Here is a 72,089-nt window from a genome sequence, read left to right on the forward strand (position 1 = left end):
ACAAAAATTATAGAGATGTGGATATGGTAATTGAAGTAAGTATAATATAATATTTTGTTTTTTTGGTCTATTACAAAGCAACATCATTTATTTTTTCACGTGAAAAAACTTGGTTGCATGTTGCTGACTACCTCAAATCCAAGTCCATATTTGAACATTGGTTCGAGCACTTAAGGTTCTATAGAAAATTATCAGAATGTTGCAGTGACTATGAGAAGAGTTATAGATTTAGGACATCATGACTTTGTTTCTCTTATTTTCCTTTCTACTTTATAAAGTAAGAATTTGAGCAAAAATATATATATATATTGTAATTGAATGGATTAGCTTTAAAAATCATTATTGTGTTGGATTAGTGTTTTTACCTTCTATTTCAACTGACATGATTAGTGTTGGTGGACATTAATATGTTTTTTTTTTTTATCTTCTTCACTGACCTGACTTTGTATTGTAGAACATTTCAGATTTCCTTGTGAATGCAATTAAGTACTTAAAAATAGGGCATCTAAAGTACAAAAAAGATAGTGAATGAAACCGAAATAAATGGGAATGTCTAAGATTAATGGGAAGTAAAAATGAAATATTTGGTTGGGTTCAAATGCTTTCTTTTATCAAGTCACAGAAAACAACTATGTGTCAATTGAACTACAATTTGTGAAAGCTAATTCAAGTGGCTTGCACATCCTGGAAAAGCACGGAGAAAGAATGGTTCGGGAGAATGCCCATGAAGATTATGGCGTAATGGATTCAGTGTATCTACGAACCCATTTGACAAAATGTCAATAGTTGCAACCTGAGCTACTCGTTGTCATGTGAAAAGAGGGAACACGATATATGTGAAGTACTCAGCTACTCTTCATCTGCGACATAGAAATCACAGAGATGACTCTCCGGTTACAAATAAAAAAATGAGCCGCCACATGATCTATTTGAATCAAGCCGAGAGTTTGCTCAAAATCATGGATTATCCGGAAGATGAGAATAACGGGTTGCAGAAAATGAAGATTGATACCAAAATGTTCAAATGGTGTATCTTTGGATATATGCAGTCATTTTTCAGAGCTAAGAAAGCCCTGAGATTCTGTCCACAATCTCATTGTTTGAGGATGGATATAATAGAGTAGTGGCATGTCTCGATCAATAACTAAAGAAAAGAGATCGATCTCTTTAAATGTCTAACGCCTTCAAATTTTGCAGGGCGCGGCAAGACATTCAGACAATGCCGACCAAATGTTTGACATAATGCCAACTACCAGTGCATGATAGCAAATGTGAAGAGTCTTGGACGACTATCTTGTGTAACGTCTATTTCCATACATCCCAAATAGCCGGCAATGGTGATCGAAGTTTGTTAATAAGGAAGTTTAGCATTCAAAAATCAATCTAGCATCATAATTCATGATGCTGACTGTTGGTAAGTGATGGCTATTCTGAGAGGGGGTGAATCAGAATAGAACTTTTAAGTTCTAAAAAATGCATCACATTTTCAGAGACATTTGAATCAATATAAACATATAAACTAATTTAATAAATTGAAGACGGCAAGATAATATAAACAATTCATAGAATAAGAGACAGAATTTTGGGTCGAGTAGAAAACTCGCAAAAGTCTTACGTTTTCGTCATAGGGAGAAAAACCACTCCATTAAACCTACCTTCTTTATTGAGCAACAAATCTCTATTACAATATTAGCTACAACTACCTTTACTTCTTTTCAATGTCTGATATATCAAATGTTACATACACAAACAACTGTATGATTTCGAAGACATATGCATATTTGTCTATATGATACCACTCATATGCATAAAAAATTATGATATATGTAAGGCAAAACAAACAACGTTGCATGAAGAACATTCAAATATGTTTACCTATACTGCCATGCTGATTTAAATATAGAAGAACAATTACTCTCTCGTTTTGTATCCAGGACTAAAAATGATTATACAAAGAAAATCAATGTCAGATACTACTACTTTTAGACATTTGATATGTCTAAATAGGAGCAAAAACCTATATCAAACTCCCCCAAATTGAGAGAATTAGTGCAAAAGACTTGAAATTGCTCAAAACTATCTTGAGACAAAGGTTTTGCAACAATATCTACAACTTAGCATTGAGTAGGAACATATACCAACCGAAACTCATTATCAATGACCTTATCAAAAATATAGTGAAGTTTCATAGCAACATGTTTAGTTCTAGAGTATAAAATGAGATTTTTTCTTAACTGAATAGCACTCATATTATCACACAAAATGGTGATAGGTTTTAAAACATGAATGCCTAATTCAGATAGTTGATCATCCATCCAAATTAACTAAGTGCAACATGTTGTAGCAGCAACAAATTCAAACTCATAGGGAGATAATGTGACACATTTTTGTTTCTTACTATGCCAGGCAACCAACTAGTCACCAAGAAAGAATGTAGCAATGCTAGTGCCCTTTTTATGTTCAGAAACACCTCAATCAGCATTTGTAGAGCCAAGTAGAGTGAAATCATCACTATGTGGATATCATAAACCAAAAACAAGAGTACCTTGAATATATTTAAATATTTGATTAACAACATTAACATGGGATTGTTTTGGAGAATATTGAAACTAAGAAACTGTAAAAACTATATGCATTATGTCAGGTCTAGATGTTGTAAGATACAAGAGACTACCAATCATGGATTTGTATGCAGTTTGATTAACAGAAGGAGAATCATTGTCTTTAACTAGTTTGCAACCTATTTCCATAGGTGTATAGATTCAATCATGTTAATTTTTTTCAACATTTCTTTATCATATTTGGTTTGAGACAAGAATAGACCATGTTCAAGTTGCGAGACTTGCAAACCAGGGAAGAATTTAAGTTCGCCCAAAAGTGACATGTCAAATTCAGATTCCATGATGTTAGAAAAATATTTTTCCAATTCATCATTAGTGATTCCAAAAAAAAAATGTAAGTTTTTTCCCAAAAGTGACATCTTAAATTTAGATTCCATGATGTTAGAAAAATATTTTTCCAATTCATCATTGGTGGATCCAAAAATAATATCATCCACATAAATTTTCACTGCTAAGGTATCATCATTAACAATATTAATATATAAAGTGTTGTTTGTCTTAACATGAGAGAAACTATTTGTTGTTAGATTATTTGTCCAACCTAGAATACCAAGCTCTAGGAGCCTATTTGGACCATATAGTGCATTTTTAAGACCATTCACATAATCTAGTTTATCAAAAGATTCAAAACCTTATGGTTGTTCCAGATCTTCCTCATCAAAGTAGACATTTAAGAACACTATTTTAACATCCAGTTGATAAAAAGTGAAATTTTTATAACTAGAATATGCAAGAAAGATTCTAATGAATTCCATTCTTGAAACTAGTGCAAAAGTTTCCCGAAAATAAATATCTTCCTGTTGAGCATAACCCTTACATACAAATCTAGCTTTGTTCCTTACTACTTTTCCTTCTTCATTCATTTTATTTCGAAACACCCATTTTCCACCTATGACATTCCTGTCATCAAGTCTAGGAACAATTTCCCATGTTTTATTTTTCTCAATTTGATTTATTTCATATTGCATAGCATTCAACTAGCAAGAATCTATCAATACTTCAATCATATTTTTCGATTCAAAATCTAATATCAAACAAAAGAATTCAATGATATGAGCATGCTCATTTTTTTTAACTTTTCTTCTAGTTAGGATCACTCCTTCTAGACGTCTCTAATAACTTGAAACTTAAGATGTGTTTTAGCAATAATTCTAGATGGAGTTTTAGTCATTTTCAAACCAGTATTTGTTATTTTAGGAGTTGAGCAACTTTCTTGTTCATTTGCATTAGGATTATCTAAATCAACATCATGTTTGATTTGTTATCATTAGATATCATTTATGTTCTTTGAAAAGAAATTTTTTCACTTAATCATTATTATTGTTGTTGCGTAATAATGAACTTTCATCAAACACTACATTTATAGCTTCTACAATCTTATTCAGTCTTTTATTATAGCACATGAAAGCTTTATTATGTGTAGAATGCCCAAGGAATATTCCTTCATTAGATCTTGTATTAAAGCTTTCTAAGGAATCGTTGTCCTTTTTAATGAAACATTTACAACCAAATATTTTAAAGTTCTTTACATTTGTTGTTTTATCATGCAATGCAAGTAGTCCTTATTTTAATCTAAGCCCTATTTAGAATATATATAGTTTCTAGTGTTTTTTAGGTAATTTGGCTTCATTCAACATAGTTCTCGCCATTTCTTTAACAACTTTGTTCTTTCTTTCCAAAACATCATTTTTTATGGTGTACGGGTAGTTGAATATTTCCTTTTTATACCACATTTTTCACAGTACTTTATAAATTCTTGAGAGGTGAATTATGCACCTCTATCTGATCTTAAACACTTTAACTTCATATCAATTTCCCTTTCTACCATTTTTTCCATAAAAAATTGAAACGTTCAAAGCTTCATATTTATGTTTCAAAAAAGTTACCCAAACCATCCTTGAATAATCATCTACAAATAGCATAAAGTATTTTTCACTATTCAAAGATACAGTTTTAGTTGGACCACATAAATCAATATGAACAAGTTCTAGTGGTCTAGTGGATAAGTATTATTTGGTTTTGAAAGATGTCCTTGTTTTTTTTCCTTTTCTAAAACCTTCACAAATGTTCATTGGTTTACTAATTAGAGGTAAACCTCTAACCTTTTTGTATTTTTTGATCCTGGCAAGATTGTCAAAGTTCAAATGTCTCAATCTTTTATCTCATAACCAACTATCTTCAACTTGACTTATAAGACAAGTGTTGATTAGTGATGATTCTTGAACTGTTGAATCAATCAAATTATAAAGGTTTCCACCTATTTATAAGCCACTAGCAATGACTTTATTTCTTTTAGTTTTTATTGCACAACCTTTATCATTGAAGGAAATTGAATATCCACTATCACAAACCTAACACCTAGAATATTGTGTTTTAAACCTTCTACAAATTACACATCACGAATAGGTGTATCTTTGTCTAGAATGATTAATCTATGACCTATGATATAAGCACCTAAATTATCACTAAAGTGAATAAAACCTCCTTGAAATTCATAAAGATTTTTGAACTTACTTTTGCATCTAGTCATGTGGTGTGAAAACCCATTATCCAAAACCCAAGTTGCAGGTTTGTGGAAAAACAAAGTTGTTTCGACAATTAGAAATTTTTCACTAATTGGTTTCCATATTTGTTTTTGTTTCATATTTAGTTTAAACTAATTTTCATAGTGCCCATAATGAAAGTATTTGAAGCATCTGACTATTTTCCTAATACCATACTCATTATTACTCAGATTATATTGATATGCCTTATGGTCAAAAATTTTATAGCTGAAAAGATATCCTTTAAAAGGATACTTTGACCTATATTTTGAAGTTTTATCTATTTCAATATTTAAAATATATTGATGCAATACAAGGAAGGAGAATCCCCAATGGAGATGTCCTAGCCACCAACAAATAACCACACAATGGAAACACAACACAAGATACATAATCTAATACCAAATGCAACTGTTTATTCATAAAATAATTGTTACATGCAATGTGTTGGGTTGTAAGGTCTTCTTGGTTATAGTCAAATAAAATAAAAATTATAATAAAAATTTTGCTAGATCCTTCAAGATCCAACCCAAACCCTAGCAAGCCCAACAAGCAATCTCCTTGTTTCCCAAGCTGCAATTACTAGCTCTTCTCAAAGTTCGCTCCTCTATCACATCCTCTTCTCCAAGATGGATGAATAATTCCTAAGCACTCCACAATGGCCCCTACTTCTACCCAGCTAAGCCACAAGTTGACCTAGTAAGTTAAAAAATAAATAACCCTTACATTAAATACATGTTGTGCCACAAGTCAGCCTTTAACAGTAATTAAATACCAAATGCCTTAAAAGGCTTACAATATTTATTAAATACATCAAAAATAATTAGCCAAGACCCAAACAGGCCCACACAACTCCACCAAATTCCTCCAACATGTAAGATGACTAACATCCCTAGGATGCTCCTACATTAGACTCTCCAGGTACAAAAAGATGTAAAATATGTATAGTGTAGGGGCATGAATCTGAATATAAATAGGTAGATTTATGTATATATAAAAGAGTTTCAATTTCCATTTAAAGAGTCCAAAATTTTGACAATTTTGGTCTCCATAAGCTTATGTTACAACATTATAGCTCTCTTCTCTTTTTTTAGTAGTTAGTTGTATGGAAGTTGATTCTCCCTTGGAGATGTATGCTTGAACTAGTGATGTCACTATTTTGAATCAAATATAGAATAAAGAGTTCAACTTATGTTTCATTTGTTTTAAAAAAAAATTCTAGACTCAGTGAGATTGGTTCATTTGTTTGCATATCTTTCCTTTTCTCAAGTTGTAAGAGTGAAGTGTTATTAATGTGAATGGATTATTTTTATTTCTTTCAAATGTTAAAAGTTGATAATTATGCATGTGTTAAGTAGGTTGGTTTTCCTTGAGTATTTTTCATAGAAATGCATGAAAAGAGACAATAAAGGTATATTTTCTCACCCCGTTCCATCCTTTTGAAGTTTTATTGATAAAATTATGTGGTTTCATGTGTAAATATCATAAGGTTCTATCCCTAGCATAAGGAGAATTAAAATTGTAAGACACCTTAAGTATAAACATACACTTATCCAACTCAACTATCCTTGCATATTCATGAAATGATTACCAAGTGATTCAAATTTAAAAGAACTCATTGTTTGGTGAAATTCTTCAAGTTGAGTTGACTGACACATTGATGCCTAATAATAACTTTTCACTCTGTGGTGTAGGATGTAACAAATTTGTATCAATAGAAATTGGCTTTAAAAGGAAGACCTCTTTCACCTAAAATAGAATTATTTGAAGTTACACCCCTAAAGGTTCCCCAAGTACTCTTAGAAGGTAATATTACCATCATTTATGGTTATTCTCATGTTTGAACTTTGAGAAAATCCTTTCATCAAACTAGAACCCTAATGAGTTTGTAGAGCTCATACCTTCCAATAGAGGAAGGAAGAATTCAAAGAGAAAGATGTTGAGTTCTAAGCTTGGGTATGCCACCCCTTAGAGTACCCATGTGTCTCATCCTACTATCAAGATTACCTCTATTATCACTTATGCAACACCCACTATGGCCTATTAACTAAATAAAATTGGCTCCTTGGTGGGATAAATCTAGGGGGAGTGCATGATCTTCCTCTACATCTTAATAAGATATAATTGAAGCATGAACACTAGGAGGTGGTGTATTAGTTTCTCCCATTATCCTTAGGGGAAAATGAGATAAAGTAATACCAAACCTACTTGCTAACTATGTCTGGGTTGGTAGGGTATGGAGGATGTCTTTATCTTGACATTTTGACTTTACATAGACTCTTTATGGTCCCATATCAAGTTCATCTCTATGGTAAAGGACCTATAGGAATCTATAACCACCTTCAATCACATATTTCAAAGAGATCTAAAATAATTCTTACATACCTCTGTCCTATCTTTAGAGGTTGATATTCAAACATACATCAATGCCTTAGACCCCTTCACCTCAACACTCATCTTAAGGGAAAATCATGATAATGATAAGGACATTCTGGCCAAAATTTATTGCCTCACCTTGGAAATATCCTAGAAACTTAATCAAAGCCCTATCAAAATTGGCCAGAGTGCTCCATGCACCATAGTATGTGTAACCTACACCCATAAACCCTCTTCTAACTCTTGAGTTTACTCCCTGGACTTAGATAAACTAAAAGCTAACACCCTCAATGTGTGGAACTCCCTTATTTTAAATGGCCTTTTGGTTGGACCATCATATAGTAGAGTTCCTTTCCTTTGGTCAGATTGACCTTGTAGAAAGTCGCCTATAACTCATGTTTTCATTATAATAATGCATCCCTCAACCCCCACAAAATAATAAAACTACCTAGTGGACCACCAAGGTTGATGCCTTAAAAATGATGATATCTCAAATCACCTTGGATGTAGGTTAGGTAAAGCTAGATCCTTCGAGATCTTAAAAACCTAACTCTTCTTAGTAGGGAAACATCTTCTCAAGAAAACAAGGTTTTTAGAAATTTGGGCCCTAGAATTACCACTGGATATAAACAACATTAACCACAACAATTCTTGGCCTTATAATAACAAGGTTGAAACTTGAATAACACTACAAACAATGGGGTTGTCATCTCTAACCACTACGATACTCAAGGGAACACATGTCCTTGTCACTTGACTCATCTTGCCAAATTTCACCCCTTGACCAATTGGTATGGGCTATATGACATTGGAACACATTTGGAGGTGAATTATGCCACATTGGAGAAGGTCATCAAGATCTCTCAATTAGATACTCAAACATAAATTAATCTATCACTTTCTTCTACCTCAGTTGAACCTCACAAATTAACCTTTATTTATGATACCATCTTTTTCAAAGAAGATGAAGAAGGTAAAGAAGAGCTTGATCTTAATGAGATCTTTGATAACTCTTTATCAAATTTTAAAGTTAATGTCATTACAAAGTCACAATCTCCTTATAACACGAGGATCAAATCTGATAAAGGAACCTCCATTACGTCGACCCTACCAAAGATCACAAACATACCATTGGACCCAAATGCCAACAACAATTTTCTCCCTCCAAAGGGACCAATATTTAAATCTTCTTGTGATTTTTTGATAATGAGCCTTGGGATCTCAAAGGGCTAGATCAATGTCACTCTATTGATGAAGAACACCCTATGAAAATATCTCTCATGGAGTATTGATTAACACTCCTAAGATAAGAAAGGCTCACTTGAAACATTTGGAGGATCTATAATCCCACCCTAATCAAACCAAGGTTGTCATGTTTGAGAACATCAACATGATGGTCTATTAGACAAATAGAAATCATACTCCCTTCCTCCTCAACCTTAAGAATTACGGTAAAAATATGTACAATTTCTTGGTGAATTGTGGAGCTTTTTTCAATGTTATGCCTTTATCCATCTACAAGAAGCTTGGATTGGTCCCTACCCATCCAAGGGTGCAATTATCCAACTTGACAACTCCCTCGTGAAAATTTTGGGCAAGCTTAAAAAATTTAATCCATCTCATCATAGAGTCTTGCATGTTCAGTGTCATTGACATCCACATGGTTGATATCCCCAAAATGTATGGGATATTGTTAAGTTAGAATAAGTCCAAGATCCTTCACAAGTACATTTTGACTGACTTATCCCACTTTTGGCTACCCTAGAAAGAGGAATACAACTAGATATGGGCTAGTAATGAACTCTAGATAAAATAATCTCTTATTGACCATGGTTAAGTGAGTGAAGTGAATACACTTAGGTTGAGCCTAACCTATATTAGAATAAGGATTTTTTGACCATAGATTTCATTCATGGTAAGATGTTCCTCAATGAGCACCTCATCATCAATCAGAGGATACAAGGCCTCATTATGAAGTCAAAACATAACATTGAAATTTAGGTTTATACCACATCCTTGGCCACTCTCTTTTCTAATCAATGGTGTTAGGTGCGCTATGAAGGGCACTCCAAGCTAGAGTGAAAATCTTAGACTGGTCCTACTATGGGATATCTCTTTTCTCATATGAAGAAACAAGAGTAAGACATTCTTGACCAATGTAGCCCATCCAAGAGCACATTTGAAGGGATTCTTTTGTAGGAACCCCCCTTGTGGTGTTTCCTTTGAAGGTTATTTGAGATCCCAAACCCTCTATCCTAGAGAATTAATTAGAATCTCCTAATGTTTATAGATGATGAGTTTTGGATCCTCAAGTTTAATGGATTTCCATATAAATGAGGGTGTGGAGCCAAGGTTTAAATAATCAATCCTTGAGGATGATATTTCCTTACATCCTACCAATCACAATTCGATTTCACAAAAAAAATCCACTAAAGTCAAGGGCTTGGTCTTAGGTCTCTTATTCATCTTGCAAAGGAAGGTTACCCACCTTTAGGGAATGTGTGACTCTGAACTAATAGTCAAGAAAGTATATAACTAGTACACTTGTCATGGAAAATGATTGGTGGCCCTCAACAAAATAATATGGAGATTAATTAAGGACTTTGATGCCTTCAATATTAAGTTGATTTCCCAGAAATGTAACAAATTTTTGGATGATCTAGCTATATCTACCAATAGCTTAGAGCTAATGGAAAGGTCCTGACTCAAGAGATTTTCTATGGAGATGATATTTACCCCATCCTTCCCTAATAATATAATGCACTTATGCAGCTTCAAATATGATAGACACATACTAGCCTTTCTAGAAAATACTAGTGTCGTGAAAGATCATATCATAGAAAAGAATGAACATGATGAAACATGACATGATGAAGAAGAGGATGGTATCCTAAATATTCCTTAAAAAACCATCTATCAGGGATGGATATACTTGAATCCATATTTTATTTGGACCCTTGAGTCAATGAAAAACTTACCCAATCTTTAGAAGGTGGAAGTACAAGATAGTTAATTTCATACTGAAAACTAAGGGAAAATGTGTGTATATTGATACCTCCTATTCCCTTAAAGAAAAAACATATATTCTCATAATTCTATAATAATAAATTGATGTTTATTTATGGAAATATTATGACTTAAGGACCTATAACACATTAATCATAACACACACCATCTTCTTAAAACTAGATGCTAAGACTTTTCAACAAAAGAAGAGACCAGTTAATCCTCTGATCAAGTTATTGGTCTACTAGAAGGTTCAAAAAAAATTATCTATAAGGATAATTCCTCCCAATCTAGTATACTACTTGGTTGGATAACCTTGTCCCATTCTAGAAGAATAATGTGGAGATTTGACTGTGTATATTTCTAAAAATTGAATAAGGCTTTGAAGAAATATACCCACCCTTTTCCCTCAATGGTAGATCAAAATGTGATGGATACTATCACTTGGGAACTATCTACTAAAAACCTTTGTGAATGATTCTTTTCTAATCACTAGAGCTGGAAATAGATAGATGAGTTCCACAATCTACACTCGTTATCTATGACTATTCAAGAGCACAAGAATCGTTTATTCAAACTCTAATAGTATACATGTTTTGGTAATGATTTTTCCTTGATGGTATAAAATTTCATTAGAGGACTTAATGGTCACATCATTGAGGGAGTTGAGGTTTTTGAACCCAGGACTCTCAAGGAGGTAGTCATTAAGCTGACATTTGTATGTGAAAAAAAGGCTTTGGGTCATGGTGGTCAAACATATAAGGAAACAATTTTTTGATAGTGTTAGCATGAATGATGATGATATTCCTATGGGGGAGTATCATAGTATTTATGGAGATATGATTCAAGGGTTGTGTGTCATAGATTTTTTCATTAATATTGACATACTTGTTATTCTATGGAGACTGGCACAATAATAGGGAAAGATTGGCTTTACATAGCTTGAGAATTAAAGATCATCTTCTATGCAATTGAGTATATTTTCTATAGTATGAATAGATGCTATAGTTGAGATCACATATAAAAATATGAAGAGTAGATAGAGTTATGAAGATTTTAGTGAAGGCAACTTTCAGACAATGCTTCTAGAAAGTGGATATTTTTTTTTTGTATTTTATCTTCTAATAGAAATGGAATTGTCTTAAGAAAGATGAGATAGAGGTTGAAGACATGTTGAAAATTCCTTGTTTAAGGGGGCATAATCAAATTTGTATCGAGTGGAAAGTTATGAACACTGTGAGCCAAAAAAGTGCTTGTAATCTTAAAAAGATGTAAAATTATAATGTAACATGTATTGTAATATCTTTAGATGTCCTATATTATTATTGTAAATTGTAAAAGCCTCAAATATGACTCAATAATTTTTTTATGAATTGGTATAAAGGAAAAATATTTTCCTTAGATGTCTTAACTTATGTCTATCTTACTATGCTTTGGTGGTCTTCCTACTGATGATCCATTGTTGAAAATGATTTGTGAGATCTTCCAACATCTCCTATCATAAGCTCAAAAGTTGTAGGCATCTATCCTGAGAACTATGAATCATGTTGAGGATAATTTGATATAATGTGCCTAAACTATATATAAGAGAAACAACTATTAACTCAAACAAAACCTCTTTTGGAAGAGGGTGCACTAGACTTCTAAAAAAGTTCTCTACTAATATTTGGATGTGCATTATGTACATGATGTCCAAGTTGAATGTGCTTGTTGTGCTACTGATTATGGAAATTTTTAATTTAAGTACCATCCATTTGAGTTGGAGGAAAGAACCTCTAGTACTACTATTTTTTATTACCTTTGAAAAAGGTAGGACATTTCTTTGCATTACCAGCTTCCTTAGATCAATTACCCTTAAAACCTACGAGATGCAATTGGAAACATTAGAGAATTAATCAACTTTGTATATTTTCCTCATTAGTTAGTCACATTGCCACATATAGTGTCATTAACTTATCTCACTTCACTAAGATTCTTTGCAAAGAACCCCATATTTTAATTCAACCCACTTGGAACCAATATATACTTGAATTACTATAAGAGTAAATGCATTTACAAAAAAAAGAACATGAGAGAATTAAGATATATAAATAGAAAATTTTGTGAATTAATTAATTTTATAGATTTTCCCTATCAATTAGCTTCATCTCCACCTATAGTGTCTTTAGCTTGAATGTTCAAATTCAACTTATCTTGTGCAATAACTGATAATAGATTTGGAAAAGCTTCGATATTAATATTTTTAATCCATTAGAGTCTAAGCTCTTTGTACAATGAAATTGATTTTCTAATTTTCTAAGGATTTATTGATACAATTTTTTATGATCACAATTGATAATCATATGCAATAACACCAATGTTTTTAACTTGGGAAACCCTTGATTAGAGGGAAAACCCTAGTGGGAATGATGCTCGCAAGAGGATGTAATAATATAAAAGTTCCTTGTGGAAGGATGGACCTTTTTAGGAGTCAATGAAATATATTCAGTACATATAAGTCCCTGTTACAAGACTTTGAATTTCTGTAGATTCTAACCCTATTAGGAGTTGTGCCAACCCTATCAAGAGTCGAAGGGTATTCAGTTAGACCCAGTCCAAAATACTTTAGTACTATCCTCACTAAATAATACAAGTGTAAATCAACAAGTGTCCAACCAACAACTTATCTTGCCACATACAATTCCTTGTAAGCGCATCATGCCTCAACTGCACCAATCTCTACTATGCTTTTTTCCAATTCACATATCAAGCTTGCACAATGCATATTACAAGACATGACTAGATATGTAATGTCTACCCCTACTTGAATTATCTGATTCATTTTGACCAAATTCTTTTAAGCCTATTCTATGATTATGTTTTATGATTAGCAGTGCTTGATTACCAGAATCAATGTACTGTATTTCATATTCAGTTAATATATATGTTGAGTTACTTTAGTATTAGCTATTCTAGTTATTTCATGACTATTTCAATGATGATATATATGTTCATGTAGTGACTTCTAGTCATTGAATGATGTTAGTTAGATAAATGATTTTTATGTGGTTCTATGGATACTAACCCCATACTTGCATGTGTATGGTGTGCGTGTATGTTTTCTTTTATGTGTGACATGTTTTCTTTTATGTGTGGTATTTCTGATGTGGTTAAAGAAGGGAGTCACAGTCACATGCTAGTCAAGATCTACACAATGCACCACTTCTTGCAATTGCATGTTTAGTTTAGAATATTGTGTTTATATGTGTGTGGATTTTATGTAGATTGCAGGTACTGGGTATTGACTTCCCTAAATTGCCAAGATAAGCATACCCTATTGCCATATTTTAATGGCATAAGTTGGGAGGTAACTCTTGAGTCCAAATCCTAACCTAAGCCAATTTTCCTAGAAAATAAGACAAGTATATGAGTTAGTTTCACCTTTTCGAATTCATCAGGTGACGTGAACTCATGATATTTACCCTAGAGTTTGTTTGGGTATTTTGTGCTGATGATGAGTTTTTGTATTTGGTTTTGTGGGTTTGTTGTGATTTTTTCTTATACTTAAATCAAATTAAAAGATTATTTAATGATATAATTTAATGGAAATTTAATTAAGAAAATTTGATATTTAATTATATTTAATTAATTGAGAAATTAATTAAATAAAAGAATTAAATTTAAAGATAAAGTTATAGTCCAATTTAGGCATATTTCCATTTATTTAATTTAATAATTATTATTTTGGAGTTTTATTTTAATAATAAACTCTAAATAATATTTTTAAATGAACTAATAAATATATTATTAAAACATCTTGTAATTAACTAGAGAGAGAAACTATTATTATTGTAATAAAAAAAATTTCAAATAAAAGTAGACATGTGAAAATTTTTAGAGCAGCAAGCAAATTCAATTCGACAAATACAAGCAGACAGGTGAAGAAGTCCAAATGGGCAAGTAGGGATCATAATTTTTGCAAAAGCCCTAGGAAACAACATCTCTAGAAACATGCAAAAGATTGCATCCCCTTTAACTCTCATTTTTCCCTAGAAACCCAAAATAGTTTCTCCAATCTTGCCAAGTCAGATAATCATAAGGAGTTGAAATATGGGAAATCTCCCCTGTAAAATGATGGATTTTCTCGAATGCCACTATAGTATGGGATTAGTAACACTAATAACAAACTTCAAAGCATAGAGCCTCTGGGTATGTTTCCTTCTCACGCATTTTTCACTACAGAAAGTTTAAACCATCAGATTAGGGTTTTCAATATGACTAAATATGCTTCCTCCTTTAATCGCATTGTGTTACCTACCTCATCTAAAGTAGATAGGGCTTAATTTCAACCTTCATGTTGAGTTGATCTTTTAGTTCCAAACATATCCAATAATTCACACCCTAAACCCTAAATTCTCCTATACCGAAGATCTGTTAAAAAAATTGGCAAAAGTATGGAAAAACTCCCAAAGAATCCTCCCCACAATGTAGATCTAGCTAACACCATTCTGATTCAAACTGAAGAATGTGAAGATGCATGTCAGGAATGCAAGAACCTCATAATTTTTGCAATTTGGACTAGAGCCAAAGAAGAAATGTTTTTTTCTGTCCAATTGGCTTGAAGAAAATTGTCGGGGCCAGGTAAGTATCTCTCTTTGGTGATAATGTTCTCTATTTGAATTGTCTTGATAAGTTAGTTAGAAATGAATTTATCAATGTCTCAAAATGTTTGTTTAATGCCACTATGTCAAATTTATTGAATGGTCTCCAAATTTTAAATTAACAGATGTAGATATTAAGTGCCCCATCTAGTTTAATATTAGATCCTTACCACCTAAATTAAATCAAATCAAAATTCTTAAATTGATCGGGTCAGCTTTAGGAGAGTTTATAGGAATTGATGCTTTGTTTCAGTCTGATAATAATGTAAAATTATTAATCAACACAAAATTAAATCTAGAGTCTACAATCCATAAAAATGTAAGAACAAACATGGCATTCTATGAGCTAAATCTTCATAAATACAAAGGTGAAATCTGAAAAATCATCAAAATAGAGGATCACAATGGCACAGGAATCCAAAATATTCCTCTTACTTCAAATTTTCAAACCCTGTTTCCAATGGTCTTCAAACAAAGAAATAAGATGGGTATTAAATTTGTAAATTTTGAATCCTATTCTCAGCTTGAAGAAAAAGGCAGGGCCTGGATGGATTTTTTAATCTTAGAAGCAAGAAAACAAGAAGAGGATAAAGGACTTCAAGCACTTTGTGATAGGGTTAAATCCATAAATTTTTATAAATATTCACTGTAAGTATGCCAAAATAAAGAGAGGTCAAAAAAAATAAAGCTAAGAAAAATAAGAGACAATCCAAATCTTTGAAACAATGGACTGGGTATGAGAAAGAAGAGGAGATGACAGACAAAGAGGAATGGGCACATGTGAATTAGAATCAGACAGCAAGTAATGCTAAGGGAGTTATAACAATCTCTCCTTCAAATATGGCTCAAGAAGGAGATAAGGATCAAAATAGGGAAGAACTAAGCAAGATAAGAGAGGTGGTTATAGGTGCAAAAGAATCAGGAAAGTTTCAAGTTAGGCATCAAAAATCTTAGAGAATTTTGATTTAGTTGAGGTAGAAATTTCTATACTTTTTGCATCAACAAAGGTTGGGGAGGTGGATAACTCATCTAAAGTGGAAAGACAGGTTTCTCAGCAGTAGGCTCCAGATATAGATGTTGAGGTTGAGGTATCTACTCCTAGTACTAATGGATTTAGATTTTCTTCCAAACTCTGGCAGACTCTAGATGATCATATTACTTCACCTTTTGCTCCAAAGATTAATTAGTCAGATATGTAGGATAAGGGTAAAGACTCAGAAGGCTCTGTTGTTAAAGATGCCTAGAATTTTTCAAACAAAGAACTAGATCTCCCTCTAGAGGAGGAAACTCTAATTGGAGATGACAAGTATTTAGAGCATCTTTCTAAGGATCATATTCAATTTTTTAGCTTAGAAAGCATAAATAAAAGTGCAGCCTCCCAGAATGAGAATTTGATTCAAAGAATTATCAAACTAGGAGGTAAATACTATACTACAGACGATCTCAGAAGGGATCTTTTAAAGATTGAAATGGAGGATAATTTATTGAGGTAGTCAGAGAGGCATGGGAACAGATCAGAATTTGATCAAGAAATGAACATCTCAGGCATTGGTAATGTGACAAAGCTTAATCTTGTGGATATGGATAAGGAGGGATTTAAGAATAAGGTCTTAAGTGAATTGGAAAAGGAGGAGTTTGATGAAACAAGGGATTTTAAGACTCCTTCAGCACACAATCAAATTAATTACTAGTAGGATCTCAGAATATATATGAATTAGGAAGGATTTAACTCTCCAATATATGGCAGATCAAAAGGAAAAAGAGGCAAGAAATCTTTGAAGGAGTTAAGAGAGGCTGATGGTTTGTGCAGAGAATAGATAAAAATTGATTATTTACTCAATATTGGGAAGGGGAAGTGCCTTCCCAAGGCATCATGAGGATTACCACATGGAATGCTAGGGGCCTAAATGCCCCTAGCAAAAAAAGGTTAATTAAACAATATCTAAAAAAATTTAATTCAGACGTAATTTTTCTCTAGGAAAAAAAATTAAACTTGTTAGAAGGTTCAAATTTCAATAAGTTGTTAAGAGTATGGGAATTGGTCTTTCTAGAACCTATAGGTGCATTTGGTGGTTTAGGTATAATTTGGAATCCTAAGAAAGTAGATTTGCATTATTTAGAACATAATAGTAATTGGATGTGTGCCAATGTGCAGAGTTTAAAATCAGATTTGAAATTTATTTTAACCAATATTTATGGTCCAAACAGCCCTATAGGGAAGAAAGTTGTTTGGGATGAATTAAGTTCAGCTTTTCTTAATTACAATGATAGTCAGACTATAATAGGTGGTGACTTTAACACCATTTTAAGCTTGGAAGAAAAGGTAGGAGGTGCGCAACACCTCGCTTCCACATCTTTAGAATTTAAAGCTTGGATAGATAAACACAGTATGATAGACATCCCTTTAAATAATGGTCCTTTGACATGGAACAATAGAAGAAAGGATCAAGCTTATATCGTAGAGAAGCTTGATAGGTTTTTTATTTTAGGAAATTTTTCTGATTGTAATAAAAACTTTCAGTCCTTCATCCTACCTTATGCAAGATCAGATCATTTCCCTATTTGTATGGACCTTTTCTGAACCCTCTAAACCAATTAGAAATCCATTTAAATGTGAAAAGATGTGGTTTTAAGATCTGAAGTTTATTGAGCACATTAGGACGTAGTGGACACAAGCTAGCTTTGAAGGTTCTAAGATGTTTATATTTATTTCTAAACTAAAATTATTAAAAGAAAATATCCTAAGGTGGAATAGAGAACATTTTAACATCTTTAGAGAAAAGATGGAAATTGAAGAAAAGTTAAAAATTTTGAATCAAGATATTATAAAGCAGTGCATGAACTATGAGAGTTATTCATTAGAAAAAGAGCTTCTCGCGAAATAGGAAGATATCCTTTCCAAAGAAGAAATATTCTAGACATAGAAATCTCTTGAAAAATTGTTGGATGAGGGTGACCAGAACACAAATTTTTTTCACAATTCAACCATCTACAATAGATCTCAAAATAAAATCACTAGTATCACTAATCAACTAAGTATTCGCACAGAAAATCCTCAAGAAATAGCAGATAAATTAGTTGCTCATTTTTAGGAACTATTAAATAATTATGAAGGTTCAAACAGGGAGGCTCAATCCAAGATGCTCAAATTTATCCCTAAATTGATTACATCTAAAGATAATAAAAATCTTAATAAACCTATTACTTTGGATGAAGTATGATCTATAGTTTTTAATATGAATCTCGACAAATCTTTGGGACCCAATGGTTTTCAGGATTTTTTCTTTCAAAAGTGTTGGGATATTTTTGGGGAAGATCTATGGAAAGCAATTGAAGCTTCTAGGAATGGAGGATCCCTATTGGCTGAAATTAATTACTCCTTTTTTACTCTAATTCCTAAGAAGAATGGATCAGAACATCTTGGAGACTTCTATCCAATCGCCTTATGTAATATGATATATAAAATATTTTCTAAAATTCTGGCAAATAGACTCAAGGGTCTTTTTCCAAATTGATCTCTGAAGAAGTGATAGGTTTTGTCCCTAGAAGATCTATTTTGGATGGTATTCTTACTATCCAAGAAACTATCCATTCGACATTCAAAGACAAAGTAGCTTATATGTTCATGAAATTAGACATTCAAAAGGCTTATGATATGGTTGATTGGTGTTTCCTCTACAAGGTCCTTGAGGCTTTCAGTTTCTCTCATAAATGGATCAACCTAATCTTTAAATTTATTTCCATGCCAAAGATTTCTATTCTTATCAATGGTACACCTAAGGGTTTTTTTGAAATTTCTAGAGGTATTAGACAAGGAGATCCATTATCTCCTTTTCTCTTCATTATCATGGTAGAAGCTTTTGGTAGAGTAGTTTTAGATGCATATCTTAATCAGAAGATTTTTGGTATAACTATAACTAGAAATCTTCCAAACATTGCTCACCAATAGTATGAAAATGACACAATTCAACTCGGAAAAGGTTTTGTACACGAGGCTTTGGGTTTAAGGAATATCATTCAGTCCTATATGGATGCCTTAGGATAGAAAGTAAGTAAAAAAAAATTGAATTATTCTTTTTGAACACTAATCCAGATTTGGAAGACTAGATATGTAGGATTATGGTTTAAATAAGGGGCTTTTTCCATGTAAGTATTTAGGTATTTCCCTGGAAAAGGGATCGAAATCTAGTAAAGTGTGGGTGGATATGCTTGAGAAGGTGGATAAGCAAATAAGTAGCTAGAAAGATAATTGCCTTACTAAGGCCAGAAAAACTAAAAAGATTAGTTCGATCCTTTCAGCCATTCCAATATTTCCTATGGCTTGCCTTACCCTTTCAAATTGGATGTCTTCAAAATTTGAATCCAAACTTAGAAACTTCCTATGGAAAGATAGGGATGATGATAAGAAGTTAGCCCTTATTAAATGGAAAAATTTATGTAAACCTAAAGAATACAGGGGCTTAGGTATTAGAAAGCTTCAGTAGAAAATTGAAGCCTTGGGTGCTAAACTTATTAGGTGCTATACACAAAAAGTAACCACAAATGGGCCAAGATCTTCTATAATAAATATCTTGATTCGTCCGATCCTTTGTCGCTTTTCATGATGAGAAGTTTTCCAAAACGGTTGGAATGCTAGAAATTTATGTCTAGTTGTCGAAAATTGATATGTATATTTTTGACCTGGGATGTGGGGTTGGGGGATAAAACCTTGTTTTGGGAAGACTCCTGGGATGGGCATCCTTTGATACCTTCCTCCCCTTGTCATGATAGTCTAAAAACTATGCTAACATCATTATGGGGTGATAAGGTCAAGGATTATAAAATTAATTTTTACTCTGATGGGTGCCAACAATAGATGTGGTGTCAGGTTGATGGGTTAGGTCTAGATCCTGACTCAATAAAAGTATATGAGAAGATTGTTTCTAAAAGATGTATCAAACAATCTGAAAGAATAGACTATCTCATTTTGGCTATCTCTAAGGATGGTAAATATAGTGTGAAACAAGGCTATAAGGCCTTAGTCCACTCTTAGAGTTGGAAACTTGTTGAGATGTCACTCAAACTCTATTGGGATATTTCTAATCTTCTAAAAGCTAGGTTCTTTTTGTGGCTTACCCTTCAAAATAGAGTCCTAACTACTGACAAACTTGCTAGATTTGGTATTATAGGCCCTTCTTGGTGTGTTTTATGCAAACAAAGCAATGAAGATGTGGATCACCTATTTTATAATTGTCCTTTTGCACTATCTTTTTGGGAGTGGCTCAGATCTCGGCTTATGTGGTCTACCCCTTTACCAAACTCCTTTCAAGCTCTCCTCTTATCATGGCCTACAAGCTTGGACCATGGGATTTATTCTAAGCTTTGAAACATTTGTCCCTCGATCATTGTGTTGGAGTTGTGGAAGGAAAGAAACCATCATATTTTTCGAGATAGAGAAATGTCCATGGAAAGATTTCTCTTAAAATTAGAAGCTTCCATTGTGGAGGTGTTGAATTCTCATCTTAGGAAATCTATTAAAGAAGAAGGTTCCTTTTTCTATTGGGATGGGCTTATGAAAAAGAATTGGTCCAACCTCATCAATCCACCCCTCATTTATTTGAAGAAAAATAAGGAGGCACGGGCTAGTTGCAAATGGGTCCCTCCTTCATGTGGGTGGTTTAAACATAATTTGGATGGTGCAGCTAGAGGTAATCTAGGAGTGGCTAGTATCGATCACATAATTAATGATGATTTCCACAAGTGGGTAGGAAAATTAGTGTCGCCCCTTCCACCTACCTCTAATAACTTGGTAGAATTATAAGTGTTAGATAGAGGTCTTCAACTTTGTATTAATCTAGGAGTATCTAAGGTAATCATTCAAGGTGATTCTCAAATGATTCTTAATGCATTAAGGAAGTCAGATACACCTAATTGGGTCCTAAACTCTAAACTAAAAGAAGTCCTATTGCACCTTGATTTTTTAGAAGAGATGCAAATTTACCATACATTCCAAGAAGGAAATAAAAAAGTGGATTGGCTAGTAAATAAGGGAGTTGATGGTGAATCAATTTTAGTTTACAATATACAGTAGGGTCTTTTGGTTTCTTTAGTTACTGGTCTGATATAATAGGCTATTATTTTTAATATAGGTGAGTAAATCTATAGGTATTAAAGGGTTAGTTGAGATAGGTTTAAAATCTATTTCACTAAGTTTTTGATTGGCCATATGCTTTTTTTTTTTCTTTTTTGACCTTTCTTTGATTTAGGTTGGCTTTTGTATCTTTGTTTTGATTCTTTAGATATGTTTAATTTTAGTTAGTTTATTGAACTTTCTATCATATAAGGAGGTCTCCACGGGATTTCCATTTCCATATTAGGCAGTGTTTCGAACTTGCCTCTTGTCTTATCATTTTGATATACTTAATGTTTATGCTATGTTCGTAATGTGTAATCAATACTTGTCATGATTGATATAGAGTATTCACAAATGACTATAGTCACGGTTGTTTATTATCAGCACATTTTGAGGTCAGAGTATGATGTTAACATTTGGAAAATTAACTCCAAAATCACTACAGGGTTATTAAGTTAGCTGCTTTCATATTTTCTTCTAGAGTCAGTGTCATTTCCCTACCTTCCCAATGGAGACTAATGTCCATGTCTTTCATATGTCTGAGAATAGAAATATGACATTTTTGGGGAATGTAAAACCCAAAAGATGGAGTTGTCTTCTTAAACCTGTAGACAATATGACCTATTTTGTGGTGAGTCGAGCTATAGGTGAGGATGTGTTTGATTACAACACTACATGGAGGACCAACTGTAGCATTATAGGCTCATTCATTGGCTATTTAGTGAGGGCTAAGGTTGGGCGTGGGGACATTGTCAAGCTATGCTATGATATACTCTGTCGAGTATGGTGTAAAGGGCTTGAGAAGGTAGTTTACAGCATAGATGAGAAGTTCTAGATTCCCCTACCTGAGAAATATATGAGCCTCCCTTTAGGTGTGGCTGATCTGGATATTGCTCCTTGGCAGAAATCTCTAATTGTTAGGGAAAGTTTGGCCTTTTACAAAGAATGGCATCATATGGAAGCGAGTATCCATTTCCTACTCCGATGGAGAAAATTTATAGTGGACGAGGGCAAGGATTGGATAATTAATTATCTTACCATGTTTAATTCCTATGTCAAAGTAGGTGTGGTATTTGATGATCTCAACACCTTGGAATTCTGCACTCTCAACTTTGAAAAGACGAGCAGGGCAAAGGTCAGCTTTGGATTCCCTCCCAATGTCACCGAAGATGATCCCAATGAAATTATTGAGGTGATTATGGTTTCATGGAAGAAGTAGGTTTAGGTTTAGGGCTGTAAATTTTTGAGCATTGTGGTAAAGATAAATGGTCTATGTATCTAGGTGCTTCTATGGTTTTATATAGAAATATACTATTGTATCAGCTTAGTTGTTGTTCATATCAAAAATTTCTAGAGATTTTGGTTATCAATTAGTAGCTCCCTACATTTGTAATAGAAAACTCTCATCTATAATACTAATTGATGCTTACTATTAGCATGTGTCACATGGATGTTTTGTTGGGTGCTCTTTATTTATGGTATGAAATTAATCAATGATAGATCTTTAGGCACTGAACTAATTAAGGGTTTGAGATTAAAAAGATGAGATGATATTTTGGTTTTTCAAGTATACTCTATGTTTAGTTTGATCAGATTACCTCAGTTAATTTTGACTATTTATGATGGATATTTAGGTGCTCTGGCTCACTTATTATGGTTTTTCTACAACCATTTTTTTGCTTCCCTTTTTGTTTCTTAATATACTGCTTTGTAAAGAGTCGAGTGGTATGTAATGGAGTATGTTAGGGTTTTTTAATCCTCTACATGATAGTCATACGGTAGTATTATCAAATTATAGCAAGGTTGTGTGCCCACATATTTTGGAGAATAGTCATGGTCAATTGTCATCTAGGCTCACTAGTTTTTTGCAGAAACTTTGGATCTACAATCTATGGTAGAACACAGTCTCAATAGTTTAGAGAATGGTTCATGTGTATATGATAGTCTAGGACCCAAAATGACACTGATATGAAGGAGACTTGAATTGATTTGGGCTGCTCTTAGATCCTGCACCTAATTTTAAATTTTTTGGAGGCTTATACAATTTAAGTTCTTTTTTGTAGTTAGTTTTAAATTTTGTAGTATAAGATGTTCATAGCTATAATAGATCCCCTAGTGCATATATTTAGTTGTGGTTATATTAATTGATTTAACTTCAGATGGTTTGATCTTGCCATAATAAAGTTTAGGTAATTCTCATCGGTTCCCTCATGACAATTTGAGAAAATGCATGGGAGGATTATTTGGGTTGTTTCCTTTTTCCTTCTAGATGGATTTAATGCAACATAGGCATGATATAGATCTATGTGATCTTTTATCATTTGTAGATTTCATCTTGGAATGTTCTAGCTATGTTAATGTTTCAAGATGTATAGAGTTTTATGGTTTGAGGTAGGTATATGTAGTTCATTTATGGAATTGGTATTGGCTTCTTAGAATGAGAAATGGCTGCAGATCTATGTATTCAAAGCTTATACATCATGGGGAATGCCCTTGTATTTCTGTAATTATGTTTAGACTGGGGTATGCCCCTTTTAAATTGTAATAATATAGGATGTAAGTCCTAGGAAAGACTAGAGGTTTTCTTCCCCATTCTTTCCTACCAGTGCCTGTTTGAATGGGGGGATGCTATGTGCCTAATCTTTTGATTTAATAAAATTTAATTAGGGCCTTGGTTGTTTACCGATTTATTAAATAAATAAAAATTAACTAGAGAGAGAAAACATAAATTTAATAAAGTTTATTTTATTTAAATTGCATTAATCATATGCATGAAATTAAAATATAATAAATTAATTAAAGTGAGAAAGCAAATTAATTTAATAAAAATATTTTAAATTTTTAAAAGAGAGCATGAAAATGAAAAAAGATAATAAAATATTAAAAGAAATTGATCAACGAGTTCCCTCTCATGATTACACAATCAGAACCCCAAATTTAGGGGAGAACTTATTATTAGAGATCGTGTGACTGCATAATCAGATCCCCAAATTAAGGGAGAACTCTTCGTCATAGATCTAGAGCTCATTTTGCAGTTACACAAGTTTTGCAGGAGCAATTTCAAAGGGGACGGTTTTTAGAAAAAGGGTTTTGTTTAGATGTTAGCATTAGATCTAGGTAGGACCTCATGGTTTAATTGTACTATAGATTTCCATTCTTTGAATTCATGTCTAGATAAATCTATTTTCAGAGTTTTTAAATGTGGTTGAAAAACCCTTGTGTTGAAATCTTCTCTGCCTTGTTCTTAATACATCTTTGAGTGAAGTAATTTGATTCAAACCCTTGTTTGAAAAAATGTGGTAGATGATGTTTTGAGTCAAAGGAGAAATGAGATATCAACATTAAATCTTAGCGTGCATCTAGAGATTCAGATACTCCAAGTACATCCTACAAATACTTTGTATCAGGAAGTGAGTACAAAGATTAAGTTAGGTATACCTTTAGAGGGTATTTTTTTGATATGTTTTAGAGTAAGATGATATTTATAAAACATGAGATGAATATATGTACCACCATTAGGTGATCTTCATACTTTGGTCTTATATAAGGTTCGCCATGCACTTTTCTTGACACATTCAAGTGTCTGCAAGAATATGCCTATTAATTTTTTTTAACTATATCGTTGGTCCAAAATGAAGTGAGATATTGCCAATTTTTGGGCAAGGTGTACAGAATGTTAGAGAGTTAAGGAAATAAATTAACATCTAGTAGGGATATTACAACCTAATCTCATTTTGACATAGAAACATGATATCTTTTAATAAATGGCATTGTGGGATTGCCTACAACTATTTATAGACATGGTGTTATCATGGTCACTATTGATTGATTGACCAAGGTGACACACTTTTCTCCTATGAGATCATCCTATAAAAAAAATTCAATGACTAGATTGTTTATGTAGAATATTATGATATTAAATGGTATTCCACACATGATTATCTCATATAAAGATCTTGAGTTCACTTCTACATTTTGGACTTCATTGCAACATGAACTTGGAGCCCAACTAAGTTTAAATTTGACATATCACCTTGAGACTGATGGATAGAAAAAGTACGTCAATCAGATGTTAGATGATATATTTTAAATTAATGCAAAAATAGGTTTTGAGGGGACCCAAAACACCTTACAAAAATAACATATAAGTGACAAGGGTAACTAGGTTTTATAAGGACCTAAAACCTGAAGTTCACAACTAGACATCAAAAAGCTAGGTTTTACAAGGACCTAAAACCAAAAAAATATATTTAAAATAGTTCAAACCTAGGTTTTACAAGGACCTGGAACCTAAAATTAAAAATAGTAAAAGCTAGAAATGATAAAAAATAAAAGATCAAAACCAGCAACCCGACTAGGGACCAGACACCAGCAAACTAGACCAGCAACTAAATTAGTTCTTTAATAACCTTATATAATTCCTTGCCAGCCTCTACAATACTCTATGAGATGTCTTTTGTAGCAGAACCAAGAGCATCCACAACAGATTTCTTTATACTTTCTCTCATCCTTTTGCATGGACCACTTGGGATCTTGATCACAACTGCATCAGGTGACATAATCTCCTCATTACTCTTTTTCCATAAGATGGCAACCACCACACATAAACTAGAAGTCACCATCTTCATTTTTTGCCCACTATCTTTTACCTCAAAGTTCCATATCATATTCTATTAATTTCTTAGGGATGTTCCCAATTTGATTTTCTAGTTGGATTCTCTTACTTTTTCTTGATCCAGATCTCTTTGGAATTCACCCATTATTTTCTTCAGAACAAATATTTCATTATAGAGCCATGATTCAACTGTTAGGTAAACCTCAAACAAAAATAAAAATTACATGCAAATACAAACAATACTAGAAAATAATAGATCACATAGAAAAGAAAACAAGACACCAAGATTTAACATGGTTCACCCAATCCTTTGGCAACACCCACCAAACAGCAAGTCCAATATTATTATGATCCAGTGATTACAATGTTATTACAATTTGTAATCCCTTACAGCTCAATACTACCATAAGAACCAATTTGTGCATCACACCTCACGAAATAATCCCCAACCCTAAGCCCTTTTATATAAGTATTTTTGCTACTATAGGGTTAAAATCAATTACAACATGTCGGCCATAAATTGGTGAATAAATAATAGCTAATTGGAAAATAGTAGCCTAGAAAAAAAATTCCAAAGAATGAATGAAGTATGTATAGTGTTTCCCTGACTAGTCACCATGAACTAACAATCTCCCACTTGGGGACTAATCAGACTCCACACTAGACAACATCAACTTGGCGAGAAGCATCTGCTTTCAGCTTAGCTTTATGAAAGAAAGACAACTTGACCAATTTATTATCTTCTCTAATCTCATCATCAGACTTTTTCCTAGAATCAATAGTAGTCTCCTAGGTTTCCTTGAGATGAAGCTGATTATCGGTGTTAACACCCTTTACTTCCATAATATCCTTCTAATTTTCCTTATTCAGGCACTAGTCTTTAATGACTAGGGCTTTGTAAGGAAACTTGTAACAAAGAATATAATTGTTTCTACATAACCCATAATAGATATGAAATAAGTATATAATTGAAATCCACATGCAAGACAATAGACAACATACCCACAAAAATTGTGACACAAGATAAACCCTAGGAAACCCTCATTGAGGGAAAAAACCTAGCCTCCAAAAGCATCTGTCACCATGTGTTATTCAATGAAAATACCATTGCAATACAACCATGGAAGCCTTCAAAGTCATATCCATAATCAAGCAATCTATGTTAACAATCATAAATCTACACATCCCATGTCATGCTTCCAACCTTCACAAATGCTCTCTTGGCTAACCTATCAAGCCTTGTCTTGCTTCACTCTTTCCCTTTTTCCCTTCTATCTTCTCACACAACAACTACCCTTGTGGCTACTTACATAGTAGCAAGTCCCACAAAACCACCAAGTGGTATTACATAAACCATGTGCTACATAACTCATTAACCCCACATTTAATATTGGAAATTTAATTATTTTCCCAAATATTAAATAATTACATGAAATATGATCACAATATTACAATACAAATCATCAAGTATATACCATGGAAATTTTTCCATGTTGTATGTCTATCTAGGTGCTCCTAGACACAACATTACATAATAAAATAAAATAATACAATATAAAAGAATTGCGTAATGTTTGTAACACCCATTCTCTCAACAATCTTCCACTTGTTGGATATATTACATAGGGTCAATTTGTAGCCACATAAATGAACAAGGGAACAATCACTCCTAGCACATCCACCATCATGGATCAAAGTGCACTGCATGCTCCATCCTAGTACCCACAAAAAAATCAAAGTATCTAGCATCTCAAACATGTATGATCTCACCTCATATTATGTCACTGCTACCAAACATACATAGAAGCCATCCAAACAGAAAGCCACCCAACCTGTTGCATTAGAAGATCATAAAATCCTATACCAACTTAAATGCCAAGCATAAAAACTTGATCCAAAGGTAATCACATTTATTTGTATTTGTCAAAATATCCATAGCTAAAATAGCACCCACAACAAGTGTCAAACCCATCCAACTATCCATGCCTCCAAAGGTATACCAAGTGAATCTTACATCGTCAACATATCCAATCTGTAACCTGCAATCACAAGCCTCAAGACCAATACCTACCACATATATACCAAGAAGCTCTGACTACAAAAGATAATGTCAAATCTATAACCAATCCACTCAAAATATCTCAAAGAAGTGATTCCATGTAGTATCAAGAACATCCACAACACATAAACCAATAGTCTACATGAACAACTCTCATAACAAGTCTCCAATGCTCTCCCCAAGTTCTCCACAACTAGCAGAGGAAAGAGATAAAGGAATAACCATGTCATCTCGCACATGACATACATGAGCACAAAATAGTGATCACAATCTCTAACCAATCTCAAATCCAATGTAAGCAAAACCTAACATCTTGGTAGATAACTAGGACCAAAGAGAAACCATGCAAATCATAACTTGTATCATGTCCTTCTACACACACCTCTAGATGTAAACTATGCAAGTATGATCTACTCTACAAAACCCTAACAAGAAGCCTCAACACCACCCAAACCATACCATATAACTAATCATGGATGTAAGCCTCTCCCAAGAAGACCAAACTCATAAAACCATTCCTAAACAAAGGAATAATCATTCCTAAACCAAGGAATAATCAATCCTATTTCAAGGAATATGCCCAATATAAAACCATCTCCCAAACTCAACCAGCATAACAACATATGAAAAAGGAGATAACCAATGCTAAGCCATCTCTCAAATGAACCCTCTAGAACTAATTCATGTATCGTAGCTCAAGATCCATATCCATGAAAGACAAGCATAAATATAATGCAACTGAGAGAAACAATGGGCTATACCTCTCAAGTAGAAAACCAAAAAGTAGACCAAGAGTGGGGAATGAGAATGCTCATCAAGATATCTAAGTCTCAAACCAACACTCAACTAAGAAAAATCTCCTCTCAAGTTCATATCAAGTGAATGCCCCTCAAGCTCTCCTACTGAAATGATCAACTATCCCAAAAAATACTTCTCTAATCCAAGAGAAATCAGCATCACCACAATCTATAAGTATCCATGAGCACCTATAACCAATCAATCCGTGCCAACTCCAAATGCAACATAGAAATATCATAAGTATCTAGCTTATGACCAATGTACTCAATACCAAGAAACTAAACCAAGATTAGTATCCATTGCAGAGGAGATTTCCCTTTGATGATCTTCCATTTGTATTTGATCATCTTCAAGTAGTGGATCGATCATGCCCATCTCACTATTAAAATTAGTAGAGAGGATTTCCCTTGGATCTTTTTCTGATTGCATCACTCCATTGCTTCCATCTACCTGCATTTGAATTGCAGCAGCATAGAAATCTTGATGAAGAGCCGCACTGAGATATGATCCTGTTGGAGGATGTTGATACATTTGAATTGCACCCATTTCACTTGACGATCCATACAAATTTCCATCTTGCTGATCCCATTTATTGAAATTACTTACAAGATTTTTACCCATTTGATCAGGATGAATCGCGTAAAAACATGAACCTTGGCATTCATGAGTGTGATGAGGATCTTTATGATGATGTGATGAGCTTCCATTGAATTCCTCAACAATGTCCTCCTCAAACTCTATGCAGCGGATTCTGATGTAAACAGAGCATCCGCAGAGTATTGCAAGCTGTCGGCCTTTGTTTACAAGCCCTTTCTTCCTCTTCACAAATGTCATACACCGCTGCAATATGTGCTCACTCAATCGCTCCTCCAACTTCCTTCTGCCCCTCCTCTTCTTCATCTCCATTGATTCTTTTCTTGCATATTCAAGAACAACAACCATTGCAATTTCATGATTTGAAACATATTGAGGAACAACCACCATTGCAGTTTCATGATTTGCATTATGTTGGTGTTGGTGTTGGTGTTCACCACTGAAAACCTCTGCAGTGTTTTCCTTGAACTCTTGGGAGTGAACTCTGATGTAGATTGAGTAGCCGCAGAGTATTGAAAGTGCTTGGCACATCTTCATCACTCCCTTCTTTCTGCTTTCACTTCCCTCAAACGCACCTCCACCTTCTTTCTACCCATGCTTCTTGATTTTTTGCTCTATAAAAAAATACAACAATTATGATATCAAAACAGACTTTGCAAAAATGGTATCAATAATTCCCACATATATATACTAATCACTCAAATAGCTTCTCCGCAAAGTAAGAAATGTCTCATAGATAAGTGGAAGTAAAATAAACCACATCTGTATGTAAAGTCAATTAAAAATAATTATATTATTATTTATACTGCTCATTAAATGTGAACAATGAAATGAATATAAATCAGTTAGCCATGATCAGAGAGTGAAATAAGAACAAACCTAAAAATTGAGTAAGAAAATAAATTTATTTATTCAATCTTTGGGCTAGTGCCGCTGAGAGATTCAGTCAGTTGATTTTTTTGGCATAGGCTCACTGACTCCTCTTGGTACTTTTTTACAATAATTGGATTGCAAAGGCTCTACAATTCCTCTAATTTGTTTTCAAATTCATCAACTCTGCAAGTTGGTTTTTGTCAAGCCACTCAGTCACATTTTCTTCAAATTCTTCCATATTCAACTCAAAAAAACTCGCACTACTAATCGTAGAATCATCTTAACGGATTTATATAGTTTCACGTTTGAACGAATTATAGTTCCCTATAACTTTCTAAAAAATGAAGGTTGGAATATATCTAATCGCACAATTCCCTTTTCATGCTCAAACGTTGGAACGATGGAAGTGGTACTCAAGGTGAAAAACAGAGACAACTTTACTAGGGTTGACACTTTTAACTACTTTTAACTTTCACTTGTATTTGCACTTTAGGCCCTGTTTGGTTGCTGGCATAGGAATAGAAAATTAGAATAGAAAAATAGAATGGAAATGGAAATGGGGAATGGGAATAGAAATGGGCAATTCCAATCATGTTTGGTGCACTTGGAATTTGACTGGGAATATGTTAATCCATTGTTTGGTTGTATAAAAATGGAATAGGAATAAGGTTAAGTTTTATATTTTTACAAACATTTTTCCTAAAAAGAATTTTAATTTTTTTTTTTTTGGTTAATTCATTTTCATTTTTTTAAACAAATAGATATAATTTTTAAAAATATTATTAAAAAAAAATTCAAAAAGAAAAATCAAAAAGAAAAAGTAAAACAAAAATTTAAAAATTCAAAAAACAAAAATCCAAAAAAAAAAAATTAAAAATAATTCAAAAAAAAAGAATTTTAAAAAAAAAAAAATTTAAAAATTAATGGAAAATCGGAATGGGAATGGAAATGGCCTATTCCAATAACAGATATTTTTTGGCATAGACATTTGCTCATTTTAGGGGCAAAATTGGAATATGTCTTCCTGTTCTCAATTTTGATTGAGCTTACCAAACAGCGAATATAAAACATATTCTAATTTCGTTTTCCTATTCCACTCATATTCTAGCAACCAAACGGGGCCTTAGATATTTAGGTATTATAAAATGTATTTTTGTTGGGTGGTAAGGACATTCATTACATATAATTTTTTAATATTTAGTTTTTAAATATTTTTTAGTGATATCATATGCTTGGTTGAAGCAATTAGTACTCACTATGGACATATTTGTAGAATTCTAAATTGTGACTCTTGATCTTCCAAAATAATCAATATTTCATTCTTATAATATATATATATATATATATATATATATATATATATATGTATATATATATATATATATGTATATATATATATGTATATATATATATATATATGTATATATATATATATATATATATATATATATATATATATGTATATATATATATATATATATATATATTTATTTATTTATTTATTTATTTATTTATTTATTTATTTATTTATTTATTTATTAAAATCAAATTTGAAGAAAATTTTCAGTTATATAAACTTATTTAAATATTTAAAAATATATTTTCTTAAATAATTTATATAATGAAAAATCAAATATCTTTTAATTTTAATAAATAATAAATAAAAACAATTAAATTTAAAATCTCATATCTTTAATTTAAAAGTTATATTAATTTTAAGAAAATTTAAAATCTTCATTTTTTTAATTTTTTTTTATTGGTAAACAACCGAAGCCTAGAATATTTATTATTTATTATTATTGTTTATGAATATGAATTGTTATTATGTGTTAAGTTCAAGTAGACTCGAACCAAAGACCCTCATATGAGAGGCTCACAATTTACCATTATGTTGTACGCTCTCACCTAAAATCTTCATTATTCTTTATTTTTACTAAATGAAATTATTTTTATTGAAATATATAAACTAGCAATCGCATGCTTTTGTACATGCAACAAGTGCGCTAGTAGGAGATGAGATTTAAGAGAAAAATGTAGAATGAACATTAAATAATGTAAATATAAATTTTTTAAAATGAAAATATAAAAATTAAAAAGTTCAAGATTAAAATCTAGATATAAAATTTACAATATTTAGGAAATTTGAATATTGCTTAAGAAACATGTTCAATAATTTCAATATTTTCCAATTAAATTCAAATTATCAAATATGGGGAAAAAAATCATTTAAAAAGAATTCATCAAAAAATATATTACAAAAAATTAATAAGAGAAATACAAAAAAAGTGTAACATCTCTAACAAATATTCTATTGACTAAATAAATTATAGAAACTGAAAAAATAATATTTAAATAAAAATCTAAAGCAATATTAAAAAATTAATTTAAAGTAATTTAAAAAATAAAACCTAAATCAATTTTAAAAATTAAAAGTTTAATAAATAGAGATCATAACATAATCTAATGTGGAGATCACAAGTAATTTTTTTTTAATTAAATAATAAAAGAAAAATAATAGTTAAAAGCGGATATTTAAATTATAATCTTATGTGAACAAATTAGATTATTAATAATTTTTAATTTAAATAACATAATATTTACTAAAATCTTTTAAATAGATTAATAAACTATTTATTTAAATTAAATTTATCAAATATGAAAATAAAATCATTTAAAAAAACCTATCAAAAACTCTATTATGAAAAATTAATAAGAGAAATACAAAAAAATAATGTCTTATAAATATTCTATTGACTATATAGATTATAGAAACTGAAAATTAATATTTAAAGAAAAATTAAAATAATATAAAAAATAAATTAAAATAATTTAAAAACTAAAATCTAAATTAATTTTAAAAATCAAAAGTTAACTGAATAGTTCACAACATGAACTAATGTGGAGATCACAACTAATAAATAGAAAAAGAAAAACAATAGTTAAAAGTGGAGATAACAACTAATAAATATCAAAACAAGAGTTAAAAGTGGAGGGAAATAAAAAATGGGCATTAAATAAATAACAAGAAGGATTTTCAATTTTTCGACCAAACTTTTGCAAATTTTCTATGAAAAAATTAATTTTTGGGAAAAAAAAGTTCCCATAAATAGCCTATTGGCTAAATTATTACAAATTATGAAAAATACTATTAAAAATGTTATTTGTTAATATATTCTAATCATTTTCTTTCTATTAGCTATAGAGAGTACCAAAAAAAAAAAAACAACAATGTTCACCGAGTATCAAAACAGAGGCATTGCCTCACACCAAAACAACAGTAGCAACTATACAAATATACAAAAACATGAACAACAAAGCACTAAACAACAAAGGCACTAATGCAGAATATCAGGGTAGATATCCACCCACGTGGTCCAACCGAGTGGGCCTTCCATCCATACATTGTTCTTTCTTTCTTGGATTTGGGCCAACATAAAGATCTCCTCCTTCTTGGAATTTTGGTTCCTTTTGATCACCTGGTTCAGTCTCCAACAAGTGTTCTCAAACATTCACAAATCATCCAAAGTCCTACGCCATTGATAACCATACTTGAGTTCATAAAAAAAGAACGTGGCTTGACCATCTTTGAGAAACCTCCTGAGCTTCTCCTTCTCTATCATCATGCTAGTTTGAATCTACAAGAAGATTTTAAAATATGTTAGTTTACGATAACACTCAGTAAGAACCCTTGGCTTACCTTGATACTTTTCTTCATTCGTGCACTTCCAAATCTACCAAAGAATGTTAGAAGATAGAATATTTCAAAAAAATTAGCATCCTTACTAATACCTTTAATATGCCCAATAACAATCTGAATAATATTCACATTAATAAGATAAACAATACCAAAAAGTCTCCATACCCCTTTAGCAAAATGACAATCAAATAAAATATGTCTACTAGAATCAGGCATCTTACAAATATTACAAATATCAGAATATTGAATGTCTTTTTTAATCAGCTATCTATCAAGTAAAACTAGCCACTTAAAACATTGTATTTTAGGTTCAACAGGGCTTTTCCAAATGTTATCCAGAAGCTTATTCCAAGTTTTAAAATCAAAAGAATAGTACCAAAAATTGTTAAGATGATCAATAATACCAACATTGTGATAAATCACTCTGTAGATATTCATGGCTTTTAGCTTGTCTAAGACAATACCATCCGGCCATTTGCATTTAAGGTATCTATGTGAATCTGCATGGAAAATGGAAGGGATATCCTTAGTAGCTTGTAAAATCAAATTATAAGTCCTTTTATGAGAATTAGGTAAATTAAATCTACACTTGAGATCTACCCAAGGAATAAGAGTGTCATGCTAAAAAATATCAGCAAATTGAGTGATGCCAGTCTTAGCCCGGAACTTAGCACAGCAACCCTAGTAGAGGGCAAGAGGTTTATCATTTATGCTCAAGTTCCACCAAATGGACCTTTCACCATGAAGGTAATTATCATTAAAGAATTATTTATTGGTAATAAACAACCGAACATGCTCCTAGGAATACCAAATGGATTTAAATATGGAAGAACCTTGAACAACAACCGGAAAATTACCAACAATAAAAATTTTAGGATTAAACCATGGATAGAAATAACAATTATATTCAAATATAGCCAATAAAAAAAAAGATCACATAGAAAAGAACACAAGACACCAAGATTTAACATGGTTCACCCAATCTCTAGGCTATGCCCACAAAACTCCAAGTCCAATATTTTTATGATCCAGTGATTACAACCTAATTACAATCTGTAATCCCTTACAACTCAATACCACCATAAGAACCAATTTCACATCACAACTTATAAAAAAAATCCCTAACCCTAAGCCCTTTTATACAAGTATTTTAACCACTTTAGGGTTATAATTAATCATTACATGTCGGCCAAAAATCTTGACAAAATAGGGCCTAAAAATCAAATTTTTGAGGTGTTACCCAGAATCCCAAAGAATTTATGAAGTATGTACAATACTTTCCTGATCAGTCACCACAATCTAACAATCTCTCACTTAGGATCTGATCAAGCTTCACACTAAACAACAATCTCCCACTTGGAGACTGATCCTATAGCTATACAGCTACCACATGGGGCTCCCACTAGATCAAACCACCCTGGGCTCTGCTATTCTTTAATTCATGGTCAATCTAGAAGACCAACCAAAGTTAAAGAGGAGTTTAGCTTCTCCCTTGTTACTACCTTTGTCAAAATATATGTTGGATTGTCATTTGTATGTATCTTCTCTAGCTTTAACTGTCCATCCTCCAAAATTAACCGAATGAATTGGTACCGCAACTGTATGTGTTTGGTCTTTGAATGCAGAGCTAAATTATTTGCAAGATGAATGGAAATCTGACTATCTATGAACAAATAATTATCCTTCTGAGTATGTCCCAATTCTTGCAAGAAGAACTGGAGCCATATCATCTCCTTAGCTGCCTCTGTAGCAGCTACATACTCTACCTCTGCAGTGGATAAAGCATTAATCTTTTGTAACCTAGAAACCTAGCTCACGGTTGCCCCACCAATAGTAAAGACTTAACCTACAGTAATTCGCCTGTTATCAATATCCGCTACCAAATCTGAGTCAACGTAGCCCTGTAAATTAGTAGTAGAGCTGCAAAAGTGTAAACACTTATTGGATGTTTCTCTCAAATATTTGAGAATCCAATTTGACTGCATTCCAATGCTCAATTTCTGGATGACTCATATACCTGCTAATGACTCCCACTACATGTGCAATATCTGGCCTAGTACATACCATAGCATACATCAACCTTCCTACAGCTGAAGCATAGGGTACCTTGGACATCTTATCCTCCTCTTCTTGTGTCTTGGGACACATCTCCTTAGTCAATTTGAAATGACTAGGTAAAGGTGTGTTGACAGCTTTAGCATTCTCCATAGAGAAATGTTGCAATGCCTTCTCAACATGATCAGCCTTAGATAGCGTCAATGTTTTTTTCTTCCTATCTCTACAAATCTTCATACCAAGGATTTGTTTTGCTGCCCCCAAATCCTTTATAGCAAATGCATGTGCTAATTGGCTTTTTAGCCCCTTAATGTGATCCATTATAGACCCAGCTACAAGCATATCATCAACATATAAATATAAAATAATGTAGCTATCATCATCCAACCTCTTAAAGTAGACACAATCATCTGAATGACACCCACTATAACCATGATCATGCATAAAACTGTCAAATTTTAGATACCATTTCCGAGGTGCTTGCTTCAAGCCATGTAAACTTTTCTTCAATTTGGACACTAAGTTCTCCTTACTTGTGATTGCAAATCCCTATGGCTGAGCCATATATATCTCTTCATCCAAATCACCATGAAGGAAGGTTGTTTTAACACAAGACTTAAAATAGTATGGATAGAAGTCATTTTAACAATAGGAGAAAATATCTCATCAAAATCAATTCCCTTTTTCTGTGCAAATCCTTCTACAACTAACCAGGCTTTAAATCTTTTCTTACCTCCATCCTCTTCTTTTAACCTATAAACCCACTTATTTTGCAAAGCCTTTTTACCTGCAGGCAACTTGCACAAATCCCATGTCTTGTTCTTTAGCAAAGAGTCCATTTCTTCGTTCATTGCATACTCTCACTAAATCTTAGTATCCACCTACATAGCTTCATCATAGCTTTCAAGTTCACCAACATCAGTAAGTAAAATAGAATATAAAGACGGAGAGAATCTTTTTGGAGGTCTAATTTTCCTTGTTGACTATCTAACATTCACTAGTGTGTGTGGTATTTATTGTCACAGTTGTTGCACATCATGAGGAATGGCTATAACATCAGCTTTTGGAGTATCATCCAACACTAGATAATCATTTTCTTTCTTTTCATGTTGCTGAAATAGATCTTTGTACAACACTTTCTTATTGAATATGGCATCCCTACTTCTTACAATTTTATGATTTTCAAAATCCCAAAGCCTATAACCAAATTCGTTAATGTTATATCCAAAAAATACACATTTCTTTGACTTAGCTTCCAACTTGGTTCTATTTAAAAAATCTATGTGAGCAAATGCTTCACAACCGAATGTTTTGAGAAAAGAATAACTCACCTTCTTACCTATCCATGCTTCCTTTGGAATACCATAGCCCAAAGGAGTAGAGGGACCTCTATTAATCAAATATACAGTAGTATTGACAGCCTATGCCCACATGTGTAAGGGAAACCTAGCATGCAACCTCATGCTCCTTGCACATTCCATTATAGTCATGTTCATGCATTCAGCCAATCCATTTTTCTGTGGAGTCCTTGGAACAATTTTCTATCTACGAATACCATCAGTGGATCAATAATCTTCAAATTCATGACTGTAATATTCACCACCATTATCATATTTGAAAAATTTTAATTTTTACCAGTCTCATTCTCAACCAAGCATTTCCATTTCTTAAAAGTTTGAAATACATTAAATTTAGAACTGTCTAAGGAAATAAACCCATACTTCTCTAGTTGCATCATCAATAAATGTAACATAGTAATGAGAGTCACCAAGGGAAGATACCTATGGCAGTCCCCATACATCGGTATGCACAAGCTCTAATTTCTCCCTTTTATTTTCTTTCCTAGTCTTTGCAAAATGCACTCTCTTTTGTTTTCCATACACACAACTTTCACAAAAATCCATATTAACACATTTCAGACCTGGTAAAACTTTCTTTGAATGAAGTACTTTCATACCTTTCTCACTCATGTGCCCAAGTCTATTGTGCCACAATGTTGTATCAAAATCTACACCAGCTATTTGTTCTCCCTACTCAACTACAACAATTGTTCCTAAACATTCATTTTTCTCTAAAACAATTAAAGTAGAAGGAACAATATGACATGTACAAAGATATAACATGCCTACTTTCACACCTTTTGCTACTACAAAGGAACCTTTTGAAACCTTCCAATTTTTATCATTAAAAGTAACTACACAACCCTCATCAATGAGTTTCCCTACTAAAATTAAATTTCTACTTAGCCTTGGAACATTTCTTACCACATGTAGTATCCAATGATTTTCATTCTACAACTTAATCTTAATTTTTCCCTTTCCAACAATCTAATAGGGTTCATTATCCCCCAAATAAACAAGCCCAAAATCCCCTTGGATATAATCAATGAAATAACCTCTATGAGGTGTAGCATGAAATGAAGCACTAGAATCTAAAACTCATGAATCATCAACACTTTCTAAAGACAGGAGCAAAGAATCCTCTTCGGATTTTTTACTTACCACATTTGCCTCCTTGTCTCCATCTAATTTATCTCCTTCATTTTTCTTTCAATTCCAACAATCTTTTTTTTTGTGCCCTAGTTTCCTATAGTACCAAAAGTCATTCAGTCCTCTCAAATGAGACCTCCTCTGCTTTGACTTTCCTCTTGATTTCTCACAGTTTCCAAAATTACTTCCTCTCTCAGTCGTTCTACCCCTACTTTGTGCATTCAAAGAACTTCTTGATGTAGATCCACTTGAGGTTTTCATACGAGTTTCCTCACTCAAAATAACACTGATCACATCATCATATTTTAGGGTACTAGATCCAGGAATAGAATTACTCATAGTCATTCCAGCTTTAGGCAAAGAACACAAAATCAAGAGGGCCTTAATTTCTTCTTCAAAATTGATACCCACAGAAGATAACTGACTAGTAATATTATTAAACTCATTTAAATGATCTATAACAGATCCACCTTCTGCCATTTTCATATTAAATAAATTCTTCATGAGAAATACCTTGTTTGAAGCGGAGGGCTTTTCATAGAGTATTGCTATTGTTTTCATCAATTCTTCTATTGTCTTTGCTTTTGTAATATTAAATGCCACTGATGGTACCAGGCATAACTAAATGCTTCCAAGTACCTTTCTATCCAAAAGATCCCATTCATCATTTGACATAGATCCTTGATTCTTGGCTTTTCCTTCCAACGGCTTCCATAAATTCTTCTGATATAGATAGTCTTCAATTTGCATCTTCCATAACTAGAAGTTCTACCCATTAAACATATCAACCCTCAACTTTCCCTCATCTGGCATTACTCCCACTCAACCATGAGACTCCCACTCAACTGTGAAACTTTCCTATAGATGATAACTAAAAAACAACTAGGCTCTAATACCACTTGTTAGGATTAAACCATAGACAGAAATAACAATTACATGCAAATATAACCAATAATAGAAAATAATAGATCACATAGAAAAGAACACAAGACACCAAGATTTAACATGGTTCACCCAATCCTTGGGCTATGTTCACCAAATTGCAATTTAAATATTTTTATGATCCACTGATTACAACCTTATTACAATCTGTAATCCCTTACAACTCAATACCGCCGCAAGAACCAATTTTGCATCACAACTTATAAAAATAATTCCTAACCCTAAGCCCTTTTATACAATTATTTTAACCGCTTTACGATTATAATTAATAATTACATGTCAACCCAAAATCTTGATAAAATAGGGCCCAAAAAAAAAAAATTTGCGAACCCCAAAGAATTTATGAAGTATGTACAATACTTTCTTGATTAGTCACCACAATCTAACACAAATCACAAAAAGGGAGATTCTTCCAAGAACTAGCTTTCTTGGGATAACCTCTCTCAATGTTATGTTTAAGATCTTTTAGCCCTGGCTCTCCCAGGGTCTTATCTGTATGACACTATTCCCATTTAACATTGTGCAATTTTTTGTTACCTTTGCCATCTAAACAAAGAAAAAGTTTAATAGCCTTTCGAATTTCAAGAATTTGATAATTACTAACATCCAAGAAGAATAATAATAGATATTATAAGAGGACAGAATTTTTTGAAAAACTTGAACTCTCCTAGCAAGAGACAAAGATCTGTTGTGCCATTTATTAAGCTTATTCATTATCTTAGCCTTAACCCAATCCTACATATCCTTAAGAGAAGGATCAACCGAGTAGGGTATACCAAGATATTTAAAAATTCTATTAGGAACTCTTAATTGATAATTATGTTGAGAAAACCAATCAAGAGGCTACTCATCCCACCCCAGACAAATAGATTTCACCTGAGAGATGTGAGAACCAGAGATGGTGCAAAACATATTCAACTTAGAATTCAAATTTTAAAAATTATTATCAATGAGCTCAAAGAAGAGAGTAGTATCATTAGCAAATTGGCTATTTATAAGCTCTTCATTATTAGGGAGGTAAAGACCTCTAACTTCAAGGGACAAAGTGTTATCCCTAAGGATATAGTACAAAGCTTTAGCAGAAATGACAAAAGGAGGATCTAATGGGCAACCTTGCTTGATAGATCGCCCAAGGGGGCAAGGATTAGAAAGAGAACCATTAATCTAAACTTGAGCAAAAGCATCTCTAAGGAGGATTTCAACAACATTGTGAAAGTAAGAAGGGAATCCAAGGACAAGGAGCAATAGAGTAGAGTTTTGATGAGAACATTTAGCCTAGTCCATGGCTTCTCAAGTTGTGATAAGGTTCTCTAAAATATATTTGCCTTTAATGAAGCTGGCTTGAGTAGAGCTAACAAACTTAGGGAGAATGTGGACCAACCTAAGGGCTAAGACTTTCACCAAAATTTTATAAGACACATTATATCCTACTACATTTAGGCCCAAATTATGATGAAAGGCCATCGCAATTACGATGAACACTTGTTGCCCAAGTGACAGTACCACAAATTGGCTCTTGTCGTATGAGTGTCAGACTTTTGTTGTCATAAATTAGAATGACAAGTACATCTATTGCAATTGCAATAGAAAAAATTATCATAACATGGAAGATAGAAAGGGCAAGTGTTCATCTTCATGCCATCACAATTACGACAATAGACCATTGCACATATGATGGCTATCTATTGGAGCAAGCCATCTAAAGAGCGACTGGTATGCAATAGCAATGATGTGGGTGCAAAAATTATCTGTCAGAATAGGTCATCACAATTGCGATGACTTGTTGAATTATTAAAAAAATAAAAATTGTGTCAAATGTTTAATAGGTATTCTGAGATTCCCTACAATGACATCACAAAGAATAGGTGAATTCAATGCCTTCTTGTATGGATTTATGAGTCATGGCATGGTTCCACCTTTGATCTCAAGATATTCCTCCTGAATAGGTGAAGTCAATGCCTTCTTTCTATGGCTTTAGTAATCATGGATAGGCCACCCAAATTCTCCAGTTATAATGAGATCTAAAATATTTCTTATGTTTACTTTGACAATTTAGGAAGCAATACAAGTCTAAGGAATAACAATAGATTCACACAGTTAGTTGTGATGCAATCATAGGTTAATGTTGATCTTCACTTGGTTTTGAGAATAGTTTAATACTCTCTACTAATCAGGGCCAACCATGTGAAGGTGGAAACTCATTTGCCCCTCCCCTCCCCCCCTCCACCAACATCTAAATTCCCCATTAACATCAAAAATTTGTTCATTCTTTAATAAATCTATTCATTCCATTAATAAAATTCCCATTAACATCATACCATTAATTTGATAAACTTGTGAATGCCACTCTAAATTGAGAATGCATGTGCAACTGCATTCTTTATGCATGAAAAATAGGGGAAGCTTAAAAAACCCACCATATTTACATTTATTTAATAGATCGATGCAAACCTCTAACAAAAATGCAAACCTATTGGGTTTTTTCAGCTCCACCTAATGTCGTATGCATATGAATTGAGATTGCATATTGAACTATGGTGTCCTTCTGCATTACTTGAAACCAAGAGATTCACATAGTTAGTTGTAATCTAATCATAGGTTAATATTGAGCTTCACTTGGTTTCAAGAATAGTTTAATATTCTCTACTAATCATAGCCAACCACATGAATGTGGAAGTTCATTTGGCCCCCTCCCCCCCACCGCCACCCCCCCCCCCCCCCCCCCCCCCCCAACATCTATATTCCTTGTTAACATCTAAAATCTTTAAGAATCAATATACAAAGTATCTGGAATGTCCTTATCACCTCCTACTACTCTCAAGAAGAGTCCATCTTCATTTCTCACAATCTACCCATTTTTCCTAGTTTGCATTATTTTTGTGCAAGATCTTGAGGTAAGTCACTTAGCATGGGTTCAGTGAGTTTTATTGTTTTATTATTTAGATTATGGAATATGTGTGTAGTTTAATCATGTTTTTTGTTGTGCCAAGATCTCTCTATATATATACATACATAGGAACACACATGTGTGTATGTATGTATACACACACACACAAAAACACATATATACATATACATAAATAATAGTAATATATGTATTGCATCTACATTTTTCTTTTTCAATTCTTATAAGAGTGTTTCAAGATTGGGGACCACTTCACCATCCTTTGCATGATTTAGAGCTAATGTCATTGTGGCAATGAGAATAACTTTAGTGAAGAGTTAAGTGTAAGGAGTTACTACCTTGAACCTATGCTACGAATTCCTTGGAGTCAAGGGATCCTAAACTTATGCTACATTTTCTAGAGACATGGGAGAAGTTACTAACAACTTTAGTACTTCATAACATTCTGGATCATATAGTGATGCCCAAATTAATAGTAGTGAGAGATACTTGGGATCCTCATAAGGAGACTGTGCCAATACATGTATGATTACATCCTTGGCTTGCATTATTGGGTCATCATATGGAGCCTTTATATAAAACCATTTGTTATAAATTGGGGAATGTGCTTCCTGGCATACACATGATGCATCTTCATATGCAATTTTATCACCTTGGAAAACTGTATTTGATCCTACTAGTTGGAAACTAATGGTTCTTCATTTTATCATATCTAATCTAATGATAGTTCTACAAGATTTTGTAATCAACCTAGCTAATTAGAAACTAGACTAATTTAACTAGGTTATGGCTCGAGCATGTGCTATCCCCATTTATCATATGGTTGCAATGTTGGAGGCGACATTTTTTTCCAAAGTGGTAGCAGGTTTTCTATCATTAGCTTTGTTCAAGTCTTGATTTTAATGAAGTAACAAAGTGGGTTTTAGTGTGGAATGGACTATTTCTCCCCAAGCTTCTTACTAATGATAGCATAAGAAGTCAACTAAATTTAGCCCTTGAAATGATAAATCAAGTTGTAGAGGGTATGGCTATGGAACAATCTAGGGCTAGAGAGAATGTAGGCTATCTTAGGGTGATACAGAAACGCTAATTTGAGGCACTTTAGCAGCAACATATGATCAATAGCAAGCCTCAACTTCCATGGGTAGTGGGATTCACCTGAATAATTCCATGGGTGCACCTTAGTTGAGTTTCAAGGAACTGATTAAAATATATACACAAGAACACGACATCCAATTTTTCCCTAAAGTGGGATGCACACATGATGATCTTCAGGTTTATGGCTTTTGAAATCTTAATATCTATCTAGATTTTGTAAAACAACAAGTGCTTGCATAATCTTGAGATAGATGAGTGATTTCATCGCTAGAGCAACTAGTTGAGATGCACTATAACTGAACTGGAGGAAATCATTGATAAACCAAACATTTAATGAAGAGGAAACTTGAAAACTTGAATGCTAAAATGTTGAACTGAAAGCTATCGAGGATCAAACACCTATGCCATAGTTACAACACAATCTGAAGTTGATTTTAAATATTAACAAGAAAAAATAAAATATGACATAAACCATTCCCCATTTGTGGAGAGCTTGACACGAAAGAGGGTGGATGTTAGATTGTGGTGACTGATCAGGAAAGTACTGTACATACTTCATAATAGCTACATTATTTTATGTTTACATGTTGATGATATGCTTGTATTTGGGTCTAACATGGATCACATTAATGGCCTAAAAAGCCAATTATCACATGCATTTTCTATGAAGCATTTGGGGACAGCAAAATAAATCCTTGGTATGAAGATTTTTAGAGATAGGAAAAATAGAACATTGACTCTATCTTAGGCTAATTATGTTGAGAAGGTGTTGCAACGTTTCTCTATGGAGAATACTAAAGCTGTCAACACACCTTTATCTAGTCATTTAAAATTGACTAAGGAGATGTGTCTCAAGACACAAGAAGAGGAGGATAAGATGTCCAAGGTACCCTATGCTTTAGCTGTAGGAAATTTGATGTATGTTATGGTATATACTAGGCCAGATATTGCACATGCAATGGGATTTGTTAGCAGGTATATGAGTCATACAGGAATTGAGCATTGGAATGTAGTCAAATTGGATTCTCAAATATTTGAGAGAAACATTCAATAAGTGTTTACACTTTTGCGGCTCTACTACCAATTTACAGGGCTATGTTGACTTAGATTTGGTATGGGATATTGATACCAGGCGGAGTACTATAGGTTAAGTCTTTACTATTGGTGGGGCAGTCATGAGTTGGGTTTCTAGGTTACAAAAGGTTAATGCTTTATCCACTACAGAGGCAGAGTATGTAGCTACTACAGAGGCAGCCAAGGAGATGATATGGCTTTAGTTCTTCTTGCGAGAATTGAGACATCCTCAGAAGGATAATTATTTTTTCACAAATAGTCAGAGTGCCATTCATCTTGCAAAGAATTCAGCTCTACATTCAAAGACCAAACACATATAGTTGTGGTACCATTTCATTCGGTCAGTTTTGGAGGATGTACAATTAAAGCTAGTGAAGATACATACCAATGACAATCTAGCTGATATGTTGACAAAGGTAGTAACAAGGGAGAAGCTAAACTCCTCTTTAGCTTTAGTCGGTCTTCTAGAATGCATATGAATAAAAGAACAATAGAGTCCAAGGTGGTTTGATCCAATGGGAGCCCCATGTGGTTGTGGTATTGCTACAAGATTAGTCTCCAAGTGGGAGATTGTTGTTTAGTGAGGAGCCTGATTAGTCCCCAAGTGGGAGATTGTTAGATTGTGGTGACTAATTAAAAAATTATTGTACATACTTCATAAATTCTTTGGGGTTTGCGGTATTGACACGAAAAAAAAATTGGGCCCTATTTTATCGAGATTTTGGGCCAACATGTAATTATTAATTATAACCCTAAAGTGTTTAAAATACTTGTATAAAAGGGCTTAGGGTTAGGGATTTTTTCATAAGGTGTGATACAAAATTATTTTTTGTGACAGTATTGAGTTGTAAGGTATTACGGATTGTAATCAGGTATTAATCAGTGGATCAAAAAAATGTTGGACTTGTTGTTTGGTGGACGTAGCCTAGGGATTGGGTGAGCCACAGTAAATCTTGGTGCCTTGTGTTCTTTTCTATGTGATCTATTATTTTCTATTATTGGTTATATTTGCATGTAATTATTATTTCTGTCTGTGGTTTAATCCTAACAAGTGGTATCAGAGCCTAGTTATTTTTTGATTTATCCTCTAAATGTCCCATGGTTGAGTGGGAGTCTCACGATTGAGTGGGAGTCTCATGATTGAGTGGGAGCAATGGTAGATGAGGGTAAGCTAAGGGTTGATAGGTTCCAAGGCTGAGTAGGAATTTAATTTCAGTAGGGCAACATGGTGATAAGGGTTGTGTAGTTAATTTTAATGATAAAAATTGGAAGGTTTCAAAAGTTTCCCTTGTAGCAGCAAAAGGTGTGATAGTAGGCACCTTATATCTTTGTATAGGTCATATAGTTCCTTCTACTTTAATTATTTTAGAGAAAAATGAATTTTCAGGAACAATTGTTGCAGTTGAGCAGGGAGATCAAATAGCTAGTGTAGATACTGATAGAGTGCTATGGCACAACAAACTTAGGCACATGAGTGAGAAAGGTATGAAAGTACTTCATTCAAATAAATTTTTACGAGGTCTAAAATGTGTTAATATGGATTTTTGTGAAGGTTGTGTGTATGGAAAACAAAAGAGAGTGAGTTTTGCAAAGACTGGGAAGGAAAATAAAAGGGAGAAATCAGAGCTTGTGCATACTGATGTATGGGGATCGGCTTAGGTATCTTCCCTTGGTGGCTCTCATTACTATGTTACATTTATTGATGACACAACTAGAAAAGTATGGGTTTATTTTCTTAGAAAAAAATATTATGTATTTCAAACTTTTAAGAAATGGAAATGCTTGGTTGAAAATCAGACTAGTTAAAAATTAAAATATCTCAAATCTGATAATGGTGGTGAGTATTGCAGTCATGAATTTGAAGATTATTGCTCCACTAATGCTATTCATAGATAGAAAACTATTTCAAGGACTCCACAGGAAAATGGAGTGGTTGAATGCATGAACAAGACTATAAAGGAGCGTGCAAGGAGCATGAGGTTGCATGTTTGGTTGCCCTTACACATGTGGGTGGAGGCTTTCAATACTATTGTATATTTGATCAATAGAGGTCCCTCTACTCATTTGGATTGTGGTATCCCAGAGGAGGCATGGAATGGTAAGAAGGTGAGTTATTCTTTTTTCAAAACCTTTGGTTGTGAAGCATTTGCTCATATAGATTTTGAAAATAGAACCAAGCTAGAAGCCAAGTTAAAGAAATGTGTATTTTTTGGATATGGCATTAATGATTTTGGTTGTAGGCTTTGGGATTTTGAAAATCATAAAATTTTAAGAAATAGGGGTGTCATATTCAATGAGAAAGTGTTGTACAAAGATCTGTTGCAGCAACCTGAGAAGAAAGAAGATGATTATATAGTGTTAGATGATACTCCAAAAGCTGATGTTCCAGCCAATTCTCATGATGTGCAACAATCGCAACAACAAATACCACACACACCAGTGAATGTTAGACGGTCAACAAGGCAAATTAAACCTCCACAAAGATTTTCTTCCTCTTTCTATTCTATTTTACTTACTGATGCTGGTGAACCTAAAAGTTATGATGAAGCTATGTAGGTGGATACTAAGACTTAGTGCAAGTCTGCAATAAAAGATGAAATGGACTCTTTGCTAAAGAATAAGACATGGGATTTGTGCAAATTGCCTATAGGTAAAAAGGCTTTACAGAATAAGTGGGTTTATAGGTTAAAAGAAGATGATGGAGGTAAGAAAAGATTTAAAGCCAGGTTAGTTGTAAAAGGATTTGTATAGAAAAAGGGAATTGATTTTGATGAGATATTTTCTCCTCTTGTTAAAATGACTTCTATCTGTACTATTTTAAGTCTAATGGCTACTGAAGATTTGCATTTAGAGCAGTTGGATGTTAAAATATCTTTCCTTCATGGTGATTTGGATGAAGAGATATGTATGGCTTAGCAAAAGGGATTTGCAATCAAAGGTAAGGAGAACTTAGTGTGCAAATCGAAGAAAATTTTATATGGCTTGAAGCAAGCACCTCAGCAATGGTATATGAAATTTGATAGTTTTATGCATGAGCATGGTTACAATAGGTGTCATTTAGATCATTGTGTCTAATTTAGGAGGTTGGATAATGATAGATACATTATTTTATATTTATATGTTGATGATATGTTTGTAGCTGGGTCTAACATGGATCACATTAAGGGGCTAAAAAGAAAATTTTTGCTATGAAAGATTTGGGGGCAGCAAAACAAATCCTTGGTATGAAGATTTCCAGAGATAGGAAAAATAGAACATTGACACTATCTCAGGTTGATTATGTTGAGAAGGTGTTGCAACATTTCTCTATGGAGAATGCTAAAGCTGTTAGAACACCTTTGCCTGGTCATTTGAAATTGACTAAGGAGATGTGTCCTAAGACACAAGAAGAGGAGGATAAGATGTCCAAGGTAACCTATGCTTCAATTGTAGGAAGCTTGATATATGCTATGGTATGTACTAGGCCAGATATTACACATGCAATCGGAGTTTTTAGCAGGTATATGAGTCATCCAAGAATTGAGCATTAGAATGCAGTCAAATGGATTCTCAGATATTTTAGAGGAACATCCAATAAGTGTTTATACTTTGCGGGCTCTACTACTAATTTACAGGGCTATGTTGACTTAGATTTGGTAGGGGATATTGATACCAGGTGGAGTACTATAGGTTATGTCTTTACTATTATTGGGGCAGCTATGAGCTAGGTTTCTAGGTTACAAAAGGTTAATGCTTTATCCACTATAGAGGCAAAGCATGTAGCTGCTATAGAGGTAGCAAAGGAGATGATATGGCTTTTGTTCTTCTTGCAAGAATTGGGACATCCTTAGAAGGATAATTATTTGTTCACAAATAGTTATAGTGCAATTCATCTTGCAAATAATTCAACTCTGCATTCAAAGACCAAACACATACAATTGTGGTACCATTTCATTCGGTCAGTTTTGGAGGATGGACAGTTAAAGCTAGCGAAGATACATACCAATGACAATCCAGTCGATATGTTGAAAAAGGTAGTAACAAGGGAGAAGTTGAACTCCTCTTCAGCTTCAATTAGTCTTCTAGAATGAATATGAATAAAAGAAAAGTAGATTCCAAGGTGGTTTGATCTAGTGGGAGCCCCATGTGGTAGCGGTATTGCTACAAGATCAGTCTCTAAGTGGGAGATTGTTGTTTAGTGTGGAGACTAATCAGTCCCCAAGTGGGAGATTTTTTAATTGTGGTGACTAATTAGGAAAGTACTGTACATACTTCATAAATTCTTTGGGGTTCAGAGTATCACCCCAGAAAAAAAATTTGGGCCTTATTTTATCAAAAAAATTGGCCGACATATAACTATTAATTATAACCCTAAAATGATTAAAATACTTGTATAATAGGGCTTAGGGTTAGGGATTATTTCATAAGGTGTGATGTGAAATTGGTTCTTATGGCAGTATTGAGATGTAAGGGATTGTGGATTGTAATCAGGTTGTAATCACTGGATCATAAAAATATTGGACTTGTTGTTTGGTGGACATAGCCCAAGGATTGGGTGAACCACATCAAATCTTGGTGTCTTGTGTTCTTTTTTGTGTGATCTATTATTTTCTGTTATTAGTTATATTTACATTTAATTTTTATTTATGTCTATGGTTTAATCCTAATAGTGGAGAGCTCCAAACAAGGGTGGAAAGATCTGAACATTGGTCGAGAGCTTTGAGCTTTGAGTGTTGGTGGATATTTCATTGTCATGCCCATGTGATTGTTGCATTTCATTGGCATGTCCTTTTGATCTCTATATTTCTTTTTCATGCCCTTGGTAGAGATCAATGGAGATCTAGGATTTTTTTGTTGTGCCCTTGTGATAATTTCATTTCATTGGCATGCCCTTGTGATCTCTGTGCCCTTGCCCTACAATTTCATCAGTGTGACATGCTCTTGTGATCTTTGTGCCCTTGCTTTATGATTTTCTTCAAGGGGAGAAGAGGTACCTATGTAAGTGTTATTTTCTTTTCATTCTAAACATGTATCTCTTTACATTTCCCAAGAAGGTGATTAGAGAAGCTTCTCTTTATGTATGTGTATATGTATATATATACATACACACACATATGTGTCTGTCTATGTATATATGTATGTATGTATGTATGTATATATAGAGAAGCTTATCTTTATGTATATATATGATCATACACACACATATGTGTGTGTCTATGTATATATGTATGTATGTATGTATATATAGAGAAGCTTATCTTTATGCATATATATAGGATCAAACACCTATGCCAAAGTTACAACACAATGTGAAGTTGATTTTAGATATAAACAACAAAAAATAAAATATGACATAAACCATTCCCCATTTTTTTTGATTGTGGTGAGCTCCACACGAAAGAGGGTGGTGAGCTCCAAACAAGGGTAGAGAGATCTAAATGTTGGTGGAGAGCTTTGAGCTTTGAGTGTTGGTGGACATTTCATTGCCATTCCCATGTGGTTATTGTAGTTCATTGTCATTACCTTTTGATCTCTATATTTATTTTTCATGCCCTTAGTGGAGATCAATGGAGATCTAGGATTTTTTTGTTGTTCCCTTATGATCTTTTCATTTCATTGGCATGCCCTTGAGATCTCTGTGCCCTTGCTCTATGATTTCATTGTTGTGATGTGCCCTTGTGATCTCTATGCCCTTGCTTTACAATTTTTTTCAAGGGGAGAAGAGGTACCTATGTAAGTGTTCTTTTCTATTCATTCTAAACATGTATCTCTTTATATTTCCCCAAGCAAGCAATTAGAGAAGCTTCTATTTATGTATGTGTATATGTATATATACATACACCCACATATGTGTGTGTCTATGTTTATATGTATGAATGTATGTATATATAGAGAAGCTTATATTTATATATATGTGTATATATACATACACGCATATGTGTGTATGTATGTATGTATAGATACATTCACACACATGTGTGTGTATGTATACATACATACACACACATGTGTGTGTGTGTATGTATACATACACACACATGTGTGTGAATTTATCTATACATACATACATACATACATAGACACATACATATGTGTCTATGTATATATACATATATATATGTATATATATACATATATACATATACATATGTATATATGTATATACATACACACATACATATACAAAGACCACAAAGGCATGATGATAAGATGTAGATATCACAAGGGCACAACCACGAAATGTAGAGATGCAGAGATACATATATGCATACTTATCTACATACATATACACATGCATATATACATACATACATACATCTGCATATGCAATTTTGTCACCTTAGATACCCAATTCTGAAGGTTATTTGTTCTAACAAAAAGCTCCTTTAGGATTAGATGATAAGGATTTTGCACTCTAAAAGATTACTCTATTTGAGACTATAGACATTGATGCTTTAATATTACATAAAAAGCTTACCTTTGTACATTTTATGCCATGTTTAAAGGGGCGACATGTTTTCTACATGTTTTATGTCATGGCTTCAGTTCTTCTTGCAAGAATTTGGACATCCTTAGAAGGATAATTATTTGTTCATAGATAGTCAGAGTGCCATTCATCTTGCAAAGAATTCATCTCTACATTCAAAGTCCAAACACATACAATTGCGGTACCATTTCATTCGATCAATTTTGGAGGATGGACAGTTAAAGCTGGTGAGGATACATACCAATGACAATCCAGTCGATATGTTGACAAAGGTAGTAACAAGGGACAAGCTAAACTCCTCTTCAGCTTTAATTGGTCTTCTAGAATGAATATGAAGAAAAGAACAGTAGAGTCCAAGGTAGTTTGATCTAGTGGGAGCCCCATGTGGTAGCGGTATTGCTACAGGATCAGTCTCCAAGTGGGAGATTGTTGTTTAGTGTGGAGCTTGATCAGTCCCCAAGTGGGAGATTGTTAGATTGCGGTAACTGATCAAGAAAGTACTGTACATACTTCATAAATTCTTTGGGGTTCAGGGTATTGCCCCAGGAAAAAAAATTTGGGTCCTATTTTATCAGGCTTTTGGGCCGACATGTAATTATTAATTATAACCCTAAAATGGTTAAAATGCTTGTATAAAAGGGCTTAGAGTTAGGGATTGTTTCATAAGGTGTGATGCAAAATTGGTTCTTGCGACAGTATTGAGTTGTAAGGGATTATGAATTGTAATCAGGTTGTAATCACTGGATCATAAAAATATTGGACTTGTTGTTTTGTGGATGTAGCATAGGGATTGGGTGAACCACATTAAATCTTGGTGCCTTGTGTTCTTTTTTGTGTGATCTTTTATTTTTTGTTATTAGTTATATTTGCATGTAATTATTATTTATGTCTGTGGTTTAATCCTAATAGTGGAGAGCTCCAAACAAGGGTGGAGAGATCTAAACATTGGTGGAGAGCTTTGAGATTTGAGTGTTGGTGGATATTTCATTGTCATGCCCATGTGATTGTTGCATTTCATTGTCATGTCCTTTTAATCTCTATATTTCTTTTTCATGCCCTTGGTGGAGATCAATAAAGATCTAGGATTTTGTTGTTGTGCCCTTGTGATTATTTCATTTCATTGGTGTGCCCTTGTGATCTCTATACCCTTCCTCTAAAATTTCATCGTTGTGACATGCCCTTGTGATCTATGTGCCCTTGTTTTATGATTTTCTTCAAAGGGAGAAGAGGTACCTATGTAAGTGTTTTTTTTTTTTCATTCTAAATGTGTATCTCTTTACATTTCCCAAGCAGGTGATTAGAGAAGCTTCTCTTTATGTATGTGTATATGTATATATATACATACACACACATATGTGTGTGTATATGTATATATATACATACACACACATATGTGTGTGTATATGTATATATATACTTACACACACATATGTGTGTGTATATGTATATATATACATACACACACATATGTGTGTGTATATGTATATATATACATACACACATATGTGTGTGTCTATGTATATATGTATTTATGTATATATAGAGAAGCTTATATTTATGTATGCAGATTGCAGTGTCTGCTCATGCAAACTAAGTTTGATGTTGGGGAGCAATTTACCAATAAATTATCAAAGAGGGCCCTTGATAGACATCTATGGAGAGTTTGAAAGAGTTTATATGATCTTCATAATGTCAATACAAGTTGAGACCAACACTCATATTCAAAATTTGTAATAGCTCTTTTTGTACCAAAGATTGGCATGACATTTCCATTCTTTCTTCCAACAGTCCATGCTAAAAAAATATACACTAAAGATATTTCACTGCATTTAAAAATATTTCATTCTACTAAAGGGGTAGCTATGAACATGTAAGTACATATTTCTGCATGCTTACTTTTGTATCAGTATTTTCAATTGAATTCGTCCAAGGAGAGTGAGTCTACTCATGATGATATTGGCTCCATGTATTAGGTCTTTAGAGGAGAGAGACTTACAAAAGATTAGGTAATCCAAGAATAAAATCCATGCTAACATCCTCCCACAGCTTCTGTAGTATAGGTAATGGTTGATACAACCATGTGTTCTGCTTCACTCCTTTTGCCATCTAACATACTCTACAACTCTATACACTTCTTCAAATCTTATTGCAATTGTGGCCAGTAATAATTCTCAACAACCAAAGCTATGATTTTATCTCTGCCAAAATGTCCACCCAATCCTCCACTATGCTTCTCCTTGATGAGATTCTCTCTCACTAAACTTCAAGGAATGTATAACTAGCTTCCTTTGAACAATATGCTATCCTAGATCATGAAATCCAACCACTTTGTCCTTTCAAGTGTAACAAGTTCTATACAATTCTTCCATACTTCACTAAAATAAAGATCATTTGGATACAATGTACTCAGTTCCTTGAACCCAACCACCTCTATCTGCATTTATGTCAGCAAAAGTTGTCTTCTACTAAGAGCATCTACAACTTTGTTAGACTTCCCACTCCTATGTTTCAAAAAAAATGTATAACTCTACAAAAATTCAACCCACTTCAAATGCCTTTGGTTTAATTTTCCTTGACTATTCAAATATTGCAAAGCTTGATGATCAGTATACAAAAAAAACTCCTTAGGAAGAAGATAGTGTCTCCACTTCTTCAATGCTTGAACTATAGCATAAAATTCTTGATCATAAACAAAAACTTTTCTTTTTGGATCATTCAACTTTTCATTGAAATAAGCTATAGGTCTACCTTCTTGGCTCATAATAGCTGCTATTGTAGTACCACTAGCACCACAATCTACTGAAAACACCATGTTAAAATTAGGAAATGCTAAAATAGGTTGCTCGGTAACTTTATGTTTCAACAAATTAAAACTCTTATCTGCTCCTACAATCTACTTAAACTCTTTCCTATCCCCTCTCATTGTTTTAGTCAAGGGTCCACAAATACTATTAAAACCTCTTATGAACTTTCTATAAAAACTAGTGACTCCATTGAAAGATCTTACCTCTGTTGCACTCCTTAGAGTAATTCATTCAAGGATAGCCTTCACTTTGTTCGGGTCCATTTTCTTACCTTCTGCTAAGACTACAAATCCTAGATACACCAACTCCTTTTTACAAAATTGCACTTCTTCAGGTTTATCAACAACTTTTCTTCTCTCAATTTATCAAACACCTTGTGAATATAGATCAAATACTCCTCCAGTGTCTTATTAAAGATCAAGATATCATATAGGTAAACACTTACTTCACATCTACACCTTGCGTGAAACAAGATCCTTCTTTGATCAACTTCATTCTCACCACTCAATAGGACTATTCAATTAACTGGGACCTCTTCTCTTTTAGCATCTTAGGAATTTGATGATCTAGCATCTTCATCAACATGTGCAACCCTAGCTTGGCCTTTAGTTCTTCAATCCATCCCTCCTTGGCATTGGGTACATTCAAATGCTCTATGCCCTTCTTCTCCTTAGTGAAAACACTTCCCATAGAAGCCTACTCTTCCATATCCTTGTCCTCAGCCTCTTCCTCTATTATCTCTATTATTTTGATCATGGAAACTATTGGAATTATTTCCCCTCTAGTTATGACTGCTACTTCTGGTCTCATCCTTGTTCTTCTGATCATCATTATGGCCTCCATAAGATCATCTGCCAAATCTTCCATCATGACCTCTTCCACTATTCTTATTATCAAACTTTTTACTTAGTTTCTCCTCAACCCTTAGGGAAAATTGATATGCCTCCTCAATACTAGTCACTAGAACAAGACTCATCTCATCCTGAATGTTTGGTCATAACCCATTAAGATAACAAGCGACTTTCTCATTATCAGCTTCTGTGTGGCTAGTTCTAATCTCATAATCCATCTAATCTCATCTACTGATCTTGGTCTTTCCTCATTTATTTTGATCCAACTGGATCTCCTACCACGAGATCTTTGCATGACCCTTTAGTTTGGCCTTTGCAAACTTGACCCTATCCAGATCTTCAATATCTTTATATTCAAAGTACTCTTCAAATTCATTGATCCATTCAATCAATTCATCTAAGTTGAGATTTCTCGAAAATATGGGAACAACAAAATTAGGTCTTTTTCCAATACTAGAAATGGCCCTAAAAAGCTTCGCCTCCTCTAGGTTAAGAACTTCCTCTACTATATCTAGGTCTGCATTTCATTCTTCTTCTCTTTCATCCTCACTTTCATCATCTCCTACGACAAGATTCATTCCTTTGCAAATTTGTTCTTGCATCGCTTACATTTTTCGCTAGAGGGTTCTAAAATCCTCCAGTGTAACATCTTCAACTCTTCCACCACATTTTCTTCATGGAGGCATTTTTGTGCTTCCACTAAAACCCTAGTACAAACTACCTCAAAATTGGTGATCTTTCTACATGCTCATCCCAAACCATGGTCCTGGTACAAACTGCCTCATAGTCAATAATATATCCACACACTCAAGAAACCTACCTCTAATACCACTTGATGAAGGGTGCTCCCCTTAATACCATAAGCACGTAATAAAAATAAAGAAACAATAGAAAATGTGAGAAAAAATATGGACTACTTATTTGTGCCACAAATACGAAATTATAGAATTCACAAGTACCATATGCTAACCCACATGAGAGCCTTCAATATAGCAATTTGCAAAACTAAGTTGGGAACTACCAACTAGAGTTTTTCTAGACAATGTTATGATCTTTCTTAAATAGGCAATTTAATGTTTCCCAAGATGGTTCTAGATGCTCAAACTAAATATCTAGGACCGATAGACCCTAAGAATACATATAGAGTCAACCAAATACATTTTTGACTTTTATTCTAGGAATTTTAGATAACCCAACTTTGAAAGGCCATAACTCTCAAACCGTTGCTCTAATTGGCTATTATAACCACTTTTTAGAAATGCCAGCTCTTGATCTATAGGCTTGGAACATTGTGAGTGCCCTTCCATCAAGTTTTTGGACCTCATCGAGGTACTCTAAGGCCTCCAATGGTAAACTTGAAAATTTTTCTTCAAATTTTTCTATTGAAAATCTACGATAACTTCTCTGACACTTAAGCTGGAATAATGAGATTTTTATGGTAGGCCTATAACTCTTAAATGAACCTTCATGTAGAAAATGAGAACATTTTGAGCTCATATGACAAACTTACTAAAAATAGCAAGCTACTAGAAAAATCAACCCCCCTATTTACTAGTCCTTATTAAAATAGAAAAGACTAAAAAGAAAATACTTTTGGGTGATGCAAGATTTCTCTTACACCTAGGATGGTCTTGCATCAACACCTTAAAGAAATTCATAGATCAAATTAAGAAAAAATGGTTGGCTGAGGCCCCTTCCAATGCACTTTCTACCTTAGGTACTCCCCAAACAATATCATCATTTCCTCTTATAAACAATAGCCCTACTTGCATTGCTAATGGTGTCCCTCCAACACCACTTACACTGCCTTGGGAAGCATGGATCAATCCATACAATGAGATTACTTAGGATGGACTAAGGCTCAAATAGGTTGAAGGCCCACTACCATGCAGTACCTCATTCAAAATTAAACGTTATTTTAAAGCCTGTCATATAGTTATGTATGTAACATATGTTTAGTTTTGAGCCACAAGACATTATTTTGGTAATAGTGTATGGTAGTGATGTTATAAGATGATGAGATATTGTATGAGAAGTGTATCTTGCTTATTTACTAATATTTAATAGGAAAAATATATTGATAGGTTAGAAGTCTTTTTTAGAAATGGTGAAAAGCTAAGGATTTTGTATTGACAAATATTCATCGTTTTCATGAGTTGTGTAAATTTTGTGGGAAAAAAATAAAGTTTTCAACTAAATGTTGATGTAAAAATTTGGCACCATTTAATTGTATACAAAAAATTAATTGTATGGTGTACTTAATATTTAAAAAATAAATAAATAAGGTCACCTCCAAAGAATGTATTATTTATCTTTTTTCCATTAATAATGTAATTAAGGTTTTTTTTTTTTTTTTAATTACTTCATACGAACAACAAAACATTTTGAAATGTATTTCAATGAATTATCTTATTTGAACAAATGTCATTGATAGTACAATTTTTTAAAATTTAAAAGTACCTCTATCGTATTTTTATTTACACTATATTATTGCAAATTATGAAAATAGTATTATAAATACCAATTTTGTAATATACTCCAATCAATCATTTCAACCAATTTATATAGTTCCATGTTCAAACAAATTGTAACTTCAAATAAAAATGAAGATTGGAATATGTGATCGCACACTTCCCTTGTCATGCTCAAATGGTGGAACGGTGGAACTGCTACTCAAGGTGGAAAACAAAGACAACTTTACTACGGTTGAGCACTTAATCAACCATTTACTTTTTTTTATTTATTTATTTTAGCTGCTTTTAATTATCTTTAGTTTTTTAACTTCCATTTTTTAAATTTCCACTTGTGTGTTAGACATTTTTTAATATTTATATTTTGAATTATGTTTTGATGTTTTATTTTTTTTAAAGATCATTCCTTTTTTTTGGGAAGGTATCTAAGATATATAGTTAAACAAGAGCTTTTGGTGAACTAGAGTCCTTGCATATTATGATAAGTAAGAAGAAATTAAATTATTAGAATGACTGATTTGTGGGCAATAACTACAACTCTAGCGATAAATAATGATTTTTTTTTCGCAATATATCAATTTTGACAATGAGATTTGAAAGGTGTAATGGTGGGTGATAATTCATAAAGTAATAATATTATTATATACAGTTTGCAATTATTTCTAGTTTGAATATTTTGTTTATAAATATATAAGAATTAAATATAGATCAATGAGTTTTACTTGGTATATTATTATTTTCAATAATAGTATCTTGTTATTTATTACAATGTCATTAGAGGGAATGAATCTTAAGATTAAGTAGCTACAAGAGAGAACAAATATTGGACACTCTTTTTTAAAGAAGATTATTAATATGAATAATTTGTGATATAAATATAATTTTAAAAATAAAAGTTGTGTAAGTGATGAAATATTTGAAATCAAAAAAATAATTCGTTAATATAAAAAATGAAAATGTAAGGCACTAAAAGAGTTAAAGAAAATATTGATATTTTAGGATCATCTGTGTGTAAAATTGAGTTATGATATTTCAAAATTTAACTATATGAAGAATTTATATTTGAGCATTTTTAGAATAATTGAAAATAAAAACATTTTTAAAGATGAATTCTATACCATATTAACAACATTTATCATTAATATAAAATTATAAATGCAATTATAATTTTTTTAAATTTATATTTAAAAAATATAATACTTTATATTTGTACAATATAAAAAATAGAGTCAAATTTGTATGTGAATTATGTATGTTCATCTTGTTAGTGAAACATTGTAGGTGTTTTGAACATTAATATTTTAGGTTATATTTAATTTAAATTATTTTCAATGTTTTCCTACTAAAGACTAGATAACCAACTTATGATTTTTGAATTATAATTATAATTATAATTATAATTATATTTATAAACATTAAAAAAAATATATCTTTCTAATGCTAGACTTAGATATCTATTTAAATTATAAATATATAATTATTTATAATAAAATTTAGTAGATATATTCATTTTAATTGTACCACTACTCATATTATTACTTATCAATTTTATTATTGTAGTAATTTTCTAATCTAAATGTTCAAGCAAACAATTTTAAAAGCCGGATGTAAAACTCTACTCATATCACAACTCACAATTTCTCGGTGTGTATTGGGAGACTTCGTATCAGATTTGCCAACTGTTTAGTGTTATTTTCATTCATAAATGCAATGCATTTAATTCATCTTTCATCCCAATCTACTATTTCTTCTGTCAAGATGAATGATCAAATTGAATAGGGTTTGTCACCTAGTGCGGGTTTGAAGATTATATAAATTCTATTATTAAATTGGCCATTTTATCTCTGAATTTTTGTGAGTTTCTACATCTTCATGTCTCTGGCTCGTTCCTACCTCCACAGAGTACTTGAAATTTTTAAAATCCGGCTTTTGAGCTCCAACTTATCACAGGTTAATGTTGAGACCCAAAATATGTGTTTTCAAGTCTATCATTAACCATTAACCTCTCAAAAGGTTAATGATAACTTTCAAATTGTGCATTTTGGAGTAGGTTAATTAACCTCTTCAAAAATGCATTTTTCTTAACCTCTCAAAAGGTTAATGATAACTTTCAAAACACGTATTTTGGAGTAGGTTAATTAACCTCTCCAAAAACAAGTATTCATTAACCCCTTTGAGGTGGTTATTAACCTTTTGAGTTTTGATCTCACCATTAATCTCTCAAAAAAAGGTTAATTTTTGAGTCCTGAATACACTCTTTGGCATAATTGCCAACTGGCTAGTTAATAAAAGAAGCCAATCCATCTCAAGAGAGAGGAAGCCTGTAATGATAAAAGGAAAGAATAAGAGTATGTTGCTAGAGCCATATTATAGACTGAAGCTTCATCTCAGAGCTTGCTCAGGTTTTTGAAGAAGAAAGGCTGTGAGTATAATAGCTCAAGTTTTGTGGAAGCATAGCCACTATCAAACAAAAGAAATCTTTTATTCACCACCAATGAAGAAGAAGAAAAGATATAAAACAACTAGAGCTTTTCAGCTGGTCGCAATAACCCATCAATACATAGTGCGGGCACGTACATAAGTAAATTGGAATAAAGCCGATTAATGCAGACCATTCTCTTCATAAAATGCAGGTGGGAGTTTGGTAAGCTATATATAGCCGTAGTGTATATGTGAGTATCATTGGTATGATCATGCCATTAGTTGATAGCTCTCAGCATCATATTAAGAATTTGAAATATTGACATAGCTTAGTAGCGATGTATACATATATAGCAACTTACAAACTTAAAACTTCTATAAAATAAATATAGACTGTGATACGCATGTAACCCAACAGCATTGTATTCCCCACATGAGCACTTGATATGGTTGTGCCACCACCACTGAGCTTGGGAAGTACGCAAGTTTATCATCAACCTAATACCCAGAATGTAAAGCATGGAGACGAACCTATTTGTGTAGATGCCTTTAGCCGATTAAGACATAGGCTACGAATAGAGGGAATATGCAAACTTGGATGTATAAAGGCATTGTTCCATTTTACAAATGTTAAACTATACCTTATTGGGATAAGAACAGTGGACTTGAGGTTCAAACCGAATATGGAAAGTGAGCAAAGGTAAAAGTGATCCCAAATTCCTTTTATTATTTTGATGGGTGACTACATGAAGGCATGGAGCAATGGGAGGATATGGAACGACATACACAAAGTGCGTGAATAGGAATCTATTTGAATCGAATAGGATTCTAGTTGTTCATTTCTAGATCCATGGACAAGTTGCAGAGGATGTAAACAGTACCCGAGATCACTCCTAACTTGTTTGACATAATGCCAAAATAAAAGGGTGGTGAAAATGAATATAACATATAGAGTGATAGAGAAGTGTTCGACAAAAATGAATTACTCATTCCTGACTTGTAGCTCTAAAAACATCACTCTTTAGGTTATTCAAAATCAGATTCAACATCCTTACCTTTCTTAGGCAATCGACAATCTGTAGATAAGCTGGAGCGTCACTAATGTCATGCAGATTTATGAGTGAATTATAGTCTGGGCAAGATCAAATTCTTGTGAATGTCTGTTACAAGGCATGGTAATTTTTAGGCCAATGTAATGTTGATAGATCTTTTTGGTTGAGTAGTCGGTTTGTTACTTTGAAGTCAAAAATAAAGAGTACGGTGCAAAGTTGAAGGCATCTAACATATTTGATAAAGAAAGATTGATAATCAATCATGAAGTACAAGTATCAGATGCTAGATTAAGCTCCTATTTTAAGAAGTATGCTTCCAAATATCTGTGATACCATTTTAGGAAGTGTTTGCCTACAAGACTTCTGGTCATCCCTTGTGAATGAAGAAAGGGCCCCATTAGCTGGAAAGATATCAAAAAGTAGCTTAGCTCGAGCAGGCAGACATCCCATTTCAGCATAGTGCCCAGACTTGGTATTGGAGTGCGTGAAGGCTTATCATCCGAATACTAGAGAAGTTATTTCATTGAATGATAAAGTAATTGTCTGTCTACATCCTACCTCTATTGCTAGTATTTTTCGATTGCCTACCCGGATGCAATATGCTAGCATCAATCTGAGAATTGCCAAAGAGTATTTTACTACAAATCAAACTCAATCTCTAAACATCATTGCCAAGTCATGGTTTTCACAACCAAGAAAAGGGAAATCTCAATTAGGTAAATCCATTCACAGGTCACTATTGAAAGAAGATGTAGCAAACATGGTAACTCTATTGAGCAGGATCGTTGGTCTTCGAGATTCGCACAAGTTTGAAGGTTGGATGTTTTTATTCATTAATATAGTCTATGAAGGAAAACAATATATTGATTGGGATGAAATTATTAGTGACTCACTGCATAGACAGGTCATGGGACTCCAAGAAAATGACTACTTTTATATGACTCCATATCTTTTCTATGTTATTGCAAGCACCAAAAGTTGGTCAGGACTTAATCGGAAGGGCATTTATGATGACACAACCATCATTTATAGTCATCTTCCTCAAATCTTGTATGATAATAGCCTACACCATTTTAGAAGAGTGAATGACACATTTACCATGCTAACTGTAAGGGAAATTCAAGGGAACATTGGACTCAGAATTTCACCAAATGCAGCAATGAAAGTACAAAAATATGGAAGTGTTTTTGTACAACTCTCAAAGTTTACTTATATCAAGTTAGCTGCCTATGATGGGTGTCTGTTGATGCTACCTAGATTTGTTGATGATAAATTGGTCTTAATTGAAATGTGCAGGCAAATTAGTCAAATCAATAAACTTTGCAGGAATAGGAGGATAGATGAAATAGCTTTTCCTATCGGCATCAGATATTATAGTTGTGATACTGCATCAGATGCCAGGAACATTGAAAGATCTATTGCCACAATAAATTTGCATCCTTACATGATGTGTTTCCCTTATGTCAGTAAGGACTATGCAGTGAATGAATTAAAGTTAAATCCCAGTCTTGGTCACTTCCCAGCTCTAGAAGACTTTTGGGAGGATTGTGAAAATGACTTCGAAGTTAGGAAGAGAGATTGGATGTAGCTTACAATATGGTAGGTGATAGACTTCAAGTTGGACATTAATGTGACAGATGTAGATGATGATGAGGTTTCTTTGGTTGATCCTTACTATGATGAGAAAACTGAATTGCTAGATCTCCCTCCTATTGATTGGTCAATTCCAGAGTTAAAAAGCTTGAAGGAGAGGACTGCCTTTGTCCTTAAAAGGACAAAAGACTGGATCAGTAAAGTCAGAGCTGAAAAAGCTACTGGTGAATTTCAAAGTAAAGAGAGGAGAAATAATAAAGGGGAATCATCTCGGATGATGATATAGGAAACTTCTAGTGAGAAGATGAAACCACTAGATACAGGTGCTCAAGATCTAGATGAAGATTTGAATCAGATGGATAAGTTTACAGTCAAAAGAAAAAGGATAAGAATGAAAGGTAGAATGAATCAAGAAGGGAATGAATACAATGAAAAAGATCAAAAAACTCCTCAAATTGCTAAATCACATATCCCTACTACATCCCCTCTTGATGCAGTGATTCCTCATTTGAGTCTCTCTCCTCCTGATATGCCATTAATAGACATCACGCAGTTAGATAACCCGTTATCTAATTCAGAAGACTTAATGATGGTTGCTGAAAATATAACAAGTGATGTACAAGCTTCAAAAATTATGCATTCGTGGTTCTAGAACGGTCTTCAAAAAAGGAAGAAAGTTGTTCAAATGATCCCACCTCCATTTGATGTGATCTCTAGTATTCTTCAGAAACCTCCTAAGGTGAAAAAGACCAGGGTGATGTCCAGGTTAGCTATTGATGAAACTTCAGGCAACTTGTGTGTGGAATTAGCCAAGCCTATAATTGAAAAGAGTGTTGATGAAGCATCTGAATCAGATTTCATTCTAGGAAAGGTTGATCTTGGTCCTTCTAATGTAGAAAGGGAGTTTCAAAATTTTGAAATGATTGCTACTCAAATGTTGCAAAGGGCAAAGGAAGAGAAAAGAGCCAAGGAGCAAGTTCAGATACTGGTATCTTATATTAATTCAATCAGAAATCCCTCTAATACCCAAGCCATGGTCACTCTGTCGGTTTTAGTAGGCCTTGATGCTATTTTAGATCGTACTGTTGTTGAAAGAATCAACAAACACAAGTCACATAGTATGATGATCGAAGCTTGGATAAACAGGATGATAGAGGATGCTTCAAAACTTATAATTGGAGTGAATGAGATATATGGAAAGGCCATCAAACAGATAGAGGAAATTTCTAAAGAGTTGAAAAATAGCAAAGAACAGAAATCCACCTGGTAGAAAGTAGCTGATGAATTAAAAGAAATGGCCAAGTTAGATACAAGCATCCTACTTCTTGAGAAAATTATTGCTGATCCAAGTGACAACCAAACACGTATCTAGAGTAAAAGTGTTGGTTGGAAGGTGATAAACATCAGCAAAGGAATCACTAAGTTCAAAAAGCTAACAGCTTCTTTAGAGTAGCTGAAAACAAAAGGTACAGATGAATTAACCTCTACTATTGTATATGTAAACATCTTTAGGAACTCTAGCTAAAGTTTTATTTTTGCAAGTTTCCTTACATATAGGTTAATTTTCTTTAGGTTAATTAACCTCCCAAAATTATGTATTTTGGAGGTGGTTATTAACCACGAAGAGGTAGTTATTAACCTCTATATCTATATAAGGACACCTATTGGCTTTGTAAAGGGACTTTTTTCGGTTTTAAAAATAAGGGAACACTATACTGAAATTTTGATTGAGAGATAAATTTTGGAAAGTATGTACACTTTTTATCTCTAAATTTGAAAATCTCTTTTGTCTTCTTGGTGCAAGGAAATGAAATGAGGTGTGCTTAAAATCAAAATTGTTATATGTAGTAGTAGGCATTCTCATGGTGCTATGCTAGTGTTTACGAATGATAACGAATGTACTTGGTAATACTAGTTGCCTTCAAGCGTAGTTCTTGATCGCCTTTGTTATCAATCTTGTTTACTAAAGAAGCTTGTGAGGGCATGTGGTGGATTCGTCCTGAATAACTTTCTCTTGATCTTTAAAGTTTTAGATTCTTTATTCGGAAAACCCTTTAAAAATCATATCATACGAGGGAGCTGCCCCTCTAAACGCAGAGGAAGGTCACATACCAATGGCCTATCCAACTATTGTGAACGGTTTGGCACACACTCCATTGGGAAAATTCTACAGTGACAAATCTATTTACCAACACTTACAAATAATTAAAAAATAGTTTTAAATGTATATTTTTAATAATATAGTTTTATATATAATAATGAACTAAAATCAAATTTGAAGAGAAAATTTCAGTTATATAAAATAATTTAAATATTTAAAAAGATAATCTCTTAAATAATTTATATAATAAAAAATAGCAAATATCTTCTAGTTTTCATTAATAATTATTCGAAAAACTTTTTAATTTAAAATCTCATATCTTAAATTTGAAATTTATATAAATTTTTAGAAAATTCAAAATCTTCATTATTCTTTTTTTTTTTTACAAAATGAATTTATTTTTATGGACATAAATAAATTATTACAAATGATAAAAATACTATTTTTTTTTTTTTTAAAGAGGGGTAAACGCTTTGACTTGGAGCTATGAACCAGTGAGGCCACAAACGGGGGACCTCATCCCCATTAGATTTGAACCTTGATGGCAAGGATAACAACTCAACAACTTAACCATCACAACATGCCATTACTAATGATAAAAATACTATTAAAAATACTTTGTTAATAGATTATAATCATTAATTTCTTTGCTAAAAGATTTTTAGAATAATTATTGGTTGACAATAGTATGGGAACATAGGTTGTGAGTTATATTAGATTAATAACTTTTAGAATAACCCAAGCACTCTAATATGACAATAGCATGGGAACATAGGTTGTGAATTATATTAGATTAATAATTTTTAGAATAACCCAAGCACTCTAATATGACAATGGCATGGGAAGATAGGTTGTGAATTATATTAGATTAATAATTATTTAATTTTTTTAATATAATTATATGAAGAAATGAAATTGCAACCAATTTGTATCTGGTATATTCTCATTATAATTTTTTTTTTGAATTCAAAAATAAAAATATGAAAAATATTAAGTAAAATTATTAAATACAATATTTAATTATTACAATCCTAGATTTTTTTGTCGAGGAAGATGATGAAATCTCCAAAAGATCAAATGTAATTAAATGAAACACTCAAACAAAGAATAAAAAATCACAAAACCAGTGAGAAGAAAGAATGTTTGAATGTCTTGTTTTTCAATAAAAACATGTGTCAAATGCTTACAATTCAAGACTTGAATGTCTTGTTTTTCAATAACAACATGAAGCTGACCCCAAAAGATGTTCCATTTGAGGGAAGCTTATATCTTCTGAAATTGTTAAATGATCCAACATATCCATACTCATGTTGAAGGAATCAGATGATTCATCATTCTGGTTCATTTCTATTTCAGGAAGATCAACTAGAAATGGCAAGTCTTCATCCATGTCTGCAATTGCACAACTTAGATTTGCCTCTGGGATTTCCATTTGAGGAAAGCTTGTATCTTCTAGAATTGCTAGATGATCCAACATATTCATATTCATATTCATACTGATATTGAAGGAATTGGAATATTCATCATTGTGGCTCATTTCCATTTCAAGAAGATCAGCAAAATACAATAGTTCTCCATCGATTTCCATGTCTGTAGTTACGCTACTTGGATTTCCCTCCAAGATGATGATCTCTTCACTGCTGCTTGGATTTGCATGTAGGATTTGATCTTGAACTAGGCCCATCTCATGATTCTTGAGATTACCATAGGAAATTTCCCTTTGATCTTGAGAGCCATATTGCAACATCTGCATTTGATCTTCAACTAGATCGATCATGCCCATCAGATTGTTGAAATTAGTATCCACTGCAGAGGAGATTTCCCATTGATGATCTTCCATATTTATTTGATCTTCAAGTACTGGACCGATCATGCCCATCTCACTGTTGAAATTAGTAGAGAGGATTCTCCTCGGATCTTTTTCTAATTGCATCACTCAATTGCTTCCATCTACCTGCATTTGAATTGCAGCAGCATAGAAATCTTGAGGAAGAGCAACAGAACTGAGATATGATCCTGTTGGAGGATGTTGATACATTTGAATTGCACCCATTTCACTTGACGATCCATACAAATTTCCATCTTGCTGATCCCATTTATTGAAATTGCTTACAAGATTGGCACCCATTTGATCAGGATGAACCGCGTAAAAACATGAACCTTGGTGTTCATGAGTGTGATGAGGATCTTTACGACGATGTGATGAGCTGCCATTGAATTCCTCAACAATGTCCTCCTCAAACTCTATGCAGCGAATTCTGATGTAAACCGAGCATCCACAGAGTATTGCAAGATGTCACCCTTTGTTTAGAAGCCCTTTCTTCCTCTTCACAAATTTCATACGCCGCTGCAATTTGTACTCCCCCAATCGCTCCTCCAACTTCCTTCTGCCCCTCCTCTTCCTCATCTCCATCGATTCTTTTCTTGCATATTTAGGAATAACAACCATTGCAGTTTCATAATTTGAAACATATTGAGGAACAACCACGATTGCAGTTTCATGATTTGCATTATGTTGGTGTTGTTGTTGGTGTTCACCATTGAAAACCTTTGTAGCCACAGAGCATTGCAAGCACTTGCCCCATCTTCATCACTCCCTTTTGCCGCTTCACAAATGTTTGTCGTCTTTGGGCTTTCACTTCCCTCAAACGCACCTCCACCTTCTTTCTTTCCATGCTTCTTGATTTTCTACTCTGTGAGAAAAACAACATTTATGATATCAAAACAGTCTATGCAAAAACGGTATCTATAATTCCCACATATATATACTTATCACTCAGATAGCTTCTCCGCAAAGTAAGAAATGTCTCATAGATAAGTGGAAGTAAAATAAATAACATCTATATGTAAACTCAATTAAAAATAATTATATTATTATTTATACTGCTCGTTAAATGTGGACGATGAAATGAATATAAACCAGTTAGCCATGATCAGAGAGTGAAATAAGAACAAACCTAAAAATAGAGTAAGAAAATAAATTGATTTATTCAATCTTTGGGCTAGTGCCGCTGAGGGATTCAATCAGTTCATTTTTTTGGCATAGGCTCACTGACTCCTCTTGATAAATTTTAAAACGAGTTCCTCTAATTTGTTTTCAAATTCATTCAAATTCATCAACTCTGCAAGTTGGTTTCTCTCGAGCCACTTAATTCACGTTTGAACGAATTATATGCCTCAAAAAATAAGGTTGGAATATATCTGATTGCACAATTCCCTTCTCATTTGGAATAGTGGAACGGTGGAAGTGGTACTCAAGGTGGAAAACAGAGACAACTTTACAACGGTTGACACTTAAAATAGCCATTTACTTTTATTTATTTGTGTTTTATTTGTTTTAGCTACTTTTAACTTCCACTTGTGTGTGAGATATTTTGTCTAAAGATAATTGTTATTTTGTGGGGAAGGTATCTAAGATATATAGTTAAATAATCAAAGTCATTTTTACAAGAGTAGTGTGTCTTGATCTTAGTAAAGAAAATTCATATTAGAATTTAAACCTATCACTTGTATTTGCACTTTAGATATTTAGGTATTATAAAATGTATTTTTGTTGGGTGGTAAGAACATTCATTGCATATAATTTTTTAATATTTAGTTTTTAAATATTTTTTAGTGATATTATATGCTTGGTTGAAACAATTTACTCGCTAAGGACATCTTTGTAGAATTCTAAATTGTGACTCTTGATCTTCCAAGATAATCAATATTTCATATATATATATATATATATATATATATATATATATATATATATAATTATAATTTTATTAATATATTAAAATTAGATTTGAAGAAAATTTTTAGTTATATAAAATAATTTAAATATTTAAAAAGATATTTTCTTAAATAATTTATATAATAAAAAATCAAATATCTTTTAATTTTAATAAATAATTAATAAAAATAATTTAATTTAAAATCTCATATCTTTAATTTAAAAGTTATATTAATTTTAAGAAAATTTAAAATCTTCATTTTTTTTATTTTTTTTTTTATTAGTAAACAACTGAAGGCTAGAATATTTATTATTTATTATTATTGTTTATGAATATTAATTATTATTATGTGTTAAGTTCGAGTAGACTCAAACCCAAGATTCCCATATGAGAGGTTCACAATTACCATTGTGTTGTAGGCACTTGCCTAAAATCTTCATTATTCTTAATTTTTACTAAATGAAATTATTTTTATTAGCATATATAAACTATTCTTATTGACATATATAAACTAGCAATCGCATGCTTTTGTACATGCAACGAGTGCACCAGTAGGAGATGAGATTTAAGAGAAAAATGTAGAATGAACATCAAATAATGTAAATATTAGTTTTTAAAAATGAAAATACAAAAATAAAAAAGTTGAAGATTAAAATATAGATATAAAATTTATAATATTTGGAAAATTTGAATATTGATTAAGAAACATGTTCAATAATTTCAATATTTTACAATTAAATTCAAATTATCGAATATGAAAAAAAAATCATTTACAAAAATTCATCAAAAAAATTATTACAAAAAATTAATAAAAGAAATACAAAAAAAAAAGTAACACCTCTAACAAATATTCTATTGACTAAATAAATTATAGAAACTAAAAAAATAATATTTTTTTAAAAAAAAAGCTAATATAAAAAAATAAATTTAAAGTAATTTAAAAACTAAAACCTAAATCAATTTAAAAACTTAAAAGTTTAATAAATAGAGATCACAACATAATCTAATGGGAGATCACAAGTAATTATTTTTTAAATAAATAATAAAAGAAAAATAATAGTTAAAAGTGGATATTTAAATTATAATCTTATGTGAACAAATTAGATTACTAATAATTTTAAATTTAAATAACATAATATTTACTAAAATCATTTAAATAGATTAATAAATTATTTATTTAAATTAAATTTATCAAATATGAAAAAAAAAATCATTAAAAAAATTAATCAAAAACTCTATTATGAAAAATTAATAAGAGAAATACAAAAAAATAATTTGTCTTATAAATATTCTATTGACTATAAATACTAAAAAATAGTATTTAAAGAAAAATTAAAATAATATAAAAAATAAATTAAAATTATTTAAAAACTAAAATCTAAATCAATTTTAAAAATTAAAAGTTAACTAAATAGATCACAACATGAACTAATGTGGAGATCACAACTAATAAATAGAAAAAGAAAAACAATAGTTAAAAATGGAGATAACAACTAATAAATATCAAAACAAGAGTTAAAAGTGAAGGGAGATTATAAAAAATGGGCAGTAAATAATTAACAAGAAGGATTTTCAATTTTCCAGCCAAACTCTTGCAAATTTTCTATCAAAAAATTAATTTTCAAGACCAAAGTTCCCATAAATAGCCTATCAGATAAATTATTACAAATTATGAAAAATACTATTAAAAATGTTATTTATTAATATATTCTAATCATTTTTTTTCTATTAGCTATAGAAAGTACCAAAAAAAAAATCAACAATGTTCACTGAGTATCAAAAAAGAGGCATTGCCTCACACCAAAACAACAGTAGCTACAGTACAAATATACAAAAACATGAACAAAAAAGCACTTAATAGCAGAGGCACTAATGCAGAATATCAAGGTAGATATCCACCCACATGGTCCAACCAAGTGGGCCTTCCATCCATACAGTGTTCTTTCTTTCCTGGATTTGGGCCAGCATAAAGATCTCCTCCTTCTTGGAATTTCGGTTCCTTTTGATCACCTAGTTTGGTCTCCAACAAGTGTTCTCAAACATCTGTAGATCATCCAAAGTCATGTGTCATTGATAACCATACTTGAGCTCATAAAAAAAGAATGTGACTTGACCATCTTTGAGAAACCTCCTGAGCTTCTCCTTCTCTATCATCATGGTAGTTTGAATCTGCAAGAAGATTTTAAAATATGTGAGTTTACAATAACACTGAGTAAGAATCCTTGGCTTACCTTGATACTTTTCTTCATTTTTGCACTTCCAAATCTGCCAAAGAATGTTAGAAGATAGAATATTTCAGAAAAAATTAGCATCCTTACCAATACCTTTAATATAGCCAGTAACAATCTGAATAATATTCACATTAATAAGATAAACAATACCAAAAAGTCTCCATACCCCTTTAGCAAAATGACAATCAAATAAAATATGTCTACTAGAATCAGGCATCTTACAAATATTACAAATATCAGAAGATTGAATGTCTTTTTTAATCGGCAATCTATCAAGTAAAACTAGCCACTTAAAACATTGTATTTTAGGTTCAACAGGGCTTTTCCAGATGTTATCTAGAAGCTTATTCCAAGTTTTAAAATCAAAAGAATAGTACCAAAAATTATTAAGATGATCAAGAATACCAACATTGTGATCAATAACTCTGTAGATATTCTTGGCTTTTAGCTTGTCTAAGACGATACCATCTGGCCATTTGCATTTAAGGTATCTATGCGAATCCACATAGAAAATGGTAGGGATATCCTTAGCAGCTTGTAAAATCAAATTATAAGTCCTTTTATGAGAGTCAAGTAAATTAAATCTATACTTGAGATCCACCCAAGGAATAAGAGTGTCATGCTCAAAAATATCAGCAAATTGAGTGATACCAATCTGAGCCCAGAACTTAGCAAAGCAACCCTGGTAGAAGGCAAGAGGTTTATCATTTATGCTCAAGTTCCACCAAATGGACCTTTCATCATGAAGGTAATTATCATTAAAGAATTCCTTATTGGTAATAAACAACCAAACATGTTCCTAGGCAAGCAAATAGATTTAAATATGGCAAAACCTTGAACAAAAACCAATAAATTACCAACAATCAAATTGTTAGGATTAAACCATGGACAAAAATAACAATTACATGCAAATATAACCAATAATAGAAAATAATAGATCACACAGAAAACAACACAAGACACCAAGATTTAACATGGTTTACCCAATCCCTAGTCTATGTCCACCAAACTGCAAGTCCAATATTTTTATAATCTAGTGATTACAACCTGATTACAATCTGTAATCCCTTACAGCCCAATAACACCACAAGAACCAATTTCACATCACAACTTATAAAAATAATCCCTAACCCTAAGCCCTTTTATACAAGTATTTTAACCGCTTTAGGGTTATAATTAATAATTACATGTCGGCCCAAAATCCCAATAAAATAGGGCCCAAAAAAAATTCTAGGGTGATACCCCGAACCCTAAAGAGTTTATGAAGTATGTACAATACTTTCTTGATTAGTCACTACAATCTAACAATCTCTCACTTGGGGACTGGTCAAGCTCCACACTAAACAACAATCTCCCACATGGAGACTGATCATGTAGTTATACTGCTACCACATGGGGCTCCCACTAGATCAAACCACCCTGGACTCTACTATTTTTTAATTAATGGTCAGTCTAAAAGACCAACTGAAGCTGAAGAGGAGTTTAGCTTCTCCTTTGTTACTACCTTTGTCAACATATGTGTTGGATTGTCATTTGTATGTATCTTCTCCAGCTTTAATTATCCATCCTCCAAAACTGACCGAATAAAATGGTACCACAACTGTATGTGTTTGCTCTTTGAATGCAGAGCTGAATTCTCGGCAAGATGAATGGCACTCTGACTATCTATGAACAAATAATTATCCTTTTGAGGATATCCCAATTCTTGCAAGAAGACCTAAAGCCATATCATCTCCTTGGCTGCCTCTGTAGCTGCTACATACTCTACCACTATAGTGGATAAAGCATTAATCTTTTGTAACCTAGAAACCTAGCTCATGGCTACCCCACCAACAGTAAAGATGTAACTTGCAGTACTCTACCTAGTATCAATATCCCCTACC

The sequence above is a fragment of the Cupressus sempervirens genome, chromosome 11 (genome assembly GCF_028749045.1).
Source record: "Cupressus sempervirens isolate cs-2001-9-10 chromosome 11, ASM2874904v1, whole genome shotgun sequence".
NCBI classification, from domain to species: domain Eukaryota; kingdom Viridiplantae; phylum Streptophyta; class Pinopsida; order Cupressales; family Cupressaceae; genus Cupressus; species Cupressus sempervirens.